Source organism: Calliphora vicina, chromosome 2, assembly GCF_958450345.1.
Source record: "Calliphora vicina chromosome 2, idCalVici1.1, whole genome shotgun sequence".
Taxonomy (NCBI): domain Eukaryota; kingdom Metazoa; phylum Arthropoda; class Insecta; order Diptera; family Calliphoridae; genus Calliphora; species Calliphora vicina.
The window spans coordinates 140,888,335-140,960,423 of NC_088781.1; positions in this window are offsets into that span (position 1 = coordinate 140,888,335).

Below are 72,089 nucleotides of genomic sequence, written 5' to 3' on the forward strand. Positions count from 1 at the left end.
AAAAATCAATGTACATATGTAATTTAAATCAGCATTAATGAAGCGTAAAGTTTTTTTTTTGTTTAAATAACTTTTAATTTTTCAATTCATCAGGATGTTCTGGGAAAAAAATACGATTGATGTCTGAATGGTTTATAATTTAAAGGGAACATTATTTATCTTAATTTCCATTGAAAAACAATTACTTTGCGATGCTATAAGTTTTCATTGATTACCAATGTATTTATATGTCCTTTATATTTATATATTGTCTTTTTAAGAATTTTTCAATCATTAACTTATTTATGTTACATCAGAATTATATTGCAATTTTATTTTATCAGTCTTTTAGGCAGCGAAATATTATTTCTAATTTATATAAATTATAAATAAAGCAATTTGAAAAGGGAATCTCCAAAAAATACAATAATTATACTACATCCACATTAGAAACCTAGATTTCTTCTATACAATTATGTTCATTTCTTTTTCTGATGAATTTACTCTTATTTTCTTATATTTAAACCAAACCAAACTAAACATTAAAAATAAAAGTCTAGTTTTCACAATAACAGTACAAAAATGGAAATTAACCCTTAAGAGTACTTGGGGTCAAAATGAATGTGTTTTTCGTGATTTTAAAAGTTGAGGGTCATTTGGACCCAAGTGCTATTAAGGGTTAATTTCCATTTTTGTACTGTTATTGTGAATACTAGACTTCATTTTATATTTTTCTTAAGTTTCATCAAAATCGGCCCAAAAATATATAATATTTCGCTATCTTTCCATGAGAAATTCCAAATATTGAAAAAATTGACTTTGACCTCCACGATTTAAGGGTTAAAGTTTTCCGATTTTAGCTAAACTTTCAGACTATATTTAAAATTACCTGGACTATATTCTGAACAGCTTTTACTTAAAAATCATTACAGTAAGGAAATTCTGGTCATTCCCCAAAATATGGCCAAAACATTAGTTTTTCTTGAAAATCGCAAAATTTATATCGCAGGTACGGCAAAACTATAGGAGGTATTGCCATACTTTTTTCACATTTTTATTCCCTATTATGTTGTCAATAAATCCCCATGTGATGATCTGATCTGATCTGAAATTTGTTTAACAAAATTTTTATAAATTTGAAATTGGAGTTTTGAAACTGCCCTTAAAAAAATTTTATTTTTTTGGTTATACCTGCGAATAGGTTAACGGTATCCTACGTGGACAAAAACTCATATACAAGTAAATATGGATATATTTTAAGTAAAAATAAACTTTTGTTTTAATATTTCTCAAAATATGTTAATTTTGTTCATAAATTTCTTGTTCTAGTGGCCTGAGACACGTTAATGGCCTGGCGATTTTTTAATAACTTTAACATTTTTTCACCAATTTTTGTCTTTTATATCTTATTAACCAGTTAAAGTTATCCTATCATCCTAATATTTTACACAATGTGTTTCTATAATACATAGAACAATTCTAGAGGGGGGGACGGCCTGTACCTAGAAAGTTTTTTTCGTCCATACAATCTTGGAGCACTCTATTAACCACTGACAAAACTCCAGTCTAGAGCAGCCCAAGTATGAATGCGTTTACAGACAACTACATCTATAAATATTTTATTTTGTACATTTATGAACGAATGGATGGGTATATGAATGAATTTCTTAATATTTATGTTAAGAAAAAAGTTGTATTTCTTCTTTTCACCTACACTTCATCGTTTCTACTATTAGTCTCTATTATAAAAACATTTTTAGACTTGAAACTAAAAAAAATTTTCAAAAAATATGAGAAAGAACCTCATTATTAATGCAAACAAGTTAAACAGCAAAAAAATATTTCAGCGAAAAAATATAAAATAATAAGGAACATAAAATAATACACAGCTTTTTCGTATAAATATACAATAAAAAAAAACATAGTTAAAAATATAATAATGCCTTTTAATATCCAAACAGTTAAGGGTAACTGTGACGAACTAGTGATTTTACCTATCATTTGGGGCCTTAACTGGTTATAGAATTATCTACATATTAACTAGTACATAGATTACAAAGTCATTACATAGATCCAGTTATATCACTAGCTACACATTTAAATACAAAACAATTCATTTAAATGTATTGTACAAAATTCATAACAATGGAGACAGCAGAAAATTATGAAAAAACCCACATATAAAAAGAAATAAGGAAACAATGCTTTAAATTTTTATAATAAATTATTATTTTTTGTACTTGTCTTGCAAAGGCTACAACAAAAGACTGAAACTAATAAAGAACATTATGGAAAAGACACAACACACATCAACTATGGCGAAGACGCTGATGACAAGGTCATCAAATTAAAATATAATAAACAAAGTGTTGGAAACTAAAATATAAAAGCATTCATACAGTCACTTCATTTCTACATAAATAAATTATAATAATAAATTGTTAAAGAAAAAAGCAGTCTTTAAATTTACCAAATAAAAACGAACAAAACAAGGGGAGAAATAAAGAAATAATTTAGCAGTTGTCAAGATAAGTACTTAACTAAATATAAGAGTTTGTGTACGAGTATTTCATGTGTATGAAAATGTAAATGGAAACGGAAATAGGAAATAATAAATTTGTTTTTCTAAAAAAAAACAAGCTAAAAACATAAACAAAATTTAAAGGTATTTAAATATATAAATACCAAAACAATTTCTGTAAGTACTTTTAGCAAAAATATTATAAAAAAATGTTTAACCTTTAAAATGCAAATTATTTGAGGTGGGATTTTCAAGGCTAATATTTTGATATTTTAATTTTGTTATTTTTAAAAACAACTTAAATTGGAATAAAAATAATTACAATTTAAAAAGATCTTTTGAATTATATGGAATTTATATTTAAATTATTCACATAATATTAAATCTGTTTGAGTATTATAAAGTTATTGGTTTTCGTTTAGTATAAGTATTTTTATGCACATAAACATTAAGAAGTTTTACAGAACTCTATTTATCAACACCCAAGTATAATACTGTACACAATTTAAGAGCGATTTTTTAGTAGTTTTTAAGAATATACCAATATATGTGCTTTTGCCATAGAAAGTGTAACAAATATTTGTCTGCGATTATCTAATAACAGATAATCTTTAAGCAGTTATGATGTCAAATAAAGAAGTCGAAAATCTTTCTTTTTAGACTCTACACATCAGCAATCTATATGTCGATAAGTTTAATAATTTATAATATTAAAAGAGTATCATTAGGAGATTTAGTACCAAAAGTACCAATTTACCTTTTCACTCATAAACACGCATCAGGTTTGAATTTTCAATATACAAGTCAAATCTGTAGTCATATTTTTGAAAAAAGTACCAAAGCGTTTACCCAAATTTCTCTACAAGATATTTTAGGTTTTTTATACTAAAAATCAATTTTTGGTATAAAATATGAGTGATCACAGGTTGAACTTATTTTTCCTATAGTCGCAATATTTACGAAGTTATTAACGATTTAAGATATTTGTGTTTTTTATAATAAAAACTATTTTTTGCTGTAAAATATAAGTGATCACATATTTATTATATCCTTCACCATTACTGGCAAGGAGATATATTCTGATCGTCGACCGTCCGTCGGTCTGTATGTTGAAATGAAATTACATACATGATTCATTTAACAATACATACGCTATAAAATCGAGAAAATCGGTCCACATGGCTGAGATATAAGGAAAAAACAAGGACAACCTCGATTTTCGACCTATTTTTGAATTAATATCTGGATTATTAAGTCATTAATATATATTTCAAAGTCCTTAGCAACGACGTATATAAAAGCCATAGTAAGTCGGACCTACAATAGTTCGAAATCGGGAAAAATATTTTTTAACCCAAATTTTTTTTTTATCAAAAAATTTTTTTATATAAAATAATTTTTTTAATAAAAATAATTTTTATAATAAATTGAAAAAATTGAAGAAAAAAATTTAAAAAAAATTAAATTTTGAAAAAAAATTTGGGTACAATTTTTTATTAAAAAATTAAAAAAAAACAATTTTTTTTGAAATGAAAATTAAAAACAAAATTTGAATTTTGTTTACCTAAAAATATTTAAATTTCAGTATGGATCATAATCAAATATTCAGATGTCTATGTCAATTTATCGAAATAGGTTATTTTATGAAAAAAGTACCAAAAATTAATAAATTGTTTACCCCTTAATTGTCAGAATTTCCAAAAGATACCAAACGTATATTTGTTATTTGTGAATAAGTAAAGAATACGCTTTGAAATTTATTTATATATTTATTAGTTTAAAATATATTCGGGTAGCCAAAAAGGACCAAAAACAGTTTTCCATGTTATTTCCCTTAAAAGGTACGAATTTCCAAAAAAGTACGAAACTGTCTGCTAATTTTTTAAGTTGATCATCTGCTTAGAGAATAGATGGTTACCGAATTTACCAGTTTTTACCCCCTAAACTTTCAAGTTTACATAATAATACCTTCTTAGGAAATAAATCTTGCATTTCTAAACGCCTCGTCCGTTCGAAATAAAATTTAAAGTGAGCGTAGCCAAGGATTTTATGTTATTAAAATGGGCCCTACAAATTCTCCGGGGGCGGCACTATGGGGGCTCAAAGAAGGGAAGTTCGATTTCAAATATTTTATGGATCCAAAAATAAAAGATTTTCAATTAAAAAATAGTAGATTAATTCTTATTAAAAATGAGGAGCCGCAGAACAAAAGGTACTTTTTTGAAAATATAAAAATTTTGAGAAACTGATTTATTCTAGAAGATTTTAACCCAAATATTATAAAAATATCAAAAAATCAGTTTGTAAAAAAATTCGAAAAAGTACCTTTTGTTCTGAAACTTTATTTAATAACATATAAAACTTTTATGTTTTTCTATAAGGTATCTTTTCGGAGAATATTATGGTATGAAAAACATGTCCTATTTTTCGAATATGTCGCCCCTACATAAGTTTGTAGAATTTTCTTAATAAAATCTTAGAAATCGAACGGGAAACAAAAAATGGCACGTGCTTAAAATTTTACATTGCGAAGGTACCCTACTTTGAGTCCCCATAGCGCCGACCCTTTAGAATTTCTAAGGCCCATTTTAATAACTAAAACTCGAATACTCAATGGCTATGCACGCGTTATTATTTTATATCGATATGACCAGCCGTTTAGAAATGCCAGATTTATTTCCAACAAATTTTGATTGCGCCCCACTGTGAGTAACTTATTAGCGTTACTCTTTTATAAAAAATATTTTATATTATACATGAATTTCTAATTAAAAGAAATTGCAACGCTAACAGAAAAACTACATGGAAATATAAAAGAACAATAAAATTAAAGAAACAATGTGAACTCTGAATTATTCTCCATGGATTTAACTTCAGTTTGTCTACAAAGAATGAATGCAATATGAAATATATTGTGACAGATTGTGTATTTGTCTGTTTGTTTTTCATAAAGAGAATATTTTTCTCTATGCACGTGGAAGACGACATAAATAGTTCTAATTCTGGAGAGGGGTGTCAAAGTGAAGTGTGATGAAGAAGGGTAAATAGTGAAGCAGAAAAATGTGTCAAATATATGTTGGTATATTTGTCACATGAATATCATAAAAATGTAAATTTACATGTTAAATGTCAAATTGGTAATTAATAAATTGGAATATTTGTTCATATAGGGGGACACTATGACATAACCGGTCAATACCTTCAGGTATTTCTAAAATAAATTTATCAATGCTATATTAGCAAATGAAATTTAATAATAAAACTTTGAAATACACTGAACTTGGATATTAAAAACTTAAACGCCTATATACCTAATTAGTGAATAATTTATTGCATCAAAACTAAAGTGGTCAACATTTGTTTCCAGGAAAGAAAGCGATATAAGTGAAATTTGTTGAAAGCTAAATTAATCTAGTTTTTCTTTACAATTAGCCCTACTACTCACAACATTAAAAATCATTAATATGCTCGTGATGGTACAAGGATAAATTTATGGACAAATTAATGATATATACATATAATGTTAAAGTATGCTAACTTAATACACTTAAATCTAACATCACATAAACGTGTCTGTGTAAGAGCATCTAACTACATCAGTGGTCGGTTCTGATACCCAACGGAGGCCGAATGCGATACTCTATTCAAATGTACACAACATGAATGTTTAAAGAAACTCGTTTTTGTCAAAAGCAAAACAAGTTTGAAATTGTGAATCAAAAATATCAAATTGAAAATTCGTTTAATAATTTGGCATGTTCTCTTTGTGCCGACCACTGTTACCCATACTCTTGAGTATGTATTTATTAATATTGTAACTTTATTACTACACATTCCGTTGGCTTATAACATCAATAAAAACTACACAGATACTCAGGATGCTTTTACATATTGCTGTCTGTTCTGCAGCCATTTGTTATTTATTATGAACATGTAGCTCAGGACAAGTCAGACATGAACGAAGGATAAATTTATCAAATATAAAAAGGTCATAAATTACTAATTGTATTTGTCTATGTATGTTTAAAGGTATAAAATATGTTCGCGTGTTTGTCCATAAAATAATAAAAAAAACTCATATTCATATCTCAAGTATTTTCTTTCATATATCGAAATGAAACAGATATGGCAAGAAACTTTAACTCAACTTTTTTATTTTATGAACTTTGAATTTTTTGAAATAAAAATGAATAATTGAATGAGTTAAAGATAAAAACATAGTGTTATGGACTTTAAGCAGATTTATATTTATTTTTTGCAGATTAAAGGTTATTAGATTAAAAATACTTAAATAATTTAATGATTTGAATTTATAAATTTTTAGTGAATGTTTTATAATAACTAACTACTTAAATATTTATAAGTTTTGCAATTTATGAAATTTTAAAATAGAACAAATAAAAACTTTTTAATAAGATTTTCAAAAAAATCCATAAAAACATTTCTTTAACACATTGACTGCCAAGGCACTTTCAGCAAATAAGATGCTGGGGGCCACAGCATTTTCTTCGCGTAATCTCATCGAAAACGTCAATATTGGAATTTAGGCTACTGTCAGATATATTTACTGCTTAGAAACAGATTTTTTTTATAAATAAGAGGGTCTTACGAAATGGCGAAAAATAATTTTTTATGGGATACTGAATTAGAAAATATACTCAGTACAAGTTCAGAAAGTGATGAAGAATGTGAAGATTACAGTTTTGATGAGGAACTTCCAGACAACATCGAAAAAATTCTTAAATTCCAGCACTATTGTCTGACATGGCTAGAGAGAATAAAAGTCGTGTCGGACATATGTGTCCGACGTGGCGTAAACCGCATAGTGCAGTGTCACACATATGTGTCCGACGTGGCAGTCAATGTGTTAAGTAGTCTTTGTAAAAATGTAAAATTTTATATATTTTTTTACTCTTCCATGCAATGTTAGTTTCAAATATTTATGAAATGTAAAGACATTATATGAAATATTTATTAGGTAGAAGTTAAATCCCAGAAAATCAATAATTTCTTAATTATTTTTGTAAAACATTGGATGTATTTAGTATGTAGACAGTTAAACAAACAATGTTTAATTCTACATTCCAGACTAATTTATTTGGTATCAATAAATTTATATGTTTGAAACTTTGTTTGTTGTCTTATTAATTTTATTAGAATTTAGTAGAGTCATTCCGAAGTAGACTAAAAGTTAGACAACTCAAAAGAAATCATGTTCCAGCTACCAATTCTCTTGTGCCAGACAATAAATGCTGACACCGTAACAGAGACACATAAAAGTGTTTATTTAATACGTGACATGTGATTTTTGTCGCTTAAACTTTCAACACTAATTGCTTTCATTAACAATATTTAATCGCACAAATACGGGCCTAGAAGTGTTTGTGTAGCTACGTATAAATGTAAAAGTTTTATGATTAAATCAGTAACGATTTGTAACACATAAAATAAAAATAAAGTTTTACATGCCACACACAAACTACAAAGTTAATAAAATATAGCTACACACAACAAATACCTAATACTACTTCAATTCTGATACATAGGCACTGTGAATTATACATTAGGGTGGTACTTATAATGGACTGGCTTCCCTGGACATAGATTGTTCTCCGTCGCACAGTGGAGCCTGTAGAAAAGTGAGGTTGCAAAAATCAAAAATTTCATGTGCCTCCAACAAATATTGCATAAAGCTATTATACAGAAAATTGTCCACGATTTAAAATATCAGATTTTTGGTTCAGATGATATAGCTCTTCAAAGTTGACTGATTTTCAGTCTTCAAAAAAAAAGAAACCATTTTTAGGTAATTTGGACCGCTATCAGATACAGTATCTCGAAAACTATGTAAAGGATCGCCTTTAATTTAATTCTAAAGATAGATAAATTTATTAAGGCCCTAATTTTGTAAATCCCGTTACAAAGTGATATTTATATGGAAAACAAAAACAAAATTTTAAAAAGAAAGTTTCTGAAATACTTTAGTAGAGGCTGCTTAAAATTTAGTATTTAGTTTACAAAAGAAAAAACTAAAATTAAAAACGAATTTTATTGAATTTATATCATCCTTTTAACAATAAGGTATTAAACACTTGATTTGTTTATTGTAACGAAAAATAAAGAATGCATTTAAAACTCCACAAAAACAAAATTTTAAAAATTTGTTTTTGTTTTATATACAAATTCTTAACAGAACAAACGTACCAAAATTCAAGCGATGATTTGCCTTTCATAATTGTTGCATGTATTTTTGTGCAATTTATGACATATAACCGTGAAAACCCATTAAATAATCTTATTTTACGGATTGTGAGCAATATTTTACAAAAAAATTTAAAAATAAATTAAGAAAAATATTCTTTTTTTAAATAATTTCTGGAATATTTTAAAAAAATTTAAAAATTAATTTAAAAAAAATAAAAACATTAAATCTTTTCTGGAATAGTTTTAAATTTACAAGCCTTTAAAATAACATAAAAAATCAAAAATTTAAAAAATATTTTATTTTTCTTCCCATAAAATTTATTTTTCAAAATTGTTTCACCTTGCTAACTCATAAGTAGGCACCTGAAAGGCGTAGGACCCTTTTCAAATACTCATTTCATAGGTTGATCAATTATATACAATATGCCTTCGGCAATTTTTGATTATCTCATTTGGTTCAAAAGTTATGATTTTTCCAACGAAAATACTCAAATGGCGACACTGTGAGTCGTCTAAAAACAAATTGCTGGAAATTTGGCAATAATGAATAAAAACAATTAACAGATCTATATTCGGCTGTGCCGATTCTTATAAAAATTGAGAATGTTTTTATTCATTTTTTTTTAAACTTTTTTTGAATTTATTAGTGAACAAAGGATTTATGATAAAAAAATTAGTTTGTTGAAAAAAAATCGGGTTAAAAAATATTTTTCCCGATTTTGACCCATTTTAGTTCCGAATTACTATGATCTTATATATGTTGTTGGAAAGGTATTTGAAATACTTATCATTAGAGATCCATATTGTCTATAATAATGACATAATAATCCAGATATAGATAAAAGCAAATAAGAGGCTATATTTGGCTGTACCGAATCTTATATACCCTTCACCAATTTATACTTAAACAATTTTTTTTAAATATTTTTAATTAAACAAAATTAGCACAATTCTTACAATAATATTAATTTTGTATTCCTGTATAACTCTTGATAAATTTGCAGGTGCCCGTGCATCAAGACTAAACTGGCAACTTTCTTTATTTAATAAAGCAACTTGTTTTTATTTTGTTTTTTCTTTACCCACTTACAACTACAGTTTGAGTCGGAAAAAGGGAATGTAAAAAAGATAAACTCACTGTTCTTTGTTGGAGTTTTGTTTAAGCTTTGATATTTTTACAAATAAAGCTTGAGTGTCTGTAAATCTCATTCACTCTATAGCTCGATTTGTATAATATCTATAGTTTTTCTAAAACCTTTTGGGAAAAGGTTTCCTGATGATCTGGCCTAAGCAACCAGTGATATGTGCATAGGAACTAGCTTATCCCCCAACAATAAATGTCAGTGAATTTATCAATAATTGGGAAATTTAGCACAATTCTTATAAAATTAAAATTGTTTTTTAAAATTTTTAAAAAAAATTTGTTTCCAAATTGTTTTCAAATTTTTTTAAAAAAAGTTTTTTCCAATTTTTTTTAATTTTAAAAAAAAAAATTTTTCAAAAAAGAATTTTGACAAAAAAAAATATTTTGATTTGAAAAAAAATTTGGGTTAAAAAATATTTTTCCCGAGTTTTATCCATTGTAATTCCAACTTACTAAGCCTTATATACATCGTTGCAATGTACTTTGAAATATCTATCATTAGATATCCATATTTTCTATATTAATGAATTAGTTATCCAGATATAGATCAAAATAGGTAAAAAATCGAGGTTTTCCCGGTTTTTTCCTAATATCTCAGCCGATTTTAAATAAAAACCGAAATGTGACTACAAATACTTTTGCAATATATTGATATATGAAGTTAACAGGGAGCTAACTTACATACATGACGACCCCGATATCTAGAATGATACAGAATATCAATAGATCATATTAGCATACAGAAATATTGATATAGAAAATTGGCAAAATTAGAGCATAAATGGCTCGATTTTGGCGAAATAAGTTGTTCAAACTTATTACATAAATAAAATTACTTCATGTAATTTTAGTTTTAATTTTCGTCATTATTTCCATTAAATACTTAGATTTAAAATAATTAAGCATTTTCTTAATAGCATACATATTTACTAAGTAAATCATGCATTTAATCGACAGTTTTATACAAACTTTGTAAATAATTAAACTAAAATTTGTATTATAAAATCTTAGATAAAAAGTTCTTTGTTTCTTTAGAAAAAAAAAGAAAACTTACTTAATATTAATAGCAAAATCCTTCAAGATTTCATCAAAGGAAATTATTTGATATCCTTAAGAATTTATAGTTTATTTTTAAGACATTTCGGCACATGACGAGGACGACTTATAAGTTATTGTGTATGTAAGTTGTAATGTTTGTAACAATTTAACCGGAAACTCTTCAATTAAGTTACTAAATATCCATTAGTTTACAGTTTAGTTTTAATTCTTATTGTGTTTATAATACAAACATGTACATTAGACTGGTTCTTAAAAAATAAGTTTGCATTAGATGGGTCTTATTTTGTTCTTTAGTAGCTAAAACTAACGTTACTGAAATCGATTGAACGATGTAAAATTAGGTAATTGAAACTTCTTTTAATTTCATGAAAAATTTTATTATGAAATTGAAAAATATTGCTATAAAATTGAGTAGTTTTACAACTTTCAATCGATTTCCGGCATCAAATTTTGCATCAGTTATTTTTAGCTACAATCAAATATAGTTATTGTTGAAGGGCAGGTCTAATCTACACTTTATCCGTTACTGCATATAAAATACCAAATCATCGTAAAACCAATTGTTATGGCTCTTGGTTTGACTTCTCTGTCAAATGCTGGTGTATATTATATAAAAGCAAGATTATGCTTGATTACACATGCTTACATTACATCTAAGAAACGTTAATATAGAAATTTAGTGGCAAACTTGCCTCTTGAAACTCATTTAAGATGTTATGCCTTGTTTGGTTGGTGGTCGGGTGGTTCAATGTCTTAATGATTTGTGGTAGTTATATTGTTGTGCTCGTAAATTTGGCTGGTTTGTTTAGAACATTAGAACAAAAGGAAGTCACAGTAAATATTTTGTACATCTTAAGTTAATATATGGATGTTACAATAATAGTTTCCTTTACATAATACTAGACATTTACTTTGGCATTTAAATTTAACTTTGTATATGCTTAATGTAAAATTATACTAAAAAATACTCGATCTGCCTTGAATCCACTGTGAGATATTAGTGTGTTTGGTTTTTGTTTTCGCAATTTATTGCATTTTACTTTGATATTAAATTGCTGTGCTAAAATCTAGTATAAGCGCTATTAAATTAATTATTAAACTCAAGTGACCAACATTAACCTTAATGCGAAAATATTGTGATTTAGCATTGACTGTAAAAACGCATTCTAGACAATGCCAAACAACTGTTTTAAACCAGTGGTCGGCACTAACAAAATATCAAACATTATCAATTGTTTTGTAGCTTAAGACAAACTTTTTGATTAAGTTTTTTATGCACAATCTCTAATTTGTCTTTCTTTCAATAATTTTGGCAAAACATTAAATCATAGAGTAGAGAGAGAGAGAAATGTCAATTCAAAATACTAAGCAAAATTACTCTCTTTTCACATATAAACCCACTCGACCTGAGTTTCGAAAATAAGGATTATTCACTAAAATGATGAAATTTCGAAATAAAAATGTTCGAGAAAACATCGAAAATTTCCAAAAAATTTTAATCCTCGATAATTTATCGATAATACGTTTTTTTCGTTAAAATTTCGAAACAAATATGTTCGAGAAATTATCTATGCTTCAAAATTTCTTGAAGGTTCGTTTTACAAAAAAAAAAAAACTGAGCGACAGGTGAGCTCTAGGAGCACATTCTCTTGTCGCTTTCGATAGCCGTTTTCGAATGTTTTACCCGAGGAATTATTGAGAAAACTTCGATGGTGATTTCATTATCGATAGCCGTGGTCAAGTGGGGAGAGTGAGCAATAAAACAACTTATGCACGTATTAAGTTAAATAACATTTAAAACGTTCAATATAAAAATTATCAAAAATATGTAAATTTATTCAACTATTGTATTCAATTCATTAAACATTAAAATATAAATTTAGCCACTTTTTCCAGTAATTCTGCCATTAAAGATTTTATAGTTGCTTCCGTTACCTTTTTCTATGTTGTCATCTATGCATTAAATATTTAAAAAAATATCTTAATTTTCAAAAAAAATCAACATTTTTTTAATATGAAAAAATTAGTATCACGTATACTTAATATTAATTGGTCTCCATTTAGAAATTTAAATACGTCAATTCCAATGAAAATATTAAATAATTTCATTATTGTTATACCCTTCACCATGAGTGGCAAGGTATATACATACATATAATTTTGTCATTCCGCTATTATTATAGATAGCGGAGTCGATATAGCCATGTCCGTCTATATGCTGAAATCAACTTTCCGTAAACAACAACATCGATTTTTAACCTATTTTTGATCTATATCTGGATTAATATATAGACAATATGGATATCCAATAATAGATATTTCAAAGACCTTTGCAACGGTGTATTTAAGGCCAATAAAAATATTTTTTACTGTGATTTTTTTTCAACAAAATATTTTTTTGTTATACAATTTTTTCACTACAGATATAAAAAGTTATTTTAGAAAAGATTTTTTTTCCATAAAATTATTTTTGCAAATAAATTAACCTAAAAACTCAGATATATTTTATGCTTAAATATGGGGAATTCCATGTCATAGTACGTGCCATTTGTATGCCTATAGAGCTCTATAGAGTGGAATAGATTTTGCAAAAATAAGAGTCTTTATGTTCCATTCAGAGGCTACTAATATACGAAATATTGTTGTCCAAAATATCGAGCGAAATAAGAAATATGCAAAAATATGCGAAGCGTAAAGCGTTTTGTTTTCTTACACTAAACCAATTATTTTTACTTAACAATCCGTCATATCTAAATAAAAATACAGCCCAATTATGAATAAAAATTCCCCGGGAGTTTTATCCCTTTTCCCATTTATTCTATTCAAATTCAATGGGAAAAAACTCCCGGGGAACAAACTCCCTGGGAATTTTTTATTCATAATTGGGCTGATAATCTTTGGATGACTTTATAATAAATACAATTTAATATTTATCCAATTTTTTTTTATCTATATCTGGATTACTAAGTCATTAATATATACAACTAGTTGACCGCTCCGGCTTCGCCCGGTAGCATTTACTAATGTTAGTTCGTCAAGTTTCTCCAACCCTGCCTGTTCTTATTTATTTGCAAATAAATTATCTAAATTTGTACTGCATACTTTAGGGGCTTTTTTATTACAGTTGACTGGACTCAAAAAAGCTGGTTTTAGCCGTAATTTTTTTTCTTTACAATCCATTTCCTGAAAATTTCGAATCGAATAAAAAAAAATCTGCCTTTTTTAATCCGATTTTTGTTTTCACCAAAAGTTTTTTTCGCTAAATATTTAAAAAAAAATTTAAAAAACAAAAAAAAATTTATAAAATTTAAAAAAAAAATTAAATTTAAAAACAATTCGAAAATTTTTTTTTCTAAAATATTTAAAAAACAACTTTGGAAAAAATATATATATTTTGTTTACCTAAAAATAAATGAACTATAATATGGTGAAGGATATATAAGATTCGGCACAGCCGAATATAGCTCTCTTACTTGTTTATTATTATTTTTCTCAAAAATAAAATTCTTTTTATAAATATTTTATGTTTTTCCAATTTCAATGCAAATTATTAATCGCAGAATTGTCTAGTTTTTGCAATATTCGAAAGCACTTAAATATACTAAGTAACAATAAGCTGACAAATTAGAACTTTGCAATTAATTACATAATTGCAGGATTCATTCATCATCATCATTAAATTTTAAACTAAATAAATGTACTCAATTAGGATTTCAACTTCCGTAGATTTTAAAACCATAAACAGCTTCAGTATTTTCAAATAAATTCCACGTTCCTGAAATAAACCAGTTCAAAAACAAAGTTTTAGCTAGAAATATAAAAGTGGAAATATCTCGAAAACTGATTTAATTTTTTTTATTTGTGTTCAGCGTGTTTTTACATGTTTTGCAAGAGGAGCCTTTTCGGGCAGTCAAGTGGTGTTATCAATGAATATTAGAAAAAAATCTCGTCGAAGATTCCAAAATATCGAAATTGGTTACGGCGGTATAAAGATTTTTGGATCTAACAACTTTTCCCTAATGATGATAATTTCATGAATGTTTACTTTACTTGATATTCGATTTTATTAAAATTTTTTGAAGTGAACATTTTTTTCTTGATATTTATTGTTAGAATTTGAAAACTTGAAAAACATATTAAATACGTTCCCCTTTGTTTAACTAGTGGCCAATTTTATTTTCATATTTTCCCACAAATTTTGTCATTGTTTGCATGTTATACGAGTTTAGCTAATATTTTTTCCAATTGTCCAGTTTTGCAAAATAAAGGTTCATCCACCAACATGTATCACCTTATATCCTAGCAAACATACAGTTTTGATCTTCCTTTGAGAATGGTTTAAATAAAATTTTTCTCAAAAATTTTTTGAACATTTTTAAATAGTAAAAATAGTATTTCATGTGAAAAATCAGTGCAAATGTAAAATTTTTTCAAATTTCTGATTTTGAGTTTGCTGGGTATGAGTCTGTACATTAATTCCGCACTAATTCGTGTAGACCCAAATGTGTCATGATTGGCAGTTTGAACGCAATTTTATTTTTGTTGTCAAAAACATCCATTTACTTTTTAAATTTTTGGTTTCAGAGAGTTGGGTTTGATGTTGTTGCTGTAGTGCATGTCTAAATGCATTTGATTATTTTATTTCATTTTGTTCCATTTTGATTTGATTTTCACTTTTCGAATAAAAATCTGTTACAAATTGCCTCAATGGCTTTTGAACAATAGTAGTCTGCTCTGCAATGACTAAACATTAAAGTAATTCTGCATATTATTCAATATGTAGTAGGTATGTCTAAACAATTCCACATACTGTGTAAATTTTTTTTGCTAAAAATCATTGATTGAATATGCTGACAACTGTGAACATGATTGGGTTTCTATACATTTTTTCAATTGTTTAACAAATTTAATAATGGTGAGTTAATAAAGCAAATTGACTGTAACATTTATTGGTATTGAAAACATTGTTTTTTTATAATTTTGAGTAAACTGAATATAAAAGATATTGATTTAGTATCAGTTTCTGTATACCAAGGTAGTACTTTTAGTGAAAATTTATTTTAGAAATAATTAATTTAAAATTGACAATAAAACTCACACCATTTGCTTTTAAATATCTTCATACTTTGTGCTAATAATTAAAAATTTCCTTTGAAAATATGCTATCATGAGTAGTTTTAAATGTTTTGGAATTGTAGTTGTTTAGTTTTCATTTTGTAATACGATAATACCACATTAGTGGCAGACATCACACGCTAATTAATCTTCAACGCCATTTAATGGACATGAGTGTCCATAACGTAAGCTGTGCTTAACAGTTCCAGTATAAACCAACATACAAATACTAGACAAGTCTAGAGTATGTATTTGGTTTACTTATGTATTGTGTTTGTATAAAATGTCCAGAAGTGTTTATATATATGCCAGACACTAAGGAGACCTGCAGCTTAAATTGTGGTTAAAACATTAGACTTTAACATGTTTTAAACTGTCGCACCATTTCAAACAAGACAATGAACAAATACCAAAATAAACATGAGCTGCTGCAGTCAAAGACATGTTTCTGGATAGACGCGTAGATAGTAAAACGGGCAAACAACTAGAAACGCTGCAATTAAATCTAGACTGCGGCTAAGAACTTTTTAAAATCCCATGTTTATATAAAATTCATGTTTTTTTGGGGCCACTGAATAAAGCAAATGTTTTTGGGTTGTATTCGAATAATTTAACTCTTTCTGGTTTAGTGGTCACTTTTCTAACCAACTTTTCTAGAGACTTTAAACAATAAAAATAATAACATTTTTGTTAAGTCATCGTTTAAGTTTTTTGGCAAAACTTTGCCGTCAGGTTGCTCTGATTAAAATATTATTATGAAAATATTGTAAGGCGTAGTTTTTTAAGGAGATTTCCTGCATTCAATAAAAAAAGGTCAGAGTGTTTATTTAAGTAATAGAGTGGTTAGATTACTAACCACTTTGACTAAAATAGGTTTTATATAATGTGTTCCCTACATAATATTATGTTATTTTGTAAAGTTGCTGCGTGTACTCGAAGAACATTAAATTGAAGAAATTTTCTTCGACCATGTGGTGGAACCAAAATGGTGAAAAAATTGTCGATTGAAAGAGCCGGTTGATTACACATAAGGTGGGGGTATACCAAATGATATAGAAAAATTGGAGAATGTCTCACTGCTATTTCGTTTGTTTTGTTCAGAAAATTTAGTCAAAATGATAAGTTTTCAAGCAAATTTATACGCTACGAAAATTTGTATCATAATTATTTTTAATGCCAAACGCCAGGGTGGCTAATAAACTAACCACCTTATTCCATTAAAACCTTTAGCTGTATTTTTGTTAAAGTAAAAGTGCAATTGTTATACCCTACACCACAATAGTGGGGAGGGTATATTGGATTAGTGCTGATGTTTTTAACATGCTAAAATACCAATCTGCTCAGCATCACTTTCTGAGTCGATTAAGCGATGTCCGTCCGTCCGTATGTCCGTCCATGTAAACTTTTTAATCAAACTACAGGTCGCAATTTCAAAGATAATTCGACAAAATTTGGTACAAGCTCTTCTATTGTCCCATGGACGAATCCAATTTAATTTTGTTGTAATCGGTCCAGTATTTCTCCAAGCCCCCATACGATTGCCTTATTTGAAAATAGTTAAGCTTTCATAAATATCTTAGTTATATAGATATCCAAACCAAATTCGGCTTAAATAAGTTTTATATAAGCCGAATCCGCTTCACCAAATTTTGTGATGATCGGTCCACAATTAGTCATAGCTTGCATAGAGGCCCACTTCCGAAAATCACTTTAACTAGCATAAATCTCTTAAAAATGTTGATATTCCAATGAAATTCAACACAAATAATTAATATATATACAAGAGTTATGCCACTAAATTTTATAACGATCGGTCCATATTTAGTCATAGCTCCCATATAATGCCCACTTCCGAAAATGATTTTAATGAGCATAGATTTCTTAAAAATTTTGGTATTCAAATAAAATTCAACACAAATAGGTTTCATTTATATGCCACCTAATTTTATGGCGATTCGTCCATAATTTGATTGGTGGAGGGTATCATATGATCGGACCGACTATAATTTCTTGCTTTAATTATAAACTTATGCACATAAAACTGTGGCTGAAAGAGTTAAACAAATTTTAGATACCTTCACGGTGGCTAGTTCAAATCACCTCCACGTGAGATGACCATGCCCTCAAATCCCACTTACAGGAGAAGTGTATCAAGGGCCGACCAGTTGAAACTACATGTTGTTGGCGTTCACGTAGTTTACAAAGAAATATGGAATGATGACGCCGCCATCCCAAAATCCACACCAAACAGTAACTTTTTCGAGAAGAATTGGAGGCACTTGGATCTCATGTGGATTATGGGATTAGTAGGTTTTTGGGGAATTGTTTTTCTCAAATGTATACTTTTTTCCAACACAACATTTCCAAATATTACTTTCGGTGCCTCATTTTATAAATTGAAACGACAAACGCTTAGGCAATATGTTTCAAAAATATTCAAGTTTCTTTTTTGCGTTTCCAAACGCCTCATTTTATAAAATGAGTTCCTGAATATTATTAACATTTTATTGTGATTTTTTTTTATATTTAAGTATGAGTTAAGTTCTTTTTTTTATTTATTTATTTCTCAAGGACTATTGCGTGTTTAAGAGTCATTAACTCGCTTCAAATGACAATTGAATGTGAAAGCAAATTGTAGGGAATTGTTGTTTGGTTCCTATTGAATTTAGACTTTGCTTTACTGACGGTAGCTTAATCATCACCAACAATAATAGAAAATAATAATAAATAATAAAACATAATAATATACTGCATGAATTTGTGAATAAATGAAAATCATTAAATTGTAGCGAAGTCATATTAATTTTAATAAAAAATCGCAAATCACAATCAAAGAAAAAACGAACTTTTTTTGGATGACTTTAAAATTTCACAAATTTTAATAAAAATGCTAAATTTATGTTACCTCCATGAAATTTAACTTTTAATTTATTGAAAAACATATTACCTTTTAATACTTATTACTTGGTTCTGAAGAAAATGTTTAGCTTTAAGTAAATTATTTAACTTCTTTTTTGAAGAAGTGAAAAAATACTAAATGTATGTGCTATGTGATTGATTTTTTGTTCAATAAAGTAAGGAATTATTTATTATACCACTGTCAACATAAAGGATGTTGTGAAATACAATACCATATACAAACAACTACAATCACAATAACAACAATATTAAAGCAACAAATAAAGGAAATACAAATTTAAGCCTTTTTTCTGTTTTATACTATGACGACATTATTTATGGCACAAATGTGTGCTACGCAACAACCATTTCATATCAAAAGTAATGGTCACAGATTTTTCAAACCGAAACAGAGGGAGAAATTAGAAATTTTTAAAATTCATAAATATTATTCGAAGAAAATTATTCGAATAATTTTGGAATAAATATATTTTTTATTCGAATGAATATATATTTCAATTTAGAATAAAAAATTATTCGATAAATAATTGTGGATTAATCGATTACTCGAATAAAAGTACTTTTAAGTTAAAATTCAAAAGGATATTTTATATAAACAAGTTTATAAGGTTATTTCAAGTGCATTACATTAAACATTTTATTAAAAACGACTTTCTACATTCAGTTTTAAATCGACTCTGGATTAAGTTAAAAAGTAAAACCTAAATGTATCTGCAAAATGATTTTCCAATTAATAATACAAATTTTAGATATAACAAGTAAGAAAGTATGGTCGGTCAAGCCCGACTAAGTAAAAGAGCAAAAACATTTTTCTTTTAAAATTTCAATAATTTATATTTTTGAGTGATTTTGGGAAGTGGGCCTTATATGGGACCTATGACCAATTATGGACCGATCACCATGAAATTGGGTCGTGTGAGTTATGTCTATATGAAAGTTAAATATGTTGAGTTTTGTGAGTATACCAAAATTTTTTTGAAATTTTCGAGAAAAACCAATTATTTGGCAATTTTTTGACGAATGAGCTCTATTTCCTTACTCTTATGAATTTTAAGCAAAACTTATTCAGAATATTATAGTCCAGATAATTCTAAATATACTCTGAAACTTTTACTAAAATCGGAAAACGTTAACCCTTAAATCGTGAAGGTCAAAGGTAAAATTTTTCAATATTTGGAGTTTTTCATGGAGAGATAGAGAAATGTTGTATACTTTTGGGCCGATTTTTAGAGTACCTAGACGCGTTCAGATTGCATTGATATGTTCACAAGAGTTGTTCAGCTTTACCGTAGCTACAACTTTGGTAAATATTTTAAGTGAAAAATTAGGAGTCCCTGCAAGTTATTCTAAAAAAAATGATCGTGTCAATCATATATATGGTTGCAACAAGTATATGTTTGTGACAACCATTTTTATGATGAATCATTATATCATAATATCTTGTTCTCAGATTATATAATATGGTAAATCCTTCATCATAAATATGGTTGTCACAAACATATATTTTTTTTACTGCAACCATATATATGATTGATGCGATTATGAGAATCGTTAGTAAATATGGTTACCACAATCATAAAAATAATTACTATGACTATAATATTGTTAAAAAACGTCTAAAAATGTTGAAATGGTTACAGCAAACATGCACAACTATATTTTTTCTCTACCTGTGGAGAAAGTCAAGTTCAAAAAACATCACATAGAACTAAGGAAATTAATTCCCGGGAATTCTCGCAAAATTTCTTGGGATTTCGGGATTGAAAATTTAGAAATTCTAGGGATTTCCCGCCCAGGGAATTACCCCGAAAAACTCTAATTGAAAGGTCAAACTTCGCTATCAGCTGATCGTTTTCATTATACTTAAGAAGCTGACTACAGGGCGACAAATGCTGCCAACGGCATTTGTTTTTTATGCAGCTACTTACGTGGTCTATGCACGCAGAGAAAAAATATAATTGGGCATTACTGTAACCATTTATATAGTGTTACAAGATTTTTAACAATATTATAGTCACAGTAACCATTTACATGATTGTTGTAACCATAATATGGTTAATTTACGATTTACATGATTGTATCAACCATATATATGGTTACAGTAAACAAATATATGTTTGTGACAACCATTTATATGATGAAGGACTTATCATATTATGGTGCTCTCGGCTTAAGGCTTATCATAATCTGAGAACCATATATTATGATAAAATTATTCATCATAAATATGGTTGCCACAAACATATATTTGTTTACTGTAACCATATATATGGTTGATACAATCATCTGAATCATAAATTAACCATATTATGGTTACCACTATCATGTAAATGGTTACTGTGACTATAATATTGTTAAAAATCTTGTAACATTATATAAATGGTTACAGTAACCATGCCCAATTATATTTTTTCTCTGCGTGTGTGTTTAAATAATCTGCGTAACACTCCTGTATATCTATATATCTCAAATGTATAATTATTCTCAAACCTTTTTCAAATCGTTCTCAAGCATTTGAGATTTCTAATCATTCTCAATTAAATGTTAGCTGGGTCTTTGTATGTTAGTATTTCTATGAATATGTTTGTGTGGGTTGTTTTTTTTTTTGTAGATTTTGGTCTTTAGGGTTTAAGTATTTTTTTGTATTTCATTTAGTTCTGGTTGTGGTTGCGTGTGACACTCATGTCATTTTTATTAAGAGCAGCACTTTCACAAATTGATTTCCAGATTAAATCTTTATATTCAACCATTTTTTTCTTATGTATTTTTTGCGATTTATTCTTCCATGGTTTCTTTTCATTTTGTTTGCAAATAAAGCTTGAAGGTGAGAAAGGATTTTTTAACAAATACATTAAGTTTAGTATATTTGAGGTGTTCTAACTTAAACCTTTGTTGGCCTTTTTTTTGGTATTTTTCCTTCACAACTTTGAGATTTACTGATTTGCTTAAAAAATGACTTTAAAAGAAACAAGTGAACAGCAAAAGTATTGAAATACCTTGAAGAGGTTTAAATTTAATATTTAATGAACAAAATTGTAAAGAAGGTGAGAAAACGAATAGTAATCATAAATAATAATTATTTCAATATAAAGTAATTGTGTTTTCAAAAACAACAACCCATCAAAATAATTAATGATTTCTTTACATTGTTTTTTGTTGCTGGCTCTACTTACTGTAAATAATTTATTTCATTTATTTGGTTTTCCATTTGAGCCACAACAAAAACTGCTAACCAAAATTAAAGTTCAACATTATTTTGCAAATAAAATCATTAATGGTTTTTTGACCATTCCAAAATTGTAATTACTTTCAAAACTGCCACTAAAAATGCCATAACCCAACCCACTACCCCTCAGCACTGCTTTACTTCTACTCTGGTTGGGTTCTGACATTTCAAATCATGCACCATTTGAAATGTGGTTTGTATTTGGTTGGGATTGTGCAAAATGTTACCAAAAGAAATAAATAAATGAAAAAATAGAAAACTTTTTATTTCAAGTACAATTTTGTGTGCTTTTTCATTTTCATTAGTTTTTATTATTTAACCAGTAAAAAGTATACAAAAAGAAAGATGGAAGTTAAAAATTGTAACAAAATGCCAAGCACCCTTCATTTATTTATTTTTTCATTCATTTCAGCTTTTCACTCCTAACTTTTTTTTATAACTCTTGTTTTATATTTTGTTATTAATTTATTAAAAGGTCAGTTTTTTTAAGTGTACATTACCAAATTAATTTGTCACTTTTTCGTACTTTTTCTGCTGATATTTTTATTATTTTTGGCAGCAAATGGCATAATAAATTAATTTGCGTCGGTCAGGCCACCGTCAGCAAATAAGTACAAACAAATATTTGCATAATTGAGGACAACATTTTTTATATTTTTGATTTCTTTTGGCAATGTGTAAAATAATTTACAATGGGCTCCTAAAATTGACATTGAATATCAATAATATTTATTAAACAAATTGAAAGAAAATAATTAAGTGTTATAAATAAGATACAATAATAGGTTCTAAACATAATGTTATAATTAATATTCTTAAAATAACTTTTACTAATTATGTATAATAAATAGAAATAATATTGAATTACATATTTTCTTATCAAATTCGGTTTAATAGAAACGCAAACTGTAAATTTGAGTATTTTATATATATTTTTACTAATGAAAATTACACTAAATAAATTTTTAAAGGTTTTGTGGGTGAACTTTTTTGGCAACCGTGAAAAAGTAATAGCATTTTTTAAATAACTTTCAATGGTCTATTCGAATTTGCTAGGGCCATTATGATATTTGCAAAAATGTAAAAAAGTTATAGCCCTAATATACGTATACATATCGAGCGCTTAGCGTCAAATTATCGTAAGCGACATTTTTTAAATTTTGTTTTTATTGCAGAAATTAAAATTTTATGAACTGACTGATGTTTTAGCCTTCTCAGAATATCAAAATTGTTAATAACTTCAAAAATATAGGGGGTAAGATTTTATCGTAAGTGAATGTTTATATTTTACAGTAAAAAAATTTTATCGTAAGCGACACACAGTGATATAAAAAAGGGGAAATAAATCTATAAGGGCCCTCAAGATAGGACACCTCGGGTATGTTATATTTTTAAAACGATATTATTTCTCGATTATCTCAATTATCTCTTAAAGCTTAGGAGATATTCGCATTTGAAAATTAAATTTTCAACATTTTTACCCACCCTACTCTAGTTTTTTGATAACAGCGTAACCAAATATATCCCGATTTTCTCCAGTTTTCCTTTATTGGACTAACAACACATATATGTGTCAAATAGAAAAATAATTGTTTAAAAATAATTACTAAATCCAATGTTTATGCATTTGAATTTAAATAATTTTAAAACGGCGATTTTTCGCTAATTTTTTTTGCATAAAATATTTTAAAGGAAAACAAATTTCAAAGTTGTTGTTACCGAGGGGATCAGGTCCTTTCAAAAAACACCTATTTTTTATGTAAAATAAAACTTTAGGCCAAAAATTCTCAAATCGCATATTCGATATCAAAATTAGTAACCGATTTTAGATGGCTCCATATGTTTCTAATTATTTTGTAAACCCGATAACCCCGACCCTGGTATGGATATTATAGCCAAAAAACTAAAAATTCCCATTTTTGGAATTTTTCAACACTGTTTTGGGAAAATTTCAAAATTCGTTTTTACTGTGAAATTTCATTAAAAACTGTTTATAAATAAAAATTTAATTTCAATTCGAAAAATTTTTATCTATGCAAAAATTCAGTAAAACAAATTTTTTGTCATATTTTTCAATAAAGTATTCAATGAATTTTTAATTGTCAAAAGTTATAAATATTTTTGAAAAATAGACAAATAGCTTGAACGAAATTTTATTATATCGCATCCTAACATTTTTAATTCTATATATAAATTTCAAAATAATCAAAAAAACCTTCTCCTGTAGTTTGTTTTGTCGCTATCATATGTACGAATGTATTCATATTTTTAATATTTTTGTAATTTTTTGTTTATTTTGATTTCTATATTCATATCAAACATTAAGCAGTCCAGTCACATATTAAATATTTTATTTTACAAATGATAAAACAATATTTTTTTATTGCAGATAACTATCCAGAATGTATTTTTTTTTTATTATCGTTTATATATTATTTAAAATTTTTTTGTTAAGGTCATTTGAACTGTGCCTGAATATACTATTAAATTGTAGCACGTTAAAAAACAAATATACAGTAGAATCTAGATTATAGATCTTAGAAAATTTTAATATTTTTGGATAATTTAACGTATGTACATTAGCGTGTCCCAAAAAAAAAATTTGTTGGGGCTCAATCATAATTTGAAAGCTTATAGGGTAAAGTATTTTTGAGATTTTTTATAGATTTTTTTTGAGTTTTATTTATTGCCAAAAAAGGCCGACAAACCCGATTTTTGGCAAAAACTCGATTTGAGCAACCTCTAAACCACTTCCGAAAAATCTGAAAAAAATCTCAAAAATACTCTACCCTATAAGCTTTTAAATTGTGCTTGATCACCTATGAAAATAAGAAAAAAATTTTTTGGGACACACTAATATACATATCGTTAGCTTAGTGTGATAAGTCCCTTTTCACAAATTTTACAGTAAACAGAAAAAAACTTTCTAAGATTCTTTTTTGGGAACATTTTCGATTATTTTTCGTTTAAATTAAATTAATTAACTAATAATTGTTTGGCGCTATTAGATATATATTTGACTGAGATAATAATTTTAAAATTTTGACAAAAAAGTGGACTTTTGCATTCCACAGTATATCAATGAGAAGAAAGCTTAATAATTGTAAAAATTTTTTAAACAAATACACAGTGTATTTTTGACTTATTCTAACGTTTGACATTAAAATTTAAATTTTCATAGAAAGTGGACTTAGCACACTAAGCTAACTATATGTATATTTAGATTTCGTGATAGTCATAGGTTAATGATTTTCTTTTTTACTTCAATATTAGAATAATCCTTATGCTACTGCAGATTTATATTCATATTAATTCTACAATAATGTCTTTAGAATATTGTCAATCAAAACATTTACATTAATATGGATTTCGTTTCTAAATATTCATATTCCAGTTTGATTTATATAATTTTTTTATAATACATTCACATACATATTTATGTATGTATATGTTTGTATATGTGTGTGAAAAAGGACTATTTGTGTTTTTATATAAAAGTGTATTTAAATGTTGAATCTCAGACACATAATAATAAAAAAGGCAAAACAAAATAATAAAAATGGCAAAGTAGAAATAAAAAATAGAATTAATGACAAAATAATGTCTGTCGTTGAAACAAATTTAAAAGTTAAAACCTACAATTTATTTAGAAAACTCCTCTGTAGATTTTTTATTTTATTCCGGTATCCTTTCATTGTTTAATGGTTGTTGTTCCCATTCTCGTTTTATACATGAAGGTAGAAAAATTCTTGTGTTTTAGCAGACTTTCCAGTCTTGGAAATTTTAAAAGAATTATGGGCACAGATGATTTTATTGTTAAATATTTTTACATATTTTGGTGACTTGTTTATTAAAAATAAAATATATTGTTAAGCAATATAAAGAATTTATTAAAATTATTTTCGATGGTATCAAAATTCTAAGTGAATCCTTAGTAATATGGATAAAAAGACATTTTAAAGCAACAAGATCCTTCATCATTTCGATAACCTCCGCTCTTTAATAATTGAAGAATATTTAATTTTTTTTCTTTTATTTATTAATTTATTCTCAAAATATTTGTTTATATTTTATTTAATTTTCTGCAATTTAAATTCCTTTGAAGAAATAAGAAGTATCAACATTTTCTTTGTTGAACTTTTAATTGAAAATGTGACATTTGTTTTAACTTAAGAAATATTTTTACTTTTTAACACAAATGACTCGTTAAACAGTCTAGACACCTCTATTTACACCCACTTGTGTTTTGTTCTTTTTTTTTTCTTTTTTTTTTGCTTTGCCTCCAGCGTATGTAGGTTATATATTGCGAAATGCTTTTCTAAGAAATAGAAACAAAAAATTATATTGCACTTCACGGGTACAGTGGTTGTTTTGTAAGTTATAAAAATATCTTGCGAATTTCTAGTGATGTAGAAAATAGTCATAGCTGGTGGTTAGCTAAATGTAGTTGAAGGGACTGGTATGATATAGGGTTATGTGGGGGTAAGGTCACACAAATTGTTAGCAAGATTTAGGTTCATATAAAATTTGTTTATGACCAATTTTAGAAAGATATTAATTACACGGTGCTACGATGGAAAAAACTTGGAAACCGACCCAACGTGGGTTATAGGTCTTGCTGAGTATATAACAAATTGTGTTTAAAAATTTCAGAAACACCCTCAAATTCAGAAGTTATTCTAAAAAACCGTTTTCAGTGATGTTCGCCAACTTATCGACCTGTAACTCAGTCCATTTTTATCGGACTTTAAGTTTCTTAACGGGTTTGGAAAGAAAATTGATTGCGCTTTAAAATGATTTTTTTTGATACATTTGTAAGTTATAAGTATTATTTTTGTTAAGAATATCTAAAAGAAAAATACAATTTATCAACTTTTTTGAGTTTAGTCGCTTTTCATTGCTTACTTTGATATGAAGCTTATAAAAATTTATACAAATGTATAAAGGAAATTTAGTTCTTAACAAAATTATGTTTTAGTTATTAAAATCGGATGAAAATTGTAAAAGTTATCCAACTTTACATTAACGTCTTTTTTAATAATTTCTCCCCCAGCGCATATGAATAAAAAAAGACAAAAAAATGTTCAAAAAAAAAAATATTTTTAAAATTTTGAATTTACAAGGTAAATTTTTTGGAACATTTTTCGAAAAAGTTTAATAACTTTAACAAATGTAAAGCGATTTTAAAGAGTAATGTCTCATTTTTGTCTATATAAAATTGCTTTTAAAACACTTTGCAAAAACAAATTGGTTTTCATAGAAAAAAATTAATTATTGTTGAATTTGAAAAATTAGGGAAAAAAATTAAAAATAGATCGAAACTTTTTATAAAAACTTACACAAGTTTTTGGAATATACATTTTATGCTTACAGTTTCAGAAAGCCCACTTCTTTGCCTATCCAAAATTTCAAAAAATTTTGAGGGTGTTTCAAAATCTTTGAAAACGGTTTTAGTATGTCTTTACCTAGGCCTACAACCTCCATTAGGTCGCTTTTCAAGTTCTGACAAAAAGTGTCATTTTGTAGCAGAGTGTTATTATAATTCAATTATGAAAGTAATTTTCTTAGGGGGACCTAGTATGGGGACTAGGGATAAATGTTGAAAAATTGTATCTACATAATCAACATATTTATGACTGCTCAAACAGTATTCCGAGGGACATTTGTATAAATCCTAGTTGAAATCATGGACTGATATTATCCATTTCCAATATCAAACAAACCTTATCAACAAAGAGTATTTGTGGCAAATTTCAGTCAGTGAGCTCCTTTCTTTTGGGCCCTATCGAGTTTTTAACAGACATATTACTCTTGTGTTTTTCAGTAGATTTTGTCAGTACCTTTCTTTAAAGTTTAATGTTTAACCAAAATATTTATAACAATTTTTATGTAATTTATAAAAGGTTTATAAAACAAAATTTCCATCCATTAGTTTTATAAACCTGGATTTAGCAGTTGAATTTGAATGAGGCCAACATTCAAATTATTTAAAAATAATTTTTTTTAGTTTGTTGTATATTTGTTTCCTATTTTGACAAAATAAAGTTGAGTTGAGTTTATTTCAATTAAATTATGACCATCATGATTACTCGTTATCCTTCCTTATAATATTGAATCGTGTTTGTGCAACACTAACATATAATTTGTTGTTTCTCCTTTGGCTGTCTGTCCTTTTTGTATATCTGTGTGTTTGTATATTTGTGCCAGTATTAGCCACTGTATGTGATGATATGTAGGAAGCTTTTTTCGTTGTCCTCCTTTGGTTCTTAAACATGTATGACAGACGGTATTGTGTAGTGTAAGTAATACTGACACGCTTGCTCGCGTCCATTGGGGCAAATAACAATTTAGCAGACAACGTGTGTGGCATTGCAACAAGACAACTGGCAGACACAATGTAATGAAATCTAACAACAACTACACATTCACGGATGTGTACTGGGTCTACAGACAGACATTAACACAACAATGCCAAACTTATGCGTGGAAGAATGTGTGTAAGTTTTATTTATTTTTTATGAAGTGCAGAAATATTGTAAGACTTTGCTTTAGTTTCATTATTATTAAAAACTAATGGAAAATATTCATGTGAAAGTATTAGAGAAGGCCAAATTGAGAAGTTTGAATGCTAAGAATAATTGTTGGTCTTAGCTATACATATTTGTAAGGAAACAGGAAACGGAAGTCAAGCATGTTGCTCTTGTTAATAATGACAGTCAGTATTTGAATGTTTTGATTAAACCACATTAAACAAGAGGGGAAATACATAGTAGTGAATCAGAATAATAGTAATAAAAATAAAAAATCACTGTAGAGTATATTAAAATAAATGTAAAGGAAATTATAGTAATTTAACTGTAATAACTAAGGAATAATAAAAGCATTATTAATCGACTTAAATAATACACATTTTATTTGTCTTTTAGCAAATAATGTCTGCCTACAATTGTTAATGCTAGTTAATATAATTGAATTGAATTATTCAGAAATTTATAGTTTAATTGAATTACTACAACTTTCAGCAGCAGTTGTAGTAATTCAAGTAATAGCAATTTTTGCTCTGGCCTCCTGGTCAGAGTGTGATAGATATGTTGTGTCACTTATGTTTGTGGCATGATGCATGTGGCTGTCAAAAAGCCAATGGCTGAAAATGTAACAGTGTGTGCTATTATATTGTCAATATGAACCCTTTTCATGAGAAATTTGATTTTCTAACACAATAATGTATCGCCGAGAACTACGAATGTACTTTTTACAAATGCACATAATTGATTTACATGATATTTTAACAAAACATTAAAAAAAAACAAAAAATAATAATCATGTTGAAACATCATAAAAAATAAAAAATCTTTCAAAATCATTGGGAGCAAAATGTTTGCGATTAGCAGAATTCATTTAAAACAAGGAAATTGGGTACCTTGAAAGAGGATTTTGCATACCCGAAATGATGCTTGAACGCTATAAAAGTAAATCATTTTAGCACCGAATTATCACTTGCTATGAAAAATGGATCCACTCCAATAAACCGAAACACAAGAGATCATACGAGAAGATCGGCCAACCAGCCGAATCGACACCAAAGAAAAAATGTTCATGGTGCTAAGGTAATGCTCTGTATTTGGTGGGACGAAATGGGTCCTATCACATGGAACCATTGCTGAACGCAACTGATTCGTTTGAAGCGAGCATTGGCCGAAAACATCCCAATGTATGCGGCCAGTGAATTTTTTACATTCCATCATGACAACACTCAGCCACATGTTTCAATGCCTGTTAAAAACTATTTAAAATGAAGTGGTTGGGAAGTTTTGGCTCGCCCGCTTTGTAGTCTAGAATTGCTCCGTCTGACCAATATTTGTTTTGACGGAAGTGTAACGCTCTCTCTGGAATACGATTCCCTTTGTAACAGAGTATCCGAAATTGGCTTGATTAATTCTTGGCCTCAAAAGATGTGCAGTTCTTTTGGCATGGATTCCATATGTTGCCATAGAGATGGGAAAATATAGTAGCTAACAATGGTTAATAATTTGAATAAATTTATGTTATACAAATGTTTCAAAATAAAGGCTAAGCATTTGAAAAATTTGAGCAATATATTTCTTATATTTTTTGTGCAGCCTATAAATCCTACATCCAGAGAAAAAATCAGTAAAGCCATATTTAATCAATAAGAAACATTAAAGAAAGTCTAGTAATGTTGAAATTTTTTATTCCAATAAGGAAAAATATTAATTTGAAGTTGAAAATTATTGATTTGTAGTATTTCAATATGATTTTTCTATTATAATGAAAATTATTTCCTTTAGTGTATATTCGATTTTGCTCAACTTTTTAGCATTTGGGTTTTAGGTAACGAAGAACAAATTAATATAAGTACCACCTTAATGTACACGTGTAAATATAAATATTTTATATAAATTTTGATACAATCTGCATTTGTGGCAAATTATTTAATATTTGTGGTTAAATTGTGTATATAAATGTTGCAAAATTAATACAAATAAATTCAAATAAATAACAATATTTTCATAAAGTTTGCATTTGGTTGTATATTTATTTATTTAACAAATATTCAAATTATGTTTAGTTTAACTTTTCTATATTTTCCTTTCAACAGTAAATAAATAGTATAGTTTATATAGAAATTTTCATATTTACATATAAACTAGTATTTATTATAAATATATTGCACTTACTAGCATTTATATAATTAAAGATTTAAATGGTTAATTTACAAATTATTTGAAATTAAATAAACTGTTTGAATGAAATTTATCCGTACTAAAATAATAATAACTCTACACCTTAATAAAGGGCGATATTATTTATGGTCTACTATTTGCAAAATCAAAACTTTAAAGAAATTATAAGAAAAGACTTAAATGGTTATTTCCATGCAAATAGTTTTTTTCCAGCCTCATCTCTTTGTAAGCAAAATCCATGCACCTATGTTTCTCAAAAATGAACGCCTGGTCAGAGGAAAATAAAAACGGTTTTATAATTTGCAAAATCTGAAATCCACAATTTTTTTTATATTTTTTCTTCCAGTTTAAAATTAAAAATAATGCAAATCTCATATTTAAAAATTTTCTTTTTGACTGTTTTATTTTGGAACATTTTCCTAAAAGCATGTTAATTAATATTACAAAATTACCTTCTAAAATTATACCTTACTAAAGATTCGTTACAGCCAACTATAAACTTTCTTATTTGTTTATTTATTTATTATTTTAAAACTAATTGCTCTGCTTTTTTATTATTTTATTTATTGTACAAATACAATTTTGTTTAAATAACAATATTATAGTCAATTAAATCTTAAATCCATAAATATTTTTTTTATTATTTAATTTGGTTTTTATTGTTTTATTTGCATTAAACTGACAACTATTTAATATGCTTAATGTTTATTTTAAAATAATACAATTTATCTGATTTGCGAAAAATCTGTTGCAAATATTATTTGTTTTATTTAATTTGTATCAAATTGATCACATTTATAAACCATGGATTACATGTCAAAATGGTTGAAGCAAAAAGTTATGTTTACAGATATTATAAGTTAAATAATACACACAATACAACAATTTTTTTCAGTATTTCTGTGCACACAAAAAGTCCAGTGTGTAACCACATGACGTATGAGTATTATTTAATTTTTTCAAAACAAGTATACGCTACAGCATGTTGAAACTATTACAAATTGTGGATAATTTTTCTATTTCAGAGGTTTCCTTAACCATTTAAATGATAAACAATAAAAAAATATAGTCGGTCAAGCCCGACCATATAATACCCTACACTGAGTAAAACAAACATCTTTCTATTAAAATTTCAATTATTTATTTTCGTTGTTGGTCTTATATCAGCTATGACTAATTATGGAGCGATCGCCATGAAATTAGGTCATGTGTTTTTTGTCTATATGAAACACATATTTCTGTTGAATAATATATGGATCCATTTTTTTAAATTTTGAAAAAAATAAAAATATTCATGAATTTTCAATGTAGTTTCAGAATTTTTTTTTTGTGATATGGAGTGTATGACTTAAAAATACGGGATATATGGCGTATCTTTTAAAAACGTATTTTAATAACTTATCTGTGATTTTGAAGGGAACATTTCCAGCCAAAAATATTTGAAGACCAAGAATTGGAGGCATTTCTCAATGAAGATTGTATTTAAACTCAATAACAGCTTGCAAGATCATTGGAAGCTACTCAATCAGCAGTTTCAAAACGTTTGTGAGCAGTTGGATTCATTCAAAAGCAGGAAAATTGGATACCATACGAATTGAAGTTGAGAGACCTTGAAAGAATATCTTGTATGCCTAAATGATGATTGAACGTGATGAAAAAAATTTCATTAAAAATCTTTACTTGCGATGACAAATGGATCCATTACAATAACCCGAAGCCTAAGATATTGTGTGTGAAGATCGGCCAATCAGCCGTATCAACACCAAAGCCAAGTATCCATATCTCTGTATTTGGTGGTATCAAAAGTGTGCTATCTAATAATGACTTGCTGAAATCTGAGCAGACAGGGAACCTGTATCCGAATGCAACTGATTTCTTTGAAGGAAGCATTGGCCGAAAAACGCCAGAATATGTGGCCTGTTAAAAAGTATTTAGAATGAAGTGTTTGGGAAATTTTGCCTCACCCGCTTTATAGTCCAGACCACTTTGCTTCACTTTGTAACAAAGAATCCGATATTGGTTTGATTCGGTCTTGAATGAAAAATGGCCAAAACTTTGAATAAATTTATATTGTACAAATTTTTCCAAATAAAAGCTAAAAATTTAAAAAAATTCCGCATTTTTAAGTTAAACATCCAAATTTGGTTCAGTATTGTTATGAATTTAAACAGTGTGTAACCACCACTGTGTGTAATTTTCGGAAATTTGTGGAAAATTTCTCAATTTCTGAATATGTCTAACCTTTTAAAGAATTACACAATAAATTAAAAGTTGAAAATATTTAAAAAAAATTAAACATTTTTATGAATTTTCAATGTAGTATCATAATTCAAGCTTTTTAAGATATGTTCGAAAATTCGAGAAATTTAATATTAGGTTGGGTTTCATTGGCAACCAATCTTTAATCAGCTCACTTGGGTCCATTCTAAACTGATTCCATTGTGATACCCAAGGGGTAAATAGCAGGGTATTTATTATACGTTCGTTGTCTACAAATTAAACCAACCAGATTCCCTGATGAAGGAGTAGATTCGTCTAAAACTCATCCTTGATAGCTCAGCCAACCATGAAAGGCATGGAATTCCGAGAATGCGTTCCCCCAGGTTTATCAGAGCCGGGCAGAGTAGGTGAGACACCGTCAGGTGCTTTTTTTTTAAAAAAAAATCGGAAATTATTTAAAAATGTAAACATAAATAAAATTATCTGCTTAAAAACATCTAGTTGTGTTGTATGAAAGTATGTTAAACAAAATTGTCAGCATTGTATTAATGGTTGTCAGCTTTTTATAGGGATTTCTTTTTATTATTTTATTTTTGTTTTTGTCTAAAAATCTTCCTATATTAAAGATTTAAATACCGTAGGTGGTAAAATTACAAGAAAAACAGCAACAATAAATTTATTCATGATATAACTATTTTTATATTTCCTACTGTTTATATAATTCGCTATAAAACCAATAGAAACTTTGTCACCCTCCCTGCCCTGATGTGATTTGGCGTCATAAATACAATATTTATTCATACAAATAAACGTCTCGTCCTGGTTCCTACAAATTGTTTTTGTTTGTATTTGTTTCTAAACAAATTATTGCATACCGTTGAGCTTGTGCCCCAATTTGTTGTAATAAAATCCAAAGTGTTTTGTTGTTTTGCGGTTTGAAAATAAATGTTTTTGTTTTGATATTAGTATGTGTGTTGCACAAACATTTGTAAGGATCATATTTCAAGTGGTTGATGCTTTTTTTAGTTTATTTATAAAATCCCTAGTATTTGTATTTACAAATATATATGTATGTAGATGTGTGTGATTTGTATGTCATTAGGCTGATGCTAAAGTGGGTGTTAGCATGGCAGTGGGATTATGATTATTAAATCAGCTTAGAAGTATAAATGTTAGGGTGACTAAGGTTAGGGTGACTTAAACAAACAAAAACAGCTGACGTATAAAAAAATTCACAAAAATAAATCAATTCACTAATAGAAGGTCTGTTCCATAGGGTACAACTAGAGGCGCAACTGAGAGTAAGCTGAGAGTAACAATAATTACTCTCTTCACACGTACTTGTGATATGTGAATTCAACATACTTGTGAGAGAATTTAACACATCAAAATACTAAATATATCCATAGAAGCGTTACTGAGAGGGAAAAAACCTAAGTCTTTTGTCAAAAAGTCGTAAGTCGTACACAGTTTTGAGATTGTATTGGTGCCTTTTTTAATTTTCACCAGACACACAGAGTTCTATAAAAATGTTTAAATTTTGATTTATTTAAATTTTCTACTATTTTCAATATCAAAAATTGAAACTTTGTTCTATAAATTAAATTCTACCACAAATAAAAATAAGTGTCAAAAATTTATAAAAAAATATTTTTTTCATTTGAGCAAAATTAACGTGTTTCGGAAATAAAAGTGTGCTGTAAATTGTTAAAAAAATCATAAAATAGTGTATGGAAGTGTAATAAAGTGATTCGGTCTGTATTTAGTCGGAAAATCAAAGGTAAAATTTCAAGTATTTTGATATGTTAAATTCTCTCACAAGTATGTTGAATTCACATATCACAAGTACGTGTGAAGAGAGTAATATATAGTAATAATTTGAACAATATAAAAAAATTTAAACTTTAAGTTGTGTTTTTAATAAAATTAGAAAAAGACGTAAGCGACATAAATATCCGTTATCTTGGAAATATATGAAATAAAATAAATGCAATATTTAGTTAAGAAGTAACTGTGCATACATACTCAATTTCACGGTAATACTTAGACTTCAACCAAGGATATTTAAAAAAACCATCCCCTGTAAAATTTGGTTTTTGGCGCTTACGTCTTTTTTGCTGTTATGACTCGATATGTTTAAGCATTTTGCTTTGAATTGTTAAAAATACGATTTTTTCTATCAATAACTTAAAGCTTAGTTTTCTGGGTAAAAAGTTCAAAGCCATATATCTTCTAAACGGTAACCTTTAAGGTTATTTAGAAAAATATCTCAGAATAAATAGAATCTCTACTATAATTGAATCGTTAATTTCAAAAACCCGTCAAGCAACAAGTTACTGGTTTTGAGTAAATCAAAGAAAATAAAACATTATTTTTACAAAATTGTTTCCATTTGTTATACATTAAACCTTTCAATCTATAAAAATATTTATGAATAAAATATATTAGGGCCTAGCATTACATAGGTATTATCCAGTCAAGAGTTGTCACTTCACTTATTTCTGCACTAAACATGGATTTCTCTGTTTTGCTGCACCATAATATGGGGAATTATTTAATTTTTTTTTGCATTAAACGATATATTTACCTTTACAAAACAGAAATCGCGCAATAACACAATTTTTGATTTGTTGTTACTTGACTGGTTTGTGAAATAAACGCTTCACTTAAGCAAAGTTTAATTTTATTAAGGAGTTAGGAGCTTAAAAAGGTTCCAAAGTTAGATTTTCATACGAATTCATATGAAAAATCTAAAATAAAAAAACTAAACACAGTGGGTCCGATTGAATTCATAATTAAGATTTTGAAATTTTGTTTAAAAAATTTGTGAATTCAGATTTTTTTTTAAAAAAATGTGAGATTTTGTTAGTCTTTTATTGGAACTTTTTATATTTTATGACATCCATGGGTAAATAAAATACAAATTGATATCTAAGATGGTACATCCCACTGCTGTTGGCTTTTAGCTGGATCCTCCCTATTCGTATTTATCATTAAAATGAAATAACTTTATTTTGATTATTTTCCTAATTTTTGTGTAATCGCAGCAATTTTAAAATAGATTCGAAACTCCTTTCAAGTTTACACATATCAATGAGCGACAATGAACTGACAACAATTCATAAGCAAAGCATGAAAATTCCCCTAAAATAGCAAACCATGCGATACACTATTTCCTACCCCATTTACTGCTCTACACTTCTACTCCACAAACAAAAAAGTTGCTGCGATTTTTCGCACGTAAAGTCGCCAATCTCTAATGTCATTGTAGTGTCAATTATAATGTTTTACGGTCGATTTTTTAAGTGTAGTATAGTTTTAGGGAGTTTTATCGAGAAGCTAATACAGTGGTTATCATTTTTGATTCATTGCTATACATTAGATGTCGGCATTTAGTAAAAGATACTTAAAGCGTTTTGGAAAATTTTTGTTAGCCTGAACAACTGACGGAAAATCGTTAGTAGACAGACTTCTTCACAATATTTAAACGTATTTATGTAATTTGTTTGCTTGTTGTTTTTTTTAGAACATTGGTTGCGGTTTAAAAGTTGGTTCAGCAATAAAGTTTGACAGTTGTGTTGTTTGCTTTGGCGATAGCAGCTACTGTTGACAATTTCAGTAGCAATGGAAGATAGCATTAGTATCATGGGAGGATGGTAAGTAGTTCCAGATTTGTTATTTCATTTTTTATTTTGTTTATTTTGTAAAACTGTCTTTAGTAATATTGTATCATTGAAAATCATGAGTTTTTTATCCTCCCTCCTTTAACATTATCAGTAATTGATAAGCAACAATTATGATGTCAGTTTCAATTCGAATAATAACCAATGTTATACTTACACAAAAAAAGTTTTAACTTTGAGCAGTAGACATTATGTTTTGTTACACTTTGATGGCGTGACATGCCATACTTTGCTAAACTATTTTACTATCTTCTTGTCTGTGTTCTGCTTGACAAGAGTAACTACAATTTTATAAGAAATCAAAAATCACACCCTGATTTTTAAAGCTTTGATTAGATATTGTAAAAGGGCAGAAGTATGAAATTTATAAAGAATTAGCAAATATATGTTTTCTTCTTTAACAATTTCCATTATAGCTAAAAATAGGGATTCATATGAGAATAGATACATATGTCTGGCAAACGGAAGATGTAGCAGAGGGAACCATGTCTTTAAAATAATGCTTAAATGTTTGCAATTCATTTTGTCCTACTTAACGAATTGACAAACATATCGTCACTTAAAATGCAAAATAACATAACAACAAAAATACTGAAATCGAATGCTTGATAGATCAATGATGAATATTAATTTGGAAAATTGCTTGTCAATCTGTTTAATTATTAAATGGTAGAAATAAAGCATATCACAGGATACTTTTCCCATCACTTTAAAAATTGTTTAAATGATGTTACATTCTTTTAAATTTTAGGTAACGATATCACGATATATACTATGTGTGTGTATGCTTCCTTGTCCTTATATGTAAAAAACTTAATATTTGTTTAGCAATTGAGTGGAAGTAGTGCTCATATAAAGTTGGATGATGGTTTGATGGAAGAATGTGTGGTTGAATAAATGGTTGGTTTGTGGCATGGATGATTCGTTAAGCAAATAAAGATAGACACATACAGCTACTTTAAAAGATAGAGAACAGACCGACAAACTTAACCAGACACATAGTGAATCCATATTTACTTAAAGGTAAACGTGTGGAAATAATTTTCTCACCGATTAAGCAGAGCATATGTTAAACATTTATAAAATAAATTACGAATTTATTTTCATCTTGATTTCATTTAACACACAATTTTTTTAAATTTTTTTTCAGTTGTAGTGTAAATAAAATATAAAGATAATTTTATATAATAAAATATGAAGATAATTTTAATATACATAAACTAAGACGAATTAAGGCTCTTATATTTATTTACAAGGACTTATTTTACAAAGATCAGCAATTTTTCTCTCACTTGTACAAACAATAATCCAATAATACAAAAATTCGACTAAGTATTTAAATGTCATCAATTAACTATACCGCTTGCGATTATGCGACACAAAAAGTAAAATGTAGAACTAGCATTTATAAAACATACGCTATATACATATTGAAAGTTGGATGTATTAAATTGTTACAATATTTCACTGTTACATCAATGATCGACAAATATATATACGAAACCCAAATTAAAATTTTACACCTTTATTTACATATATATTGGCATATAAAGAAAAGCTGATTGTATCGTTTTTACACAATTTCTACAAATACTCAAATAAAAATGTCCTGTCTATTTAGTTATTAATAATAAATTGTGTTGCGTGTCAATAAACGTCGTTAACTTTTATATATAGCTTCTGATTAACTGAAGATATTCAATCCGGGATTGGAGCGAAATCATTAGAATCAAGAATGAAGTAATATTTAGTCACATTTTTTAATAATTTTATTTAAGGGTTAATACCGTCTTGTCCCAGCCATAATATCAGGTTGGTATCACAGGACGTGACGGGAAGACCCGTCTTGACGGGAAGACCCGTCTTGACGGTATCTACCGTCTTGTCCGGGCCAGTTATTCTAAATGTGCCTAATGTGACATAGCGGGATATGCCGTAATTACTTAAAAGCGATGTAAATGTAGATTGCAAACTTTATTTTTACTAAAATTCAAGATGATTAATAGTTTTTAGATAAAAAGTGATACAAATGAATTTAAAAACAACCACAACAAAGTTAAGACGGAAATAGGGAAAACCAAAATCTTCTAAAATTAACTTTAAAATAAAAATCAGAACTGCTATTTTCATAAATAGTAATTGTTAGGACAATGTTTGCACCTATACGATGTTTCCTTACGGATCTTCGCTTTTGAGCGCTGGTTATGAGTGACCGGTAGTATTTTCTCGATGTAATGAGGGTTTATCGTGTTAGTACTTATGTGTTTCCTCCATGAACTAGACTCGTTCATTGACAATTAGGTTTAGTACCTATAACAGCTTTCGGGTTTCCTCTACGGTTTGCTCGTCGTGTGCCTGTAACGTGTGTGTTGTATGATAGTATAGACTTAGAGAGTTCAATGCTATTATAAAAGTTGAAAAAACGTGCCTTTCGAGTTTAACATACTAATTGCATAATTATCTTTGAAGTTAAAATCGGATCAAATATACTTCTTGGAGTACAATTTTTATCAACATAAATTTTTCATCCGCAGTTTGTTAAATAAAAATTGAATTGAGATACTTCTGTTGTGTTTGTCAGCATCACTACAATCGATTAAATTTCCACTATATCTTTCTTTATCATTTCTGAGTATTGAGACTGAGTAGGTTAAACTTCTTTATCTAGGACTTCGTTGCAATTTTCTGCATCTGGCTAATAATTTGGAACTCCGGCATCACTGAATGGATCACTTACAGATACTTCTCCAGAATCTATTTCTTCAAACAGTTTCAAAAATCTACCTCTCTCTTTGGTGTATTGATAAATTTTTCCTGTAATCATTCACTACACAATTAGATAATTCCTTTATTTATGTATGAACATATAAATTAAATATAGAATTTTCATATATAAATCGATATTTGGTGAAATATATAAGTGATCACAGATAATCGTCCTTTTTTCGATTGGACTAATATTTAAGGATCTACAGCCGATTTTAGGTTTTTCATATAAATATAGGTTTTTCATATGAAAATCGATATTTGGTGAAATTATAAGTGATCACAGATAATCGTCCTTTTTTCGATTGGACTAATATTTAAGGATCTACAGCCGATTTTAGGTTTTTCATATAAATGTAGGTTTTTCATATGAAAATAGATATTTGGTGAAATATATAAGTGATCACAGATAATCGTCCTTTTTTCGATTGGACTAATATTTAAGGATCTACAGCCGATTTTAGGTTTTTCATATAAATGTAGGTTTTTCATATGAAAATCGATATTTGGTGAAATATATAAGTGATCACAGATAATCGTCCTTTTTTCGATTGGACTAATATTTAAGGATCTACAGCCGATTTTAGGTTTTTCATATAAATGTAGGTTTTTCATATGAAAATCGATATTTGGTGAAATATATAAGTGATCACAGATAATCGTCCTTTTTTCGATTGGACTAATATTTAAGGATCTACAGCCGATTTTAGGTTTTTCATATAAATATAGGTTTTTCATATGAAAATCGATATTTGGTGAAATTATAAGTGATCACAGATAATCGTCCTTTTTTCGATTGGACTAATATTTAAGGATCTACAGCCGATTTTAGGTTTTTCATATAAATGTAGGTTTTCCATATGAAAATCGATATTTGGTAGAATTATAAGTGATCACAGATAATCGTCCTTTTTTCGATTGGACTAATATTTAAGGATCTACAGCCGATTTTAGGTTTTTCATATAAATGTAGGTTTTTCATATGAAAATCGATATTTGGTGAAATATATAAGTGATCACAGATAATCGTCCTTTTTTCGATTGGACTAATATTTAAGGATCTACAGCCGATTTTAGGTTTTTCATATAAATGTAGGTTTTTCATATGAAAATAGATATTTGGTGAAATATATAAGTGATCACAGATAATCGTCCTTTTTTCGATTGGACTAATATTTAAGGATCTACAGCCGATTTTAGGTTTTTCATATAAATGTAGGTTTTTCATATGAAAATCGATATTTGGTGAAATATATAAGTGATCACAGATAATCGTCCTTTTTTCGATTGGACTAATATTTAAGGATCTACAGCCGATTTTAGGTTTTTCATATAAATGTAGGTTTTCCATATGAAAATCGATATTTGGTAGAATTATAAGTGATCACAGATAATCGTCCTTTTTTCGATTGGACTAATATTTAAGGATCTACAGCCGATTTTAGGTTTTTCATATAAATGTAGGTTTTTCATATGAAAATAGATATTTGGTGAAATATATAAGTGATCACAGATAATCGTCCTTTTTTCGATTGGACTAATATTTAAGGATCTACAGCCGATTTTAGGTTTTTCATATAAATGTAGGTTTTTCATATGAAAATCGATATTTGGTGAAATATATAAGTGATCACAGATAATCGTCCTTTTTTCGATTGGACTAATATTTAAGGATCTACAGCCGATTTTAGGTTTTTCATATAAATGTAGGTTTTCCATATGAAAATCGATATTTGGTAGAATTATAAGTGATCACAGATAATCGTCCTTTTTTCGATTGGACTAATATTTAAGGATCTACAGCCGATTTTAGGTTTTTCATATAAATGTAGGTTTTTCATATGAAAATAGATATTTGGTGAAATATATAAGTGATCACAGATAATCGTCCTTTTTTCGATTGGACTAATATTTAAGGATCTACAGCCGATTTTAGGTTTTTCATATAAATGTAGGTTTTTCATATGAAAATCGATATTTGGTGAAATATATAAGTGATCACAGATAATCGTCCTTTTTTCGATTGGACTAATATTTAAGGATCTACAGCCGATTTTAGGTTTTTCATATAAATGTAGGTTTTTCATATGAAAATAGATATTTGGTGAAATATATAAGTGATCACAGATAATCGTCCTTTTTTCGATTGGACTAATATTTAAGGATCTACAGCCGATTTTAGGTTTTTCATATAAATGTAGGTTTTTCATATGAAAATCGATATTTGGTGAAATATATAAGTGATCACAGATAATCGTCCTTTTTTCGATTGGACTAATATTTAAGGATCTACAGCCGATTTTAGGTTTTTCATATGAAAATCGATATTTGGTAGAATTATAAGTGATCACAGATAATCGTCCTTTTTTCGATTGGACTAATATTTAAGGATCTACAGCCGATTTTAGGTTTTTCATATAAATGTAGGTTTTTCATATGAAAATAGATATTTGGTGAAATATATAAGTGATCACAGATAATCGTCCTTTTTTCGATTGGACTAATATTTAAGGATCTACAGCCGATTTTAGGTTTTTCATATAAATGTAGGTTTTTCATATGAAAATAGATATTTGGTGAAATATATAAGTGATCACAGATAATCGTCCTTTTTTCGATTGGACTAATATTTAAGGATCTACAGCCGATTTTAGGTTTTTCATATAAATGTAGGTTTTTCATATGAAAATCGATATTTGGTGAAATATATAAGTGATCACAGATAATCGTCCTTTTTTCGATTGGACTAATATTTAAGGATCTACAGCCGATTTTAGGTTTTTCATATAAATGTAGGTTTTCCATATGAAAATCGATATTTGGTAGAATTATAAGTGATCATAGATAATCGTCCTTTTTTCGATTGGACTAATATTTAAGGATCTACAGCCGATTTTAGGTTTTTCATATAAATGTAGGTTTTTCATATGAAAATAGATATTTGGTGAAATATATAAGTGATCACAGATAATCGTCCTTTTTTCGATTGGACTAATATTTAAGGATCTACAGCCGATTTTAGGTTTTTCATATAAATGTAGGTTTTTCATATGAAAATCGATATTTGGTAGAATTATCACAGATCACAGATAATCGTCCTTTTTTCGATTGGACTAATATTTAAGGATCTACAGCCGATTTTAGGTTTTTCATATAAATGTAGGTTTTTCATATGAAAATCGATATTTGGTGAAATATATAACTGATCACAGATAATCGTCCTTTTTTCGATTGGACTAATATTTAAGGATCTACAGCCGATTTTAGGTTTTTCATATAAATGTAGATTTTTCATATGAAAATAGATATTTGGTAGAATTCTAAGTGATCACAGATAATCGTCCTTTTTTCGATTGGACTAATATTTAAGGATCTACAGCCGATTTTAGGTTTTTCATATAAATGTAGGTTTTTCATATGAAAATCGATATTTGGTGAAATATATAAGTGATCACAGATAATCGTCCTTTTTTCGATTGGACTAATATTTAAGGATCTACAGCCGATTTTAGGTTTTTCATATAAATGTAGGTTTTTCATATGAAAATCGATATTTGGTGAAATATATAACTGATCACAGATAATCGTCCTTTTTTCGATTGGACTAATATTTAAGGATCTACAGCCGATTTTAGGTTTTTCATATAAATGTAGGTTTTTCATGTGAAAATAGATATTTGGTAGAATTATAAGTGATCATAGATAATCGTCCTTTTTTCGATTGGACTAATATTTAAGGATCTACAGCCGATTTTAGGTTTTTCATATAAATGTAGGTTTTTCATATGAAAATCGATACTTGGTGAAATATATAACTGATCACAGATAATCGTCCTTTTTTCGATTGGACTAATATTTAAGGATCTACAGCCGATTTTAGGTTTTTCATATAAATGTAGGTTTTTCATGTGAAAATAGATATTTGGTAGAATTCTAAGTGATCACAGATAATCGTCCTTTTTTCGATTGGACTAATATTTAAGGATCTACAGCCGATTTTAGGTTTTTCATATAAATGTAGGTTTTTCATATGAAAATCGATATTTGGTGAAATATATAAGTGATCACAGATAATCGTCCTTTTTTCGATTGGACTAATATTTAAGGATCTACAGCCGATTTTAGGTTTTTCATATAAATGTAGGTTTTTCATATGAAAATCGATATTTGGTGAAATATATAACTGATCACAGATAATCGTCCTTTTTTCGATTGGACTAATATTTAAGGATCTACAGCCGATTTTAGGTTTTTCATTTAAATGTAGGTTTTCCATATGAAAATAGATATTTGGTGAAATATATAAGTGATCACAGATAATCGTCCTTTTTTCGATTGGACTAATATTTAAGGATCTACAGCCGATTTTAGGTTTTTCATATAAATGTAGGTTTTTCATATGAAAATAGATATTTGGTAGAATTATAAGTGATCATAGATAATCGTCCTTTTTTCGATTGGACTAATATTTAAGGATCTACAGGTATATAGGTTTTTCATATAAAAATAGATATTTAATGATATATATTAGTGATCACAGATAATCGTCCTTTTTTCGATTGGACTATTATTTAAAATCTATATTTGGTGGAATTATAAGTGATCACAGATAATTCATTCGTAATGACGGATATTTCAACCATCACAACGAATTCGAATTTTGTAACTTTGAGAAGAAAACTTACAAAGAAATTCCTCACAAAAATTAATAATACAAAAATAATAAAATGTCCATCTTTGTATGTCTGGCTGTCAGTTGTGTTATATGTGTTGCTTTTTAATTTTTTTTATAATAATTTTTTTGTTTTCTTTTCTTGTCTTTCTTAAATAAAAACAAAAGTGATCCGTATCCTATGGCCACGATTTTACATATGCGTGGCGTTGAATGTAAATCATCTGATGACAGACTTTGCTCCTCTAACCAAACAATGTACCACAAGACATATATTAAAAATTTCATAAATAGGTAGAAATTGAAATTAAACTGTCTTAAAGTGTAATTTATTTAAAGAAAATTTAAATAACTACCTAAGTTTATTAAATTTTCTTGACTTGTTTTTTTCTTTGAACCCCAGCAAGATGATATGGACGAATAAGAAGAGAATGATGTTGGGTATTCTGATGATGTGAATAATGAAAGTATATGTAATGCTTTTTACAACGATAAACGAACTGTGAATTTCCATTCCAAAGAGACTCGTGTTCACCATGACGAATCAGATGGTGTCAGTACTATGCGTTAGAAGATCGGATGGCTATCGATAGATCAGAACCAATGTAAATGTGTATACTTTGTATAAAATTAAAATTTCATCTTTATACATATTACTTGCATTACATTAACTTTTGATGTATTTATTTTCTAATTGAATTAAATTAAGTTTGTTATACTGGCTTTTTAAATATGTGTGCAATTTTTAACGTTTACGAAAATGTTTTTATTGCCATCAAGAAAAGATAATTGCTACACAATAGAAAAATTAAAAAAACACACTAAAATTGAGGTCAATTAATTAGCTTTCTTTACATTTGTTAATTTAACTAACTTGTATTAAACAAAAATTCCACCGAAAATTACTAAATAGGCCACCTTCTGTTGTCGGCTAAACAAATTGACATCATTAAAACCAGAGAATAGAAACAACCGAAAAAACATTCAAATAGGAAAAGTAATAAGAGAAAATGTACTTAAATGTCACCTTGTATGTATTTTCAAGGTAACACCTAAATATAATTGGAACAAACCCCAAACTTTATTCAATTGTTAAAGTGTTTTCTAGATATTATTGTAACAAGCAAAAATACCTTAAATACTCTTAAAATTCTAATTCTATGAGTGACTAGCTGTGTGTCTAATAAAAACTTGGAATTGTAATAGAAACAACAAAAACAATAACAAAATTACCAGCAGAGGACTTTTTTTGCTTCACAGGTAATAACGACATTTTAAAACCATTGTAAAATATTAAAACATTGTGACAATATGACATGATAGGAGACCTTGTGAATTAACCAATTGTTAATTATTTTATTATTGGAACACTCCAAGTTCATTTCAAAACTTCAATAAGCGTCTCTCAAATATTAAAATAACTTATCTTGAGAGCCTCGTTTATATACAGAGAGCCTCAAAAGTAAGTAAACTCCATAAATTGTTTGATAATGAAATTCCTAAAATCCATCCATCGCTTAGAATTACTTTTAATAATACGTTTTAACTCCTGAACTAATCGAGTCTCCATCGAAATTTTTTTGCTCGAATATAGTAGAGAGTTTATGTGTCTTTATTAATTTTTAATACCTCGATCTTTGATATTTTTTACATTGAAGTATATATGTACTCCGAAAATAGACCTTTAACATTTTGGAAGTAAACAATTTTATTCACACCATTTTAAGGACAATATCTTTGGCTATAAAATGGAGTCAAAAATTATGCTGGTCTTTGAGCAGTTTCAAAGTTATGAATATAATTTTAGACAATTTTAAAAAAATTTTCAAATTTCTAATTGCGATATTTTGGAAATGCAAAGGGTTTCCGATGAAAATGTCATTGATTTGAGGAACCCTTTGGAACCATAATATGTGTGGCAAATTTCATTAAAATCAAAGATTTGAAATCCGACAATAGCAGTTTTCTGTCCATTTTGATATGGATTTACTCACTTTTGAGGCTCTCTGTTTGTAGTAACTATAAGAGTATAATAAGAGGCCAATAAGAGCTCTTAATGGCTTCTAGTGTTTGTTTGTAATTTTAGTGAAACTGTTGTTGTAGTTGTTGCAGTGATTGTTGGTTGTTGCTTTTGATGATGATGACGATGAGTAGGCTTGATAAGCTTTATTATTACTCACTCTCAATCAAGAGTCACTGACTACACTGTAGGTGTATATATATGTATTTATCAAAATTGAATAGTACTTGATTTTTTTCTCAGCTTGATTCATTCATTTTATTGTTTTTGTTTTTGGCTACCACTTAATAAGTAAAGAAAAAAACTCCATGTATAATTTTTCTTGTTTTTCATTCGTTTCTTTTATGCTTCTATCCTAAGTTTGTGCATTTATTAAGAAAAAAATTCATGATTTAACAATTCTATTAGCAAATACTTTAAGGCTAATAAAAGGCATAAATTATAAGAATAGCAAAAGCAACGAATAGTATTCGAATAAAGCAAAAACAGAAAGAAAGCAAAAACAAAATACTCAAATACAGTTAATTGGATAATCAAAATTGTTCCTATAAAAATACACAGACATTTGAAAATGTTTGAATAAAAGATACAGAAGTTTCGAGTGAGGGTCACCACTGCTTATAGAAATAAACCTTACATAGATTACATATTGAGTGGATACTTTTCTAGCTTACTTTAACTAGATGGCACCTAATGGAAATCCTAATAGTCAATCTAAAGAGAAGCTCCAAGTAATTAATCCAACCAGATTACTACAACAGATTCCTAGAAGTTGACGCATTCTCAAGAAACTCACATATCAGTTACATACAGACAAATGATTTAACTAATAACTTTAAAATTATAATACAAAAAGAAATATATAGGCTGATTTTTAATGAATTACTGGTTGGTAATTGTGTCCAAATGACATCTGTGAAAGTGAAAAGTGTTCAATATACTCTGCCATTTCATCATGGAGAAACTCACAAACGAGCAACGACTGCAAATCGTTGAAATTTATTATCAAACAACAGCTCGTTCGGAATCCAATGTTTTATCCAAAAATTGTGTTCAGCGATGAGGCTCATTTATGGCTAACAAGCAAAACTGTCGCATCTGGGGTGAAGAACCATCATCACATGGATGAGTTAGACTTGGTTGATATGTGGTTTCAACTAGACGGTGCAACATGCCACACAGCTCGCGAAACAATGGACATATTGAAGGATGAATTTGGTGAGCAGTTTATATCTCGAAATGGTCCTGTAAGTTGGCCGCCAAGATCATGTGATTTGACGCCTCTTGACTATTTTCTTTGGGGTTATGTGAAGTCGTTGGTCTATGTGGACAAGCCAAACACGATTGAAGCCTTAGAGTATAACAAAACACGTGTTATTCATGGCATATAGGCCGAAATGCTCGAAAATGTGGTGTAAAATTGAACCTTACGAAGGGACCATTTGAACCGGAGCCGCGGGCAACATTTACATGAAGTTATTTTTAAAAATTAAATGCCAAAGACTCATTTATCGATTCCAATAAAAATTTTGAATATGTGATCAAATTTCTGTATTTTATTAGATTTTGAAAAAAACTTCGCTAAAAAAAATCAACCTTTATTATTTGCAACCAGTAGTTACCAAATATCTTATTCTTAAATTGTATTTGAAATAAAGGGATAAGGAGTGACAATTGAATATCCAAAAGTTTACTTTTACAAATATTGCTTTCTACAGAATACTACCAAAAAAAGTTAAAAGTGACTACACTCTTGATTACTTAGAGGCACTAACTTGATAATTGACTTCACGCTAGATTACCTGAGTTGATTTAAATAACCAATTGAGTTCTCTATGCATTATAAAGAGCACATACATTAAAAATTAACCAAAAATGTATAAACTTTAGTCAGCCAAGTAATTAGAAATTTGTGAAAATAACTTTAAAGGGATATTTTTATTTCTTGGAAAATGTTGGGAAATCAGTGCGTATACTTAATTTATACATACTTAATCAACTTTTATACTAGGGTGTCAATTATTTCAATTTTATTTTAATAGAATACAAGTTTATATTTTCTTATTATTCGAGTAATAGATTAAATTTTAATGTTTCCTAGATTATTCGAACGAATAACGAGTAAAAATATTATTCGAATAATTTAATAAAATATATTTAAAACCAAACATTTTTTTTGTAAACAATAAATAGAAATATAAGTTTTCGCTAAATATTTGATGAAATAATTGTTTTAATTGTGAATGACATTACTAGTGTTTATAAAAACCGACTTTTTAAAAAACCGGTTTGTCGGTTAACCGAAAATGGCCTTTTCTAAAAAAACGGTTTTTCGGTTAACCGACATCGAAAAAACCGGTTAAACCGGTTAACCGTCATATATATGTAGAAAACATAAAATGTCCAATAAAGTCTATACAGCTTTAAAATTTTAGTTTTTAGTAGTCAGGAATGGTTAATATTAAATAACTATAAATAGACAAAAGTGCTGAGTTCATTTTATTTTGTAAAAATTGCAAAATTATTATCTCAGTCAAATGGAATTGTGTATAAATATGCTACTAATACGTACTTGTTTTAATTATTGGTTTATTTATTAAATTCCAACCAAAAAATGTAAATCAATTTTTTAATTAAATTTTTGATATTTTGAAATTTATTATCACCTTAACTTTCTGATACGAAAAAGAAAATGTTACAAGTCCTAAAAAAGGACCTATAAGATGAAAACGCACTTCTTCTTAGCTGTGATTATTTGTCATTATAAATCATACCAAATAATTAATAAAACTCCATTATCAGACTTCAAAAATGTTTCAAATCATGGATTTTAGAACGTTTTTTGTCTCTCCTGCAATATTTCTAAAAAGCTAACAAAATGATTAATAAATTAAAATTTTAAGAACAAAATACACTAATGAAGTCAAATTTTTATAGGTACATCGAATTCAATTTAACTTTTGGTAAAATCATCAATAAGTTTTTAATGAATCATTATAATGCATTAGCAAGATTTAGCCTAAACTTAAACTTATAGAATTATGCGGAATTTAGTTTTAATTTTTAATATTTTCATTATGTGTAATTGATTCTGAAAAAGTATCTAAGTAAACTCATCGTCCTCTACTATATAGGATCATTGTAATTCTTAAAAATATTAATCTAATGAGGTTTGTATTGTAAATCAGCAGTTTAGGTTTCAAATCAGACCAATAATGTGTATCGAATGAATACTAAAAATGCACAAAACATGAAATTTATTAATTTTATTCCCAAATTTTAAAAACCGGTTAACCGAGTGATAAAAACCGGATAAACCGGTTAACCGAAAATCAACATTTCAAATTAACCGGTTCGCAAAAAACCGAGATTTCGATGAAAAACACTAGACATTACATTCTAAAGTATTTTTAATTTCTATAAGGCTTTGTGTAAAATTTTAAGGCCATATTGTTTAATATTAAATGGAAAACTATTGAAGATATTTAACATTTCCTAGGTCCTACTAATATATATATTTTTTCCTCGACTATTCGAATAATTTTTATTCTATTGCTAACTCTAGCCATACATTAATATGATTTGTTTTTAAATCTCAAAAATACTTTTGTGGTGATTTTAATTATACCACTAAACATTCTCAATTGAGAATTACACAATTTGTAGAGTGTATAAATATTTCAACTTCACCCTGACTCAACAAACTTCTGTGTATTCTTCATAGTGTATGTACGTATATATATTTTTGTGAAGCCAAATTAATTTATATTTTAGTTTTTTCTCTATTGTTTTATATGACTGTTTTGGTCATTGGCGTCAGTGAAAATTTATTGTTTGTCACGGTCATGGAAAAATTTAATGTGCGAGTCGTGGTTGGCTCTGGCTTTTAATAGATGTGGTAAGTTTGATTAAGAGTTTGAGTCCAAACTTTTTCCTTTATTAGTATAGCTTTAGGTATTTTTTAAATTTTTCTCCTCATTTATTCTGTACTTGTTTTTTTTAACATTTCAAATGTTTAGTTTGCAATGTTTTCTTTATTATTGATTACTAGTAAGGTTTCATATTGCTGTTGCAAATGAACAGAAGCGTTTTGATTTGTAAAGTTAATCATTAACACCCTACAATAGACAATTCTTTAACCCTCATTAACAATAAACTCTTAGCACTAAACCCAGGTTTTACTATTGACAATTTTAACACAAAAGTTCTTCAATGGTTTGCTACCTCTAACATGTAGTAAAATTTATTTACAATATTTATTAAGGCTAATTTTTAACATAAAATTTTCAAAATTAAGACCTAACTAACTTCAATTTAATATTTTGCTTTAGTTTTTTGATACTAACAATTAAATATTTACTACCGAATAGTGATATGTCATTGGAAAAGTTGTAAAGATATTGAAAATTTGATATTATGACCATTGTTGAGGTCTTGCAAATGGTAACTTTAACATATTATAGTTACAGCAATCATATGCATAATTACAGTGACCATAATATGGTTAGACAACTTGTAAAAATGTTGAAATGGTTTTTGTCTGTGTGTACATGAGCACATTCCGTTTTTACTGATAACGGTTTGCTGGAAAGTTAAAGACCAAGAAATACTACCAAACTTATACTAAATTCATAACTGAAAAACGATGAAAAGAATTTATATATAATTATCAAGATACAGAAAATTAATAATTGTTTTCTAAATTTGAGATCATTGAATTCTTAAAACAAAACTCCTTCTCTATTTATGTTTCAAATAAATTGCCTAATTCAAAGTTCTCTATTTATTACCCTTTATTGTGCAATCGGTGCTACTGCACACTATTCAAAAGACATTTTATCTCACTGTATATATGATTTTGAGTAGGCCAACATTATTTTCATCTACATCTTTTTTATTATTTGTTGTGTAAACCAAAAAAATTTAAAAAAAAATAAATATATTTTGGCCAAAAGAATATTTGCTAGTCGTTTGCCAAAACGGCTGTTAAAATGTCGCCATTGAGACGCGTCAGTATGGCGTCTATAAGATAAAGCCGTTTTATTTCTCTAAGAAATAGTCTTTCTATTCTTAGGTTTCTTTTCAATTTATTTAAACAGGCTTTTATCAGTAATTTCTTTAGCCAAAAGCAAAAAAAAAGAAAATTCAAATAAAAATATAACATGCTGGGAATGAATATAATAATAGAAGTAATTTATTAACGGGAGAATAAGAGAATAAAAAATATATTAAAAAAATAATAAATATTGATTTTTACTCTTATTAATTTAAAGCTATTACATTTTTAAAACCTCTATATTTTTACAAATAATGGCTACCTACAATTTAATGTTCTTCAATATTTTTAAAGCATTTCAACTTTTAGTTTTTACAAACCTGGTTTTTCGTTTAAATATATTTAATTTCTGTAACAATTACTAGCTCTACTTTATATTGTTAAATATACAATTGTTAGTTTTTAATTTAACTTTTTTCATTCTTGTTTTTTTATTTATAATCATTTCTAACAAAAAATTCTCTACATTTTAGAATTCCTTTACTATTTGCCATGTGAATGCCAGAGCATTTAACAATGAAGACATTTTATTTTCTTATACAAAAGACCAGTAAAATATTTACCAAAAAAATTTTGTTCTTTTTCTCATCATACATGTTGAGCACTTGTTTTATATATATAGAAATAGTTGTAGGTACTCATAAAGTTTAAAAACTAGTTGAAATTTATTTATTTTTGAAAAAAAAAAAAATTAACTTAAAGGGTAAAGTTTACCTACAGTTTGCGCTACAGACTTTTGAATTTGAACGTGTGCGGTATTGTAGAACTGAGAACTGAGTGGTGAAATTTGTCCTTCAGTATTTACAACAATAAATTTCTTGCAGCCTGTCATAAGTAGACCTTCCCATAGCCCTCTAAGAGCAGCGAGTATGCAAGGCCTTGGCTCGAAATGACACACCATGTAAAATTTAAATGATTTTTTCATGCGACTAGAAGTCCTTGGTGCAATCAGATTTGCAATATATTCAACCGTTTTTGTGCTCAAAATCCGCGACGTTAGGTGCGTTGAACCACCACAAGGAGTGAAAATTTTCCAAAAAAAGGACGCCATTTTTTTTATTTACCCAAAAACCTTCAGAAAAATGATGATACCCGAAAAACAAATGAAGTGACCTGATCACAAATGAGCTCTAATGTAGGTATCTACACAAATGTCCTTATAATAAGTTTATAAATAAGTTTTATATATGCAGAAGTCATGTCACCTTATTTTACGATGATCCGTCTATAATCAGCTTCATATAAGTCCCGCTTTCGAAAATTATTTTAACGAGCATAAATCTCTTAAAAAACATTGTTCTTTTTTTAGTATTTTAGTTAAACGTAATTAACATACAAATCAGTTTTGTCATGGTAAAAAAAAAAATTTTTGGTATCTCATGTTGGTTTTTTATTTTAAGCAAAAACTTAATCTGATGAGGAGTCCGAAAAGTCAAATATATATATGAAACCGGTCACAATCAGAAAATCTTCGACTTATGGTTAAATAGGTTGAGGTTGTTGAGCCTAAAATATTTTGGCTAATAACACTGTCCAACAATTTGAGACTTTTTGATTGCAATAGAACAGCGACCCTAAGTTAATATCTGAGAGAATTCTTATTGACAGATTTGTATTGTAGAATTTTATGGGGATCATTTTTGTGGAAGATCTTAACTCCCTATCTCCTATCTTTAGGGGTCAAATTGACCCCTTTTTCGATAAAATCGAAAAAAGTCCTTTCAAAAAGGACATTTAAGGATTAAAATATTCTACGAAAATTGTTGATGGAAAATTTAATTGGGGCTCACCAAAGACACAAAAGTTGTAAATAGAGCCCTTTACGCTTAATTAGCAAAATTACACGACATATCGGGTATCACATTTTTTAAAAATATCTCCAAAAATCTAAGTATGATCCGAATAAGCTGAAATTTAAAATATAAATAGTCCATAAGGAGATTTTCAAAATATATGTAAATATATATAAGATATCTCTTTTAGTTCAAGAGATATTTAGGTTTATTTATTTATTTTTTTTAATTCTGCTCTTCCCTTTTTTTTTCTTTTTTTTTTGATAGGGTGGGTTACGAAGGTTCAAATTTTCTTCTTAATATTATCTATATTTGTTTTAAAATTTTGAAAACAGTTACACGCATCCAAAGTTGGAACATGAAAAAATGGCCATATTTTTTACGTTTTCTCATGAAATTTTTACAATATTCGAAAAATATTAAGCTTTTTTTGCCATCATGACGTATAGTTAATATTAAAAAATAATAATGTATAAATATCACTCATACGCACCGAAAGTATCAAAATTACTTGTTTGAAAATGATGCATGTCGTCTTATGCTAAGATGTTGGAAAATCAAAAATATATACGAATCATTTGCCGATCACTGGTGGACAAATAATAAAAACTTGAACTGTTACGTTATTGAGCCTAAAATATTTTGGCTAATAATTTAAAACATTGAACTAAATCTCACTTCTCATGAAATTTTTACAATATTCCAAAAATATAAAGCAATTTTTCCCATCATGACGTATACTTAATATTACACAATGATATTAAATAAATATCACTCATACGCAACAAAAATATGAAAATAACAAATTTGTATCAAAAACTTGTTTTGATGCACCAACAAAATCCTTTACTAATTTAATGACAATTTATTTTCCTGTCCTTAAAACTAGAACGTAGTTTGAATGTGACCCCTTTAGCACCCTGTGTTTTTAATTGACAACAGATTTGTCATTAAAAAGTTATAATACTTGACAAGTATTGTTTTTGTTATCTGTACCCTAAATAAATGAAATTCTTATAACTTTACTGCCAAAAATACTAGCACTTCATGACATTTTTTATTTCCCAATTTTTTTTATAAAATAACAGAGAGGGGTTAACTTTGACATCATTTTATGAAATTTGTTTGATTATTCTTGTTGTAGCTTTTTATTATTTTTATTTGCTTTGAATCATTAAAGCGTTTAAAATCAAACCATCCAAATATTTAGCTTTTTTTAACCATTTAAACTTTTTAACCATTAAAATATAAGTGGAAACTTTATTTCCTTCATTTGCTCTCCCTTGTATGGAATATTTATTAATTTGTTTATGAATATGAAACCATTTAAAAATCGTTTAAGGAAACTGTTAAATATATATTTTTTTTATTAATGTAGTGAGCTGTTAATAGTACAAAAGAAAGATAACTATAGTTGCAAACCATAACAATGAATAATATATTTTTTTGTTAAAAGTTTTTTTCAAATTTGTATCACAACGATTTCGGCTTCACAAAATGATATAATTAAAGGCATTAATACAAAATTGATATTAATTTAGAACCTCTTTGTAAATTCAAAATTATTTTAATATTAAAGTGTTTATTGAAAAACTTTTGCAGACACCTAATATAGTTTTTAATTTTTTCAGTTTTTTCCTCTAACTTTTTTATTGCTCTTATTGTACTGCATACATAAGTAAATAGAAAATGTAAATATTATTGTATTTTTCGTCTCCGTCTCTCACTGCATATTACATTTTCTTTTTGTTCCCTTGTTTCATTCCATCTTTTAGCATGAACATTTAATGCAGGAAACCCAGGATAGCATAGCATAATATCATCCGTACAAACACATTGTTGGTCATGTCATATTTTCAGTCTTTTCCAAGTAATCTGCAGGTGGTATTCTCCTTTTTAAAGCTAGTTAAATAGTCTTATGTTAATTTATATCTCTCTTTGATGTTTAAACTGTATGAAGTCAGTGGTGTCAGTTAGTTTTATTATTATATACATTTTGTTTTTTAAGTTCCTCTTGTTTTTAATTTCCTGCAGCCATTTTTTAGTTGTTTGTTGTTGATGTTAATTTTCATTACTAATAATATATACATATGGGGGATTTCACGTCAAGTGAACCAACTTTTAAAATCGATGTCTTCCGATCGGACACGATTCAGACACAATTTTTCAACAGGATCTGTCAAGAACTCTCGTTTGTTCTTAGCAAAATGTATCTCAAATAGTTTAGATAGCTATTTCTTCAATCTTTCGAAAAAAAATATTAAAAAAAAAATTAAAAAATTTTTATATTTTTTTTCCGAAATCAAAAGCCTTTTTGACTTTTTTTTTCAAGATGGGCCCTTGGTACAAATTTCATCCCAATCGGAAGTCATCAATTTTAAAAGTTGGTTCACTTGACGTGAAATCCCCCATATTTTTAATGTATAACTTTGTTTTATCTTCCTAAGGTGGAAAAAATGTAATTTCAATAGTTTGACAGAAATCTGTTTTACCTTTGTAACACTAAGGGCCATTATTACAACTTGCCTTTATAGTTAAAGATAACTTTAAGCAATACAAAAGGTACCCTTAAAGTTAATTTTAACTATAAAGGCAAGTTGTAATAATGGCCCTAAAAGATTTGTAAAAATCGATTTTCAAATGACTGAGTTACGGTATCAGAATACTGAGAAAAAACATGTCATCACAAAAATTAGCATAACTCATTAATTTGTTTGCTTTTCAACTAAAAGACGACAAGAATATTTGACAGTCAGGATCAACTTAAAGCATGAATAAAATGAAAGTTTGTAGGAAAATTATCGCTTTTTGAAATTAAACAATTTTAGAATTTAATTCAAATAGAAAGAAAATGTGTCTACACAATTGACCAATTCACAATTGGTATCGTAGCGATGTATCGTTGTATGTCGTAATTTATTTTATTAATGTTTTGTTTTTGTTTCGAAAAATTTGTTTGAAAAATATTTATGACATACAATGCTACAATACTACGACATCAATTGTGAATTGGGAAAATGTTTTATAACAAAATTTCAGTACTTAGAGAAATTCATTTGATCAAAAGACACTGCATCAAATGGTGATTAATGAATATTATCCCCAGGAAACCCCATTCAACTCTATCACAATTAAGAGCAGGTGGTGCAGCTCTTAGCTGTTACGCATCGTATTCGGCACTTAGAATCATTTCCATACCTGCAGCAAACCTGTCATCTTATTACCTCAAATATTTGAAAATTGGGAATGTGTCTTAAGATTTGTTTAATTTTGAGCTAAAACTATGAAACTTGTCGTTGTTGCCCATTTAGTTTTTAAGTTTTTTTCTTTTAGTTTTTAATATAAAAAATATTAAAAAAGTTCTCTTTTTCTTGATTTTGTGTAAAAGTTTTTCAGTTTTTTAAGTTTCCTATTTCTTATTATTGTTATGAGTTATATATTATTTTATGTTCGTTTTCATTTTGTGTTTTTGCCCTCTCATTTCTGTTGCACTTTTGTTTTGTTTTAGTTTTATTACCACACACTATTCATTTAGAAGTCGTTGTATTAGTCCCATTTCTGAAACAAACAAAAACTATGTTTTGTTAAACTTTCAAGTGCCGTTAATGTTTAGTTTTGAGTTTTTTTCCATTTTTAATATTTTATTTTTGTATAATTTTTTAGGTTTCCTGGCTTGAGTGGTCTTATAATATGGTTTTTACATTGTTTATTATTTGCCTGTGTGCCCTTTTATTTATATATCACCACCATGTTTTTTTAGTCAGACTTTCTCCTTTCTCCTTTCAACTTCTATTTCTACTATTAAGTTTTTCTACTGTTGCTTGTTTGTTTTATAAGTTTGTTTTGGGGTTGAGTTTTGTTGTGTTATGTTTTATATCCGTTTCCGTTTTGCAACAAAGTTAACTAGCTGTTGGCTTAAACTAATTTTCAATTGTATTTCACTCACAGTGATTGGTTGTTTTTATCATTCATCATTAAATCAACATCAGTTTCAGTTTTACATTTGTGATTTGTTTAAGATGACATTTTAAATTAAATTTACAACATTAATTACATATTTTAATATAAACATTTTGTATGAGATTTTATCTAATCACTGTAATATGTATGTATGTGTTTTCACCTTTAAACAGATGCATTTATTTAATATGATATGAATAACTTTTACATATATTAGATTTTTATGCAATATTCCTAATTAATTTGCTAAAAATTGTTTGTGATTGTCAGTTTTTTTGTTTTTCCAAAAAATATTTATGTAATTGTAAAATTATTAGGAAAACCGTGTTTGTTTGTTATACAAATAACAAATATTTGTAAAGTCATTTCATTTGTATTTTTCAATTTATTTTTTAATTTATTTCATTTCATTTCTTTTTTTTATTTATTTGTCAAATTGCAATCACTGTAAAAACAAACAAAATTTCCGTATAAATAATTAGTGTAAAATATTTGGTACATGATGATAATGATAAAGAAATTTATTTATACAAAAATAATGTTAACAAATAGAAATGGAAAACAAATTTTAAATAATGACAAATTACTAAAATGATTATAATATTGTTACGAAATTGCATCATCAATTTGAATTTAATGGTATAAATTGATAAAATATAAATGGACGGCAGCTTGCAACATTAGCCATATTTATCAACATTTCCATCAGTCGATGGAAATGTACATCAATATTAGGGTATTAGAATTATTAGATTTTTCTCTTGTTGGAATAATTCGATCACACGTTTAAATTCGAATAATTTAAATATTTTTTCAAAAGTAAAGAATGAAGTTTTGATTATTGTTAAAGAAAAACAAAAAATAACGTTAAAGTTAACAACTCAAGTATTGATAATATTGAAAAACATTCGAAAACAAAGTCCATCATTAAATTTTCCTTTTAGTTTTCGTTTTGGAGCTATGCTTTAAAAAATTTGAGCGAGTTGGATATGATCCTGAATTCAAATACAATTTAAACGTATTAAGAACTTTTTTATGTCGTTCATTAATTCGGGTTTTTATTTTTAGTAACTAATTCTTTAACTAATTTACAAATACGAAAAAAGTTTATTACCATGTTAGACAAAGATGTTCAAAATCATGTATAAGACGATTTAAATGCTTTTCTTGCAAAAAAACGTTAGTTTGCAATATTTGTGTTTATCATTCGATTTATTAAATATTTTGCAACACTTACGTACGCGGTTAATAACATCACTTATATACATATATTTTAAGATCATGGCCTAAATATAATCATTTTCGACGATCGTTTCAAAATCTCATTCTCCATCACATTCAACTCCACTTTAATCTAAGTTAAAATTTTGATTATTAATTTCGATTCTTCTAATATTTCGCCAGCTAAATAAGAAATATTTTATTTCGTACCTTTTATTTTCATTGGTTCAAGTCCCAAGTTAAAAATTTTGAAAGATTTGTTTTTAGAATTGTAACTTATTGCAGTAATATTTATATATTTATAGAAGGAGCTATCGGAACACTCATCTACAGTGATCGAAAGTCCCTATGTCTTTAGTTATTTGTCGAATTTCAGAAACAATACAATTTTTGTGAGTCATTATTACTTATTTAAATTTGAAATAATGAAAAATTTTAAGCAATTTAATAAATTTAAATATATATGAACATTTATTCGTTTAATTCGATTATTCTACATAAAATTGTTCGAATTATTCGTTATTCGAAAATGGCCATTTTTAAATTGTTCGAATAATTATTCGTAAGAAATTATTCGATTAATCGAACGATCATTAGTCGAATGAATACCCTAATCAATATATTGATGTACACCGAGAAAACTGATTCGTGATAGCAACCGAGTTTATTGCCAATCGAATGATTACAACTTATTGACAGAATTTTACAGTTGTGGCTACAAAAGTTTGGTTGCTTTAACCGAAATCCTTCTTTGTCAACTGACTTTCTGTATAAATCACTCGGTTAACCTCATGGTTTTATGCATTTTAAATCTCATGGTTTTGTGCATTTTTATTGTGTACACATTATATAAAACATTTGGTCTGATTTGAAATTTTAAATGCTGCTTTAGAATATAAACCTCTTTAGATTAAACTTTTTAAGAATTACAATGATTCTAAATAGTAGAGGATGATGACTTAACTTAAAAACTTTTTCAGAATAAATTACACATAATGAAACTATTAAAAATTAAGATTCAATTCCGCATAATGCTAGAAGTTAAGCTTAATCTTACTAATGATTCATTATAAACTTAGGCATGATTTTACCAAACGTTAAATTTTTTTTCCAATAAATTTGACTTCATTAGTGTGTTTTGTTCTTTAAATTTTTTTTATTATCATCAGTAGTGTACAAAGTTCCTTTTGAGAAATAAACGGTCTAAAATCCATGATTTGAAATCTGATAATGGAGTTTTATTAATTATTTATAATTACAAATAATCACAGTTAAGAAGTGCGTTTGCATTTTATATGTCTTTTTTGGGACTTGGAACATTTTCTGTTTCATATCAAAAAGTCGAGGTGATAATAAATTTTTAAAATTATTAAATATGTATTTAATTAAAAAAAATTTTATTTACATATTTTGGTTGAAATTTAATGAATAAATCAATAATTAAAGCAAGTATTATATATTTAGTAACATATTTATACTCAATTCCATTTAACTGAGATAATAATTTTGAAATTTTTTCAAAATAAAATGGACTTAGCACTTTTGCATATTTATAGTTATTTAATATTAATTAACCATTCCTAACTACTAAAAACCAAAATTTTAAAGCTGTATTTATTGGACATTTTATGTTTTCTTCACATATATGTCGGTTAACCGGTTTTTTCGAATTCGGTTAACCGAAAAACCGGTTTTCTAAAAAATGCAAATTTTCGGTTAACCGAAAAATCGGTTTTTTATAAACACTAATAATAATAATAAAACATTAACCTTCGCTTTACCAAAGGTTTTTTATGTACATGGTTTACCAATACCCACCCGGGTGACACTACACTTCTGTAAATATATGCGACGAACGAAATTTTAAAAAATTTTAAAAACCTTATAGAAAGTTTAAAATGTTTCTATTAAATTCTATAGAACTCTAAAATTTGTTCAGTGAGTATAAATTTCATTTAAATCGAAACAAAATTAAAAAAAATAATAAACCAATAAAAACTAAGTGGTCACCCGGGTGGGTATTGGTAAAGCGAAGGTTAAATGAACTACGGGTGGTATGAGTAATATTTTGATAATAAAAATAAAACGAAAATACAAATTGTTCCAAGAATTTTGGAAGTACATAATTACTTATTTTAAAGAGTTATTAATAGAACATTTTCTTTATACACTTGATAACTTTAATACTTAATTGTTTAAATGAACTAACATAAATGTATTTTTATTTGCTCAAAGTTAATAACAAATACAAAAACTACAAATTTTACTGCCAGATTTTAATTAAACTGCTGTAATTGTCTCAATGTGTATATAAATAATTACACACAATGAATGGCGATAAATAAGTTAAGCTGTAACAATGAGTAAACCGTGTACCCATGGCCATTCTATACATTTATCTCATTATTTGAATTACTGGTAAATCATGCAGCTGGTGTTGTAAACTCTCAACACAGCTACAATTAGTGGATTACAAAAACGATATGTGGCAAATTTGAAATGAATTTAGTTTGTGATAAATGATAAATTTTTGGAACAAATTAAAAATTTGTTTTGTTTTAATAGAAACGCATTAAATACACATATTTATTCGTCTATTTTTATATTCAAATAAATGTGGATAAAAAGGTGAATGCATACCATAATTGATTTTTGCAAATGATTGAAATTAACCATAAAACAACTTGTATCGTAAAGTTAAGTTGTCAAGCAATAATTATTTGCAGAAATTATAATTATTATGTCAACAGAAGTATTCGAAAATGGCGACACAACACACTACTTTCGACTTTAAAGATTTAAGGAGTTAAAATTATACCATATTCAAAGGCATATTTTTAATATTTATAATTATTATTTTCAGGATTGTTATACATTTTTGGAAAGGGTATCTTGTCCAGATTCTACCTTTGTAATGAGTTTTGTATATATTGTTAGCAGATTTGAAATTTATTCATTTAAAATATATAATGTGTTTGGCTTACCTACGCAACATTGACTAGGATTTGAATTATTAGCGCCGTTTGCCGCCGATCTAGTTTTAACATAGAATTAAAGTTTAACTTATTATCTAATATATATATGAAAATTAGCTGCCTTTTTGTGCCTAGAAACAAATGGCATGCAAAAATGTTGAGCAACTCTGAAATTTAAAAAAAAAAAAAATTATCAACTTTCTTTGATTTTAGTTGCTTTTCATTGTTTATTTTGCTATGATAGCTTATACAAATTTATAACTATATATTAAGTAAATTTAGTTCTTAACAAAACAGTGTTTTAATTTTTTTAATTGGATGAAAATTGTAAAAGTTATAAAACTTTTCATTAACACCTTTTATAGTATTTTCTCCCTCAGCGCATATGAATAAAAAAAAGTTTTAAGTTTTAAAAAATTGTTTGGTACAATTTTTAATTTACAAGAAACATTTTTTCGAAAATGTTTAATAACTTTTGCAAACATAAACCGATTTTTACAAGTTATGTCTCATTTTTGTCTATGTAAAATTATCTTTAAAACTCAGTGTAAAAAAATGTGTTTTTATAGAAAAAAATTAAAATAACTATTGTTGAATTTGAAAAACTTACATAATTTCATGAAATATGCAGACATTTATGGAAGACTAATTCGATGCCTCTCCATAGTAGTTTAAAATTTTGAAAAATAGTCTATTACTTTTATAGAAAAACTCAAAAAAAATTAATAAATGTATTTTAAGCCGTCCATAACTTGTTTTTAACAATTACATTTTTATGACTAAAAATATATATTAAAGTTTAAAGTCCCACCTATTCAACAAAAAATTATCTTACAAAAATCCTCATTCATTCAAAAGATACAGATTTTTGATCCGAAAATCCGTATCTTTTGAATGAATGAACATTGTCGTTATTAAATAGAACAATAACTAGAAAATATTTGATAATAGTTAAAGCAGATGACGCTATAATGTTAAACTAAACACAGGAAGCCAGTATCGTCAGCAGCAGATACATGAGATTGTCATTACATTTACACATATCGTTTTCGATATTCCATATAGTAGTGATGCACAGTTTGGGAATTACAAAAAAAGGCTGATTTTTATAAAATGTCCCATGGCTATAGATAAGGTACCTTGTTGTACCTTTATGTTTTCGATTTGGACTTTAAACACAAAAGTAGGATGGAGCTTCGAAGTCCCATAGTGGGATAACTCGGGTTTGTAAAAAATAAAAAATAATGCCAACGTTTTTTCGCTATCCGATTTGAAAGAAATTCATATATGTAATCAACTAGAAGTATAACAGTTTCTACATTTTTTATTTGCGATCCCAAAAAAAATATATGTATAGTCGCTATAGCCATGTCCGTCAGACAGTCTTTCCGTCTCTATGTTGAAATCAACTTTCCGTATCCCTCAAATAATTTACACACATAATTTATACATCAATATATCTATAACGGGTTCCGTTACTATCTAAAATCGGCCCACAATTGGCTGAGATATATGAAACAAAATTTTGGCCAATTTTGTATCTATATCTGGATTACCAAGTCATTAATATAGACAATATAGATATCTAATGATAGATATTTTAACGTGCTTTCCAACAACGTATGTATATAAGGCAATAGTAAGTTGAACATACAAGGGGTAAAAATCGGGAAAAATATTTTTTAACCCGAATTTTTTTTATCAATAATAAATTTTCAACTAATAAATTTTAAACTAATTTTTAGAATTTCTTTTTAAAATTTAATAAAAAAATGTTGTCAAAAAATTTAAAAAAAAAATTAATTTTGTTTTACAGCAATAGACAATGGTGAAGGGTATATACGATTCGGCACAGCCGATAAATTTATTTTTTAGACCATAGATTCTGAAATCATAGCTGCTTTAAACAAACTATAACCTGTTTTGTATATCCCAACATTTTCTTAAATATTTTATATCGTCAGTATAGCCAAAAATCGAAAAATTCTCATTTTTGAAAATTTGTTTCAGCATTTTGAGATTCTCAATAACAAAACTAAATTTTTCTATGAAACATTTCATTATAACTATAAAACTTCATTAAAAATGATTCATTAACAAATATTTTATGGCATTTTCAAAATTTTTATTATAAAAAAAAAATCGGCTAAAATTTGTTTCTTTTATTTTTGTAAAAAATCTTCTATGAATTTTTTAATTCTTAAAAATTGTATAGGTAGATTTTTAAAAATAAGACACAATTTCCTAAATAGTGTCTTTAAAATACAAAACTTGCATTAATTAGTATCATCTTGTAGTTTTCTCCGATATTTGGTAGTGCAGTAGTCGGCAATGCAGTTTCCTGTATGTTGTTGATTTGGTAAGCTGTTTATTTTGCACTTTTAGTTGCAACTAATGCTGTTGTTGCTAGTGTTACAGTTATTTTAGCTAAATGTGTTCTGCAACAAGAAATAAATAGACATATTTACTCATGTAAATTCAAATTCAGAAATGAGTAAACAAATACACACATGTATGAAAATAAACGTAGTTGTTTAAATATAAGTACGTGACACAGTCATTTTATAACAACAATTCAAATACATATGTATTTATGTATACCACGAACTCATGGACTTGGACGTTTGATTTAATTATCAATTTGAGAGAGTGTAAATTTATGCATCCATCCGTTTGTCTGTCTATCCCTACGTGTAGCTGTTTGCTTGTTTTAGAATTTATTTACTCACAACTTAAACAAAAAACACCTCATTTGGTTTGATATGCAAATACTGTATTTATTCGTGTTCACTTTATGCCTCAATGATTTCAATTCGAAAAAAATAATGCATATAATTTGTTCACTGTTGTCAGTGCATTATATATGATGATAGCTTCTAAAAATCCCTTGATAATTTAGTTTAAAACAAACATTTTATATATTTTTGACGATTTATTTTAAAAATTTATGACAAATTCAATTTTGTTTCCGAATAAATTTCGCTCCAGTTACCATTGCTATGAGATCGTTGATTTGTCTGCGATTGTAATATAATTTACATTATGTATTATTGATAATTATAGACCAAATTAGTGACAGTTATTTAGGCTAAAAATGTAAAGAACATATTAGAATGCTCATTCACAATGCAATAGTTAGTATGTTGATGATTTGCGGTGGAAAGCTACATCCGACTGAGCAATTTTCTACAATTGTTATATTGAAAACAAAGTGTAATACTTATCCCAAGTGAAATTCAATTGTTTGTGGTATTTCTAAATAACAAGAATGACAATAATAGTGATATATCGTTGGTCTCATATAGAAAGGCCCTAACTCACAGAATTTTAAATTTGCAAGTGATGGTAACAACATAAAATGTAATTGTTTTATTTTTGATAGCAATAAATTTTTGTGACGAGGTGAATTTGTTTTAAATGTATTGGGATCACTAGAAAAATAGATAGGGCCTTTCTACATGAGACCAACGATATGTAGTTTCTGGATTTCCTCGACCCCTTCACAGGAGACAGAGACATCAACTTGTACAAACCAATGCATTATTGCAGACATCACATTTACAACTCAAACTCCTGCTGCAATCACAGACAAATTCAAACCATGAAAACTGTTAACTCGTTATTGTTTGTGTTTATTTTCGCATGAAAACAAATTGACCACAATTTGTGTAAACTTTATGATTAATTAAGGGGCAATTTGACTGTCTTGCTTCCATTTTCTTTAACGAGAAAATAAACTGATTGCATTATTTTATTTGCGGTTGTATAAGAGAAAACCTCATAAAAGTTTTACGGTTTTATCAGCAAAATCAGTTTTTTTCAATTTACTTACGTCAATGGGGCTGATGTATGGGAATGTCTACTGTGGAATTATATTTTTTATACATATATTTTGAAATTAATAAAAATGAATACAAAAAAGCCTAATATTTGTAATTTTACAACATTGTGTATTCATTTTAAGCAAATATATCATTCATTCCACCATATATCACCCAAAAATTCACATTTGGTCTTCAGATTTATAGAGTGTCCCTTAGAATTAAATTTATTGAAATGTTGAAACCTTTCGTAATGACCTAAAATACCACCAAAAAAATTTTTAGCTTGTTCTTAGAAGGGCAACCCGTGCCGACTTTCGATTTAGTTTTGAGGTGCATTTACAAGGAGAAAAAATTAAATTTTTTCAGTTTTTGTAAAAATTTTGCCATTAAATAATTACTTTTGCAATTTGAAAAAAGTGTGCATAATTATCGTTCTAATGATATATAAAAGACAAAAATTGGTTAAAAAATGTTAAAGTTATTAAAAAATCGCCAGGCCATTAACGTGTCTCAGGCCACTAGAACAAGAAATGTAGGAACAAAATTAACACATTTTGAGAAATATTGAAACAAAAGTTTATTCTTACTTAAAATATATCCAAGTTTACTTGTATATGAGTTTTTATCTTCATAGGATACAGTTAACCTATTCCCAGGTATAACCAAAAAAAAAATATTTTTTTAAAGGCAGTTTCAAAACTCCAATTTCAAATTTTTAAAAATTTTGTTAAATAAATTTCAGAATTTTTTGATCATCATGTGGAGATTTATTTACAACATAATAGGGAATAAAAATGTAAAAAAGTATGTCAATACCTCCTATAATTTTTCCGTACCTGCGATATAAATTTTGCGATTTTCTAGAAAAAAATTTTTTTTGGCCATATTTTGACGAATGAGCCAAGTTTCCTTACTGTTATTAATTTTAATTAAAATCTGTTCAGAATATTATAGTCCAGATAGTTTTAAATATAGTCTGAAAGTTTTCCTAAAATCGGAAAACGTTAACCCTTAAATCGTGATGGTCAAAGGTAAAATTTTTCAATATTTGTAATTTCTAATGGAAAGATAGCGAAATGTTATATATTTTTTGGCTGATTTTCATGAAACTTAAGAAAAATATAACATGAAGTCTAGTATTTACAATAACAGTACAAAAATGGAAATTAACCTTTAATAGCACTTGGGGTCCAAATGACCCTAAACTTTTAAAATCAAAAAAACACAGTCATTTTGACCCCAAGTACTCTTAATGGTTAATGTCCATTTTTGTACTGTTACAAAATTTAATTCTAAGAGACACTCTAGTATATACCCTACGGATTCATTTAAGCATTTCCATTGTTAAATTTGGCTGAAATTTCGAAAAACCTGCGATATTATTCACCGATTTAGATTTTTGAAAAGTGAGAAAATTCGACAAAGTACGTAAGTTTATGTATTTATTCCTCGAAAGCTGTGTGAATCCTATTATGACTTTTTAAATTTAGTATCTCAAAAATAATAATTTTCATTTAAAATACATGCATGTTTTCAGTTACATTAATTTAAATCTGTTTCTGTCTTAAAATTAAAAATCAGTAAATGCTTTGGGAATAATAAAAGTCAATTTAATTATTCATATTTTCATTGTTTTTAGTATCTTTGAAGTTGGCTGGTAATAGACATTAACTTTAATCGTCCATATCAAGAGAAATAGCAAAAACATTTAAAACATAAGTGGAGAAGAACTTACGCAAATTGCAACCACAAATTATTATAAAAGACTTGATTTTATCCTGGACAAAATACGACACCAATAATAATGATGAGGCCACTGATGAAGATAAATAGCTGGGAGAATACTGATGATATGGCAACATCAACGAATGTATTTATAAATGCAGATGGTGTTGAAGAAGAACAATCAACATTTCAGTTATCTCATAACAGAGGATCAAATCACAATTAAATGAATTGATATTCGTAGATGGTGCGATTTAACTGGCTAACGAGTGTACTTGGTCCGAATGTTAACCAAGCTGTGGTGTTGCAGGTGCTGGTTTAAGGTGATGAATTAAATTGTATTGCAATTTTTCTATATTTTTTAAATTAGAGATGAACAACCGCAATAGGCACCAAAGCCTCAAAAATTCAAGCACTTGAACATTTTGTTGGAATTTGACTTGAATGCAAATGTAATTATGTTTTAAACTTGAAAAATTTTGAAAAAATAAAATATTTTTCAAACAAAAAACATACGGCTTGAATTTATGTTTCCTTTTTACTGGAGAATGCTATTGAAAGAAAGTGTAATACAACTGTAATTCAATTGTTTGACTATAATTCAAAGCTGGAATTGCACTTGCTTTCAACTTGAATTCCAGTAAAAATGCTTATTGGGAACTATCTATGTTGGAATAAATTTTTGAAAACAATCAACTGAATGAATCAACTGCAAGGACCACAAGAACGAATACGTATGCCAGACCCTATAAGAAGGCCATCTGACACAGACAAAACGGATTCGATGTGATGACCAAATTTGTAGCCAATCCAATGATTCGATTATTTTTAAAGATTTCTTTTAAAAAGTCTATGCATATGCCGCAAAATTGTCCACAAATTTGGTCATCACAACGAATCTGTTTTTTCTGTGTATATATTAGTATTTAAAGATTAAATTTTAAATTTGTAAAATTTCTTCATTTTGGTATTTTTTTTTTCTTTCTATTTTTAGGCAAATTTTTCGTGCATTGCACCTTTTGGTCCTCAGGGAATTAAACATCGTGTACTGCAATGCGTTTGATACCAAAAAGACCAACAGGAAATAGGGAAATTTGTTGAAGTCCTATTTATTATGAAAAATGTAAGTATAATTTATGTTTTATTTTAACATGTTCATAAAAAACTAAATAAGTTTTAAGTCAGAAAAGTTAAAGTAAAATATTTATAAAAAATTGGCTATTTTTTGTTTAAAGTAAAAAGTCTGTGAATTATTTGTGGCAATTATTTGAAACACTAAGGGCCATTATTACAACTTGCCGTTATACTTAAAGTTAACTTTGAGGGTACCTTTTTCTATTGCTTAAAGTTAACTTTAACTATAACGGCAAGTTGTAATAATGGCCCTAAGTATCTGGTTATTTATATAATTTAACAAATATTTTCTTTTCTTTACATATTAAAAGTTCCTAAAGAGAAAATGCTCAGCGAAGGAAGAAATACATGGCTCAGGACACAGATATCCCTTAAAATAGCCGAATGAGAAATATATGAAAAAAGATTCTAAGACTTAGAAGCTGCCTTTGAAATTCGCGGCGAAAGAAGAAATACTTGGCAAAGGCCTAGATATTCGTTAAAAAAGCCGATAAAATTTTGTAAAATTCGATGAATGATGAAAATGTTTTTTGATGAAATACGAAAAAGATAGAAAAGAATTTGAATATAAATTTTTCGATAAATATTTTATTATTTCCATTTATTAATTATCACATATTTAATTTCTTAACTAAGTTAAAAATAAATAAAAAAAATTAAATAACGAATGAAGCTTTTTTAATCATTATTATCAAACGTATAAAGATGGTGAGTAAATTTTAATGAAATTACATCTAGATAAAACATATTAAAATGTCTGTTTTATAATTCAGTATTGTAAAATAATATGAAAAGTAAAAGAAGTCAATTAAAAATTAACATTTTGATAAAATGCATCCTGGTTTTTGTTAGATTTCAATAGTTCTTTTATAAAGAGACAGACAGCAAATAAATGAACAATAGTTACTTGTCTGTAGTTATTACTGATGTTTATTTGCATATTTCTATTGTTAAATATTATTGCAAAAATGCCTAAACTATTCCCATCTCAGTCATTGTTTTCATTTCCATAAACTATATTATATCTTTGTTATTATTTTATAGTTTCTTTGCCCCTTTTGTCATGTTCCTTTACTAGCACTTGCTATAGAACTTCATCAGTGTGAGCTTTCTGCTTTCAACATCTTGCATCTGCCTGTCCTTGCTGATGTTTTGTTTTGCTTGACGTTTCAATTGTTAAGATTTAATAAGGAAGTTTTTGCCTCTATTGTCATATCGTTAGTATACAATTAAGTTTTGTGTGTTTTTTCTTCTTTTTATATTTTTTTTGGGATAAATTAATTCAATTGTATTCTGTAGATATAATAGAAAGGGAAGTTTTTATTTGTCTCTTTGGACTTTTTTTTTCTTTGGTTGGATATTTAAATTAATCTAGCTAAATTAAGTTTAGAGCAAATTGATTATAAACTTGTTTGTTATGTTTGCTGTTCCTGGTGTACTTTATGTAAATATTGCAGAGATATTAAATTAAGTGAATGAATGAACAATTCAAATTTAATATTAAAGCTCTTTTAGCTGATCTAACACTTTCTTAATCGATTAAACGATTAAACCTATTTTTTTTGCACACTGTTTTTAAGAGAAAATTATATAGACAAAAATGAGACTTTACTTGTTAAAATCGGTTTATATTTGCAAAAGTTATTGAACTTTTTCGAAAACATTTTTTTTTATACATTGTTTTTTGTTTTTTTACTCATATTCGCAAAGGGAGAAAATACTATAAAAGGTGATAATGAAAAGTTTAATAACTTTTACAATTTTTATCCGATTAAAAAAATTAAAACACTGTTTTGTTAAGAACTAAATTTACTTTATAAATAGTTATAAATTTTTATAAGCTATCATAGCAAAATAAACAATGAAAAGCAACTAAAATCAAAAAAAGTTGATAATTTTTCTGGGTTGCTCAACATTTTTGCATGCCATTTGTTTATTCGCACAAAAATGCAGCTAATATTCATATATATTTTAGATAATAAGTTAAGCTTTAATTCTATGTTAAATTTAGATCGGCGGCAAACGGCGTCAATAATTAAAATTCTAGTTAATGTTGAGTAGGTAAGCCAAAAAACGTTATGTATTTTAAATGAATAAATTTTAAATCTGCTAACAATATATACAGAACTCATTACAAAGATAGAATCTGGACAAGATACAATTTCCAACAATGTATAACGATCCTAAAAATAATAATTATAAATATTAAAAATATGTCTTTGAATATGGTATAATTTTAACTCCATAAATCTTTAAAGTCGAAAGTAGTGTGTTCTGTCGCCATTTTCGAATACTTCTGTTGACACAATAATTATAATTTCTGCAAATAATTATTGCTTGACAACTTAACTTTACGATACAAGTTGTTTTATGGTTAATTTCAATCATTTGCAAAAATCAATTATGGGATGCATTCACCTTATATAATCCACTATGCCTCATCCAAAAATCTTTCACGAAAAAAAATTATTGAAATTTTAAAAGAAAAAAATTTACTTTAGTAGGGTATTTACTTAGTGTATGGGATTATATGATCGGTTTTGACTTATCATACTTTCTTACTTATTTAATATGAATATAAACTAAACTCCTCTTCGATTTGCAACTTGTATTAATACGATTTTTAATTTCAATTACTAGTTTTTATTGTTTGCTAGATTTGTCTGAGGATTATTATATTTTCGTAATAGAAATCGTGATTTTAAAGACCACCTTATTAAAATCATGTTTCCATCAATATAAATCTTTTGAGTGCATTTACCACAAAACAAATTATTTGTAGCATGCTCTTATGTATAAGAAGTTTTCTTCGTCATAATTTAGTTATATAAAACTTAGTTTTTTGATTTCTTCAGACTATAAACTCTGACCATTATAAAGTTTGTAGCATGAGTAGTAAGTTGGAACAAAAATAATATAGAAAACTTAGTTCACAGACTGTTGTAAGTAAACAAACAAGCAAATTACCAATAAACCAAGTTTACTAACCCTGTTAACAAAAGAAATCCCACAGCTCAATCGAATTTCCTGAATCAATTTGTTTGCAAATCATTTTAACGTAACGCTAAACAAAAAATAAAAAAAATAATACAAAAATAAAATAAAAAAGTAACCCAAGAAAATTGGAAATATGTACAGTTATTAATATAAGTAAAGGTACAGGTATGTTTTTGGTTAGAGATTACACTATGCGATAAATGGATAAATGGTAGGGGTCAGTGATCAGGGGCTTCCAAAAATACCGCTTTCCTTTATTGACTTTGTTGTACCATTGAGCTTAACAACTTTTTTGAACATCACTTTGCAATATTCTGACATTTAGATGGTCAAAGTGCATGAGAAAGGCACATAAATTACAATTTCCCCTTTACGATACATAATAACTTCACATCGATCCTATGCAGGCGATATAACTTTTTCCTTTCCTTTGGTCTGTTATGTTGTTTAATTTTACTGCTGTCCTCCAGGATACCGAACAATTTTTTATCTCACTGTTTATATAAAATTGTTTAAAGTCTTTCCCTATATTCTTGCTTAAAAACAACACAAACCAAAGCAACTTAAATTGTTAACACAAAAAGTATATAGAAAACTCAAATCAACCTCTGAAAGACCACCTTGACTTTAGATTAATTTTCTACATATTATCACTCATATAAAAGGTCAAAATATATTTACATAGTTAGATGCCATTTGTAAGATATACAAATATTTATGTGTCAAACTGTTTACCATAGTTATAATAATGTTACAATATTTGAACAATGTGACCAACACTTAATATTTATTATAAGCAAATCTAGAGATTGTTAACGATTTTAAAGACCATCTTATAAATTTTCGTTATAACAACAATTTCCTTAAAACTTTATCAGTTTGAAACTTTACAGAGGAATTTAGAACACATATTCCTACTACTGCCAGCATAAAACATAGTTTTAACACAAAATAAAAATGCCGATATAAACTTTTACCAATCTAAATATTAAGATCGATTTAAATTCAAATTAAGTTCCTTCGACTCTTTAAAAGTGTAATTTGAAATTGTAGCCACATCTGGAACCGCAATAAATAAACCTGAAGTTGAAGTGGTTTTATTTCTACTTGCCAAAGAGTTAGATATTTTTTAACATGCTCTATAAATCTTTTAGAAATTTCAAATTAATCA